This window comes from Arachis ipaensis, chromosome B4 (assembly GCF_059453495.1).
Source record: "Arachis ipaensis isolate K30076 ecotype BB chromosome B4, ASM5945349v1, whole genome shotgun sequence".
NCBI lineage: Eukaryota > Viridiplantae > Streptophyta > Magnoliopsida > Fabales > Fabaceae > Arachis > Arachis ipaensis.
Window position 1 is genome coordinate 142,780,465 of NC_142439.1, and position 60,948 is coordinate 142,841,412.

At 34.1% G+C, this 60,948-nt stretch overlaps 3 protein-coding genes and 2 pseudogenes across 4 annotated transcripts; 2 read left to right on the top strand and 3 right to left on the bottom strand.

Moving 5' to 3' along the window:
• The first annotated feature begins 15,424 nt into the window (after window positions 1-15,424).
• On the top strand, window positions 15,425-16,101 carry LOC148569494 (uncharacterized). Its single transcript, XM_088483404.1, has 2 exons — window positions 15,425-15,448; window positions 15,531-16,101. The coding sequence occupies exons 1-2, from the start codon at window positions 15,425-15,427 to the stop codon at window positions 15,990-15,992; spliced, it is 486 nt and encodes a 161-aa protein (XP_088339530.1). The 3' UTR covers window positions 15,993-16,101.
• Window positions 16,102-20,466: 4,365 nt separating this feature from the next.
• Window positions 20,467-21,174, bottom strand: LOC107637301 (uncharacterized). Its single transcript, XM_016340731.1, has one exon. The coding sequence runs from the start codon at window positions 21,172-21,174 to the stop codon at window positions 20,467-20,469; it is 708 nt and encodes a 235-aa protein (XP_016196217.1).
• A 1,207-nt stretch (window positions 21,175-22,381) lies between these two features.
• On the bottom strand, window positions 22,382-23,285 carry LOC107638143 (cysteine proteinase inhibitor). Its single transcript, XM_016341312.3, has 2 exons — window positions 23,100-23,285; window positions 22,382-22,818 (listed from the first exon to the last, which is right to left on the bottom strand). Exons 1-2 carry the CDS (start codon window positions 23,199-23,201, stop codon window positions 22,579-22,581), a joined length of 342 nt encoding a protein of 113 aa, XP_016196798.1. The 5' UTR covers window positions 23,202-23,285; the 3' UTR covers window positions 22,382-22,578.
• Window positions 23,286-40,096: 16,811 nt separating this feature from the next.
• On the top strand, window positions 40,097-43,578 carry LOC107635349 (short-chain dehydrogenase/reductase 2b-like; annotated as a pseudogene). Its single transcript, XR_015881329.1, has 6 exons — window positions 40,097-40,176; window positions 40,357-40,581; window positions 41,077-41,151; window positions 41,285-41,464; window positions 41,989-42,367; window positions 42,664-43,578. The product of XR_015881329.1 is annotated as a short-chain dehydrogenase/reductase 2b-like (transcript).
• An 8,489-nt stretch (window positions 43,579-52,067) lies between these two features.
• Window positions 52,068-53,775, bottom strand: LOC107637302 (zinc finger CCCH domain-containing protein 48-like; annotated as a pseudogene).
• Window positions 53,776-60,948: the final 7,173 nt, after the last annotated feature.

A 60,948-nucleotide genomic window follows, 5' to 3' on the forward strand; every position in this document is an offset into this window, starting at 1 on the left:
TTCACAAATTCCCAATATCAATTTATGCACTTTTAGATTAGGTCTCCAATGATATACTGACAATGGAGCCTCGTAGGAGTGCAATGTAACATAATGCTATGCATAGTTTACAACTTTACATACAAAAAAAATATCATGAAATCAAATCAAATTGCTAAAAAATTGGAGCTTCTTATGTATGGGTGATACTGGCAGGATCAAACATATTGGAGTCAGATCTGCAAAGCGGTGCCCAAACATTTTTTATTGCACCTTGGAAATTAGGCAACTGATAATTTTCAAGCCATCACAGAGCCTCGGTAAAAGTGCACTCCAGAATCTATATTATCAAGGATTGAAAGCTCAAATTAAACTATTGGAAACAATCAAAACCCACCATTCAAAAACTCGTATGAAATAGAAATCCCAATTGTGAAGAGAACAGAATCAAATGAAGTAGAATCCTAAAGCTGCATAATTTCAGCAACACACGAAGTGGAATGTTCAAAAGCGAGACTCTTTTTAAGTTAGATCTGAGCGGCGATGTACTTGTGAGCTTGTGATGAAGTGTGAAACGGTTAGGGTTTGGAACAGGGTCCTTTTATAGGAGTCAGAGTTCAGAAATTAGGGCGTCACACTGAGAAACTCAAAACGCAGCGTAGTTGTGAGATAAAGATTAACGGCAAAGATATTTTTGTCGGAATCAAATGTTTATTTTGCGGAAGAAGGGACAAAAATATACCCAAAAATTTACCCGCTCCGCACAATTATATTTGAAATTTTGAATCATTTAACGAAACACGTGTATTGATGAATTTATATTTTACGATAATTTTTTGTTAGAATTGAGAGGATTTCATCATATAAATCTACATTTATTTTCTTAAATAGCATGCTTTTGAGCTTTTCTCCTAAATTATGTTTGGTTGTGAAAACATGTTCTTTTATGCTTAATTTAACATATTTTATTCTATTTGCCTTCTATTCGATACCTTGATATTGTTTGTGAGTGATTTCAGATGTATAAGGTAAGAATGGCTTAATGAGATTGGAAAAGGAGCATGCAAGGATGAGGAAGTATGAAGAAACAAACGAGAAGAGTAAAGCGATGTGTGCGTGCGCACAGCTCCTTGTGCGTACGCACAGGTAGCAAAGCAAAGCGAAGTGTGCGAGCGCACAGCATCTTGCGCGTCGCACGATCATCCAAAGTATCGCGAAATGTGCGTGCGCATAGCCTCTTGTGCGTACATACAGCTTGAGATTTTCGGTCAAGTGTGCATGCGCACACTTCTGTGCGTACGCACAAGTACCTGCGCATGCCTTCATTAAAAACGCATGTGACTCGCATTTTGAGGGGCTTAGAGGCCCAATTCTAATGGCTAGAGCTCATATTGTAAGGGGCAAACATTGAAGAAGCATAGCATATCATTAGAGTAGTTGGTAGATAGTAGTAGGAGGTTTTAGGTTTAGTTTTTCTTTAAGTTTTCTCTCAATACCATTAGGGTTTCTATTAGGGTTTACATTTCAAGTGCCATTTTTTATTTTTTATCTTGGATTTTTACTTGCCTCCATTGTAAGTATTTTTTAATTACTACTTTTTATAGTTACAACTAGTATATGTTTCTGTACACTGTACGGGATAATTAATAAAAATATATAAAATTTTTTATTAAAAGAGATTAAACAAAAAATATATATAATAATTATTACTATAAATATTTTATAAAGTTATAATTAAAATCAAAGTTTAATTATTTTTAATGTTAAAAATATTAAAAATAATTAGTATTTGTCTTAACTGATTTGGATTGATTGAGTGGTCATCTCACTCGTCTACCTAAGTAAGTATTAGAGTTTCAAATTCCGCCTTATGTATGTAACAACTCATTGGCTACGGCAGACCCTCAATAAATGGAGTTTCAATCCATGGAGGATTAGTTCTCAACCTGTCGAGTTGGAAAATACAGTGAAAGAAAATAGTATTTGTCTTGAAAGTAAAACAATTCTCATTGATGATAGCAATACTTATGGTGATTTGCTTTTGTTAAAATTTAACTGTGACAGTTTTATTTATTGGTATCATATTCATTCAGGAAGTCAAACAATATGATCAACGTTATTACCGGTTAAAATTTTATATTTTATGACATGATTTTCAAGCTTTTAAACTTATAAACTTATGTCATTACAAAAGCTATTAGATTGATTAATATTTTTTGGTAATATTACCAAAACACCGTAGTTGAGTATATTAATTTGTGTAAAAAAAAAAACTATAATAATTTTTGTTATTTAATATATAATTTATTTTTTTGAAAAATGAATTATTAGGAAGTTGTCCACAGGTCGGAGGACCAAGGCACACTGGGGGAGATGAATAGGTATATTGTTAGCGTAATTATTATCTTGTTAACACTTTTGTATTTAGAGTCCACTGTTTTAGGGTTTGTTACTTGAAGTTGTTAAGTATGAAATTTTGTTTAATTTAATGTGATGTATTTGACGTGCGTACTTAATTACTCGATGTGTTCCGTTTCTTAAGTATACGCGTATGTTACGCTTAGACATCACTTGATGTAATCTACTTAGGCAAAATATGACATAACGTACGCCGATAAAATAACACACACCAATTTTCAACATAACTGATACACAATAAGGTAATAAGGTACGTAACCTAAGTAACAAAATACAAAGCAGGTCCTACACATACATAACATAAATAAATAATGCAAGCCAACGTACAACACTGATGATAAATAAAAGTGATATACATAAAACAGGTCATCTAAATAGATGTGATCCAGTGAAGCAACAACAGAAAATCCGTGTCCTCTGGCTTCTCCGGACGAGCGGCTCCTTGTCCTCAATGTCATCCTCGTCATCATCCAGGTCTGCCTGTGGAGGTGGCCTAGGCTGGACTGGCAAAGGACGTGCGGAAGACCCTAAAGGAAGTGACTCCCCGTGGACGGGTGCCCTAGACGGTCCGGCAACTGAATGTGCGCCACCAGTATCGGCGGAATGAGAGGTACCACCCAACGCAAAATACTCATGAGCAGACCTTGAAGGAAGCTCGTTCAGGTCGACATCTAAGTGTGCCTACGTCCCCGTAATCTGCACCCGCCGACGTGCCGCATCATCATATGCATAATGGCACTGATCTCATCTAGGAAGTGTGAACCGCCGAACTCCGCATCAAGATCATCACTGGGCAGCAAGTCTGAAAATAGCGTCCCCGGACTAACCCATGTCTGACTCTCATGAACTGCGTGGTCGTCACCGGGGACACCAACGAAGTAATCGCCGAGCGACCCTGATCCAAGTCCACCGTCACCCTGGCCCAAATCATCTCCCATACCAGACCCGTACCACTCTCCACCATGACCTCCAGGACGAGGACTAACGCCCCCTATCCCAGCAGGGATCCCGCCACCCCCTCCACCATCATGGCTTCCAGCCTCTCACGCACCAGGCCCATGCTGATTACCATCGTCGTCATCGTCACCATGACCACCATGATCGTCAACTCCAGCACGGGCCCTGCGTCGGCCTCCACACCCTCGTCGTCTACCTCCACCCCTCTGCATAGCGTCACCCTCCTCCATGGCCTGGTCGAGCCACCTCCACTCACGCTGGCTTCGTCGTGTCCCGACATGAGCTCTCCGCTCAACCCGACGCCTATCCAGAACGTCGTCAACACGATCCATCTCAGGCACTCGTCTGGCACCCCTCTGTGTCGCCTCAACCGGAATAGGCACGGATCTCGAATCCCCAAGATACATCTCAGGTGACAGGAATCTCTTACCATGCTGACCCAACCAATCCAAGAAGTCATGTGAAGGACCTGGGTCTGCCACAACATCAAACCAAAGAACATGATCCGCACGGCTCTCCTAATGAAGATGCCAGAACTGCAAACTATATGAGAATCAACGATCACCACCTCTGCCATCCTTCGACATCAAGAAGTCGATGTTTAGGGCGGGCTGGGGGCAGGGCGGGACTGTACTCCACCGAACTGCGGTAGCACCCGATCAATCTGGTGCCACTCTATGACGGTGAAATATATCAATGCCGTCACACACCGTCATAACACCGTATGACGAGGCTCCAACACCTCCAGATGCACAACCTAAAGGACGTCGGGAGAGCTATACGGCATCCAAATAAACTATAAATACATAGTAACAACGTTAGGCCATACCGTGATACGAAGTATGAAATGTTAATTAAAAATAAGCGGTTCGTATACTTACATCCCCAGCTTGTAACAGGTTCATCCTCAGCCTCCACATCTGCACTCGAGGTCCCTTCTCGCTAGCGGAAGGATTGTGACCAGACCACCTACAACTCACATCGGTGGTATAACGAAAGCAAAATATGACCACATCGTATAACGTTATAAGCGGACATGGAATAAAATAATTTAAGACGAAATAGAAAAAAACAATAACAGTACCTCGAGGCCAAGGGCCAGTTGAACGTATCATATCCAGCAGGTCTAAATGCAGGAAAGCGTCAGAAGATCCAAGACTGAAATAGCTGTAATGGACCGGCTAACTTCACAACATGTCTGTTGGCTACTCGGCACATGCACTGGTACAACCACGCGAGTGCTGCCGATCCCCAGCTGTAGTCACTCATATCCTCAAGCCTAGCCACGTAAGGTAGCCACCTAATGTGAATATGGTTGCCGGACTTGTCGCCAAATAGTTGAGTGCCTAACAACATCATGATATAGGCCTGAGCATAGCGCCTGACTGTCTCCTCGTCGGCTCCCTCAGGGCACTCTCCAAACATCTCTTGGAACCAGCTGTAGTTCACTGCAAACTTCTGGATTTGGTTTGCAGGAGGTAACACACCAAGCAACTCCTGGAACCACACCCAAGCTGGACGACCACCCTGGATGTATGTCTGGAAATCTGTCAAGCAACCACTGACATAACGTCCATCGATCGGCAACCCTAACTGGTACGCCATGTCCTGCAGTGTGATCGTGCACTCCCCGAATAGCATGTGAAATGTGTGCATCTCCGAACGCCACCGCTCGACGAAAGCACTGACAAGGGGCTCATCCAATCTGAACCATCTATCGTTCAGTCTCGCAAGATGGTATAATCCCGCCATCTGCATGTATGGAACGTACCTCTCGTCGAGTCGCATGCCCTGCTGCCGTCACATGCTCGAGATGCATCGCTGGAGCTGCACATATGATGGACCAGATAATTAAAACCACTTACAAAACCACTAACAACAAACCACTAACAAAAACCACTAACAGAAACAACTAACATAAACCACTAACATATACCACTTGCAAAACTACTAACTAACATAAACCACTAACAAAACCACTAACAAAACCATTAACAAAACCACTAAAATAAACCACTTGCAAAACCACTAACATAACCCACTTGCAAAACTACTAACAAAACCACTAACATAAACCACCAACAAAACCACTAACAAAACCACATACATTGTCACTAACAAAACATAAAAAATCAGTCACATAAAATGTTACCAACGTCACTTACCACCAAAACTACTAACATAACGTATATAAACAAACGAATAAGTTACTTAATCCTACTTTTAAAAAAAAATTTACGTACTAACCTCATCGTTGATGACCCCGGCTATATGAGCAACACCATCCAAACGATATAGTCTGTCCGGATCGTCCCCCATGGGCTGAATATCCTACTCGAGCCTTTGTTGGAGCGAATTTGGGTCGTTTTCTCTGGGATTTGGTGGGGTATGAAAATGAAAAAGTGGTTCAAATGAGGTTGGTTCGAACTCCTTTTATAGCCGAATCAAGTGTAATTCGAAACACCCCAATTCAAATTACTACTAGAGCCAAAAAATGAGTAATTCGAATCAGCCAAATTCGAATTACTTAGGGTTTCGTGCTTGGGTGTAATTCGAATCACCCTGATTCGAATTACTGTGTGTGTAATTCAAATCAGGTTTATTCGAATTAGTGGGTGTGTGCGTGTGTGTAGTTTGAATCAGAGTGATTCGAATTACATGTAGATGGAGTTCGAAACAACCTAATTCGAACTATATAAAAATGCCCATTGGTTAATTCATAAACCAGTTTTTGATTTGGCTGATTTGCGTAAATTTCTCCTCCCATTGGCTTAATTAAGTGATTTGCCCTTATTTTTTATCTACATATTTAACTTTTAAGAATAATTTTTTAACTTTTTATTTATAAATAGATTATTTTTTACTTTAATATATAAATTTTTTATGGCATAATTCACTTTAACAAAAATAAATTAATTTATGAAAATTTAAATTTATATATATTATTTATAAAATTATGATTCAATTATATAAAATTCAATAGTTTCTTTCAAAAACATACTTAAATATATTATCTATTATATATAATCATTAGGATAAACAAGTAAATATAAATTAAATATATAATTTAACTTTAATTTAAAATAAAAACTAAATAAATTATCAAAAAAATTTCAACCAATTTTATTTTTAATTTTTTTTATAAGTTTATTCAAAAGTAAAATTTTTTCTATAACCACTAACATCACCGATAAAAAAATTATAAGTCTTATAAAATAAAAAATATATAAGATAAATAACACATATATATATTTTGTATTTTTAATCGTAAAATATGGACAAATTTAAAAAAAAAAATCTTATGGATCAACATGCAATTTTCTGATATTTTTATTTTTTTTTAAAAATTTTTCAGATTTATCAATATTTAAGTTATCTATACATCACTTCTCAAAATATTATGATTTCACAAGTTATAATATATGATATTAGTTATTGTTATATATATAAAAAATGTGACTTATTTACATATTGTTTGAATTAGAAGAATTTGTAAAAAAATAAAATGCTGGAGAAGAAAATGGATGAAAAAAATTAAATTTTCATTATTTGGATCAACAAAGAAATTAAATGGAAAATAAAAAAGGTGTATGTGGAACTCATGTAAATTTTTTCTCTTCAAAGTTACGAAAAACTGACGGAAAAATGCAAACATGGATAAAAGTACAGAGTTACCCTTTAAATTATAATTTATATATAATATATAAAAATATTAATGTAATTTTACTCCATTATAATTTTCTCGCTTCTTACTTTTTTCTTTCATCCAAGTAAAAGAAAAATTTTCTTCTATTTTCTTTCCATTCATTTTTTCTTCATCTAAATAACATAAAAAATATTTTTTTCTTTCCTCTCATTTCTTTCTTTACATTTTCTTTCCTCTTATTTTTCATCTTGTATCCTAACAATAGCTTTGTGTTTATCCATTTATCTCCTATTAATATTGTTATAACAAGAATACATGTGACTTTATAAAAATGGATATATATATCCTAAATTTTGATTATATTAGAATTTACTAAGTGGCTGAAATAGCTCCACGTTACGAGCCAACGAATGCTATCAATAGGGATGATCACAAAAACAGCGAAAACATGTATTTGCAGGAATTACTCGTGATTTAGGGCTAGATGGGGACATGTGAAATCCTCACGACCTGCCACGCGAAAATGGATGGGGACTAGAGGATGGCAAACGGGATGAAACCCGCGCCTGTCGGGCCTGCCCGCGTAATCTGCCAAAAAGGGAGCGGTGGACTAAAAATTTGAGACCGCCAAATTTAAAAATAGATTTTGGCGGGTTTCGGTGGGGCAAGGCGGGGCAGGCTTCCCTGTTGGGCCAAGCGTTTTTTTGTCAGAGCCTTTTTTTTTACAAATTTCAATAATATTATTGATCTATAAGAGGATAAAAATGATAATTGAAGATATTCTAAATTATATTTTAGATTATGTTTTATGTTTGATTGATTATAAATTTAAAGATGTTTAATTATATGTTTTGGAAAATATTTGTTTTGCTTTGGACAATGTTATTTTTATTTTTTGTTTTAAAAAATTTGATTTATAACTATGTTTATTATATATTTATAATTATAAAGACTTTAATATTTGTAAATTTAGAAATTATAATTTTTTTATATCTTTAGAAATTATAAATTTCTTGAAATTGTTGTGAAATTATATATATTGTTTAATATTTAATAGTTTATAAAAAAAAGAGATTTGGCGGGCTTGGTCTGTCAACCCGCCAGACTACTGTTAGGCGGGGGAGGAATTCAGTACCGTCTCACTAGGCAGGGCGGAGCGGTCCAATCCGCCAGATGGCACGCTTTTGGCGGGCAGGGCGGGTTTCTCCGTTTGCCATCCCTAATGGGAAGACGGACATAAGTACCTGCCCCATAAAACCTATTAAATACACGCGAAGATAAAATTAGTAATTTATCCAAATTTAAATATGTAAATAGTATAAATTGATACTTTTTAGTATAAAAGTAATAATAAAGGTTATTAATTAAGTTAATTACATAATTAAAAAATTATGAATAATTTTTTAAATAATTAAAAAATGAGATCATTATTTTCACAAATTACAAAGTTTATGAAAAAATTTTGGATAATAAATCAATTCTCAATAGATTATACATTAGTCTTGTAAAAAAAATAATTAATACATTAGATATTATTATTTATATACTAATATAATATATATTATCGATTATTAAGTTTATAATTAATTTTTAACCCAAATTTTGGTAACTAAAATTTAAATGATTGAAATTATTAAATGCTGAATATTTTATATCTAATTAATTTTATTTTTGTTATTGAAATTAAAAAAGGATGAGTTGTTAATCAATTCTAAATTTAAATTTAGATTTGAGTAAGAAAAAAAATATTTTAAATTTTATCTCACTAACTATAATTAATTTTAAGATAAAAAATTATTTTGTACATCATATATATTATAGGATAGTATGGTCATTTGCTATTTTTTAACGGTAAATATTGTCAAATAAAATGATATAGAAAATTAGAAGGAAATGTATTTACCAGTTCAAGAAATATTAATTTATTTTTCAATAGAATAAATTATATATTGAATAACAAAAGTTGTTAATTGGTTTCTCTTCACACTTATTAATACTTAACGATGGTGTTTCGGTACATCATCTTACAAAAAAATATTAATCGATCTAATAACTTTTATAATGATATAAGTTTATATATTTAAAAATTTAGAAATCATTTCATAAAATGTGAAGTTTCAACAACTAATAATGTTGATCATATTGTCTTGACTTCAAAAATGAATACGATACCAACAAATAAAATTGTCCCAGGTAAATTTCAACAAAGACAAAAGTCTATAAGTATTTTTATTAATGAGAAATTAATCTATTTTAAAGACAAATACAATTTTTTTTCTATGGATTTCCTAACTTTGCATGTCGAGAACTAATCCACCACATATTGATACTCTATTTATTAAGGGTCTGCTGTTAACTAATGGATTGTTATAGACACAAAGCGAGATTCGAACTTCAAATATTTGTTTAAACAGACAAATAAGATGACTATTCAACCAATCCAAATTAATTGAAACAAATACTAATTATTTTTAATATTTTTAAATTATAAAATATTTATAATAATAATTACTATATTTAATTTTCATTTAATTTTTTAATAAAATATTTTTATATAATTTTATGTATCATCCATGTAGGACACGAAAACATACACTAGTTTTTTAGTAATAACCAATAAGTTAAATTTGCCAAAGAGTTATAACTCATATGGCATAGTCTTTTCATATTCTTTTAAAAAGTCGTGAATTCGAATCTCCTTATTTTTAGTAAAAAATAAAAAATAAAAAAACCAATACGTTAAATTTAAAATAGGCACCTGAGATTTACACTAAAAAAATTTTAAGATTTTTTGGTGACTAAAATAAACTAAACAAAGAAAAATAAAACAAAGGATTTGCTTAAATAGAGGGACAATCCTTTTTAAGATTATTCTTAAACTCCTCCCAAGGTGAAGGAAGCTCCATATGAGAAAGTTGAAACTTCATCGCCATCTTTGCCATAGTATCTGCCACCGTGTTTGCATCTCTCATAATCAAACAAAAGTGAACACGTCAATTCAAATGCATGATATCTCTTATTTTGAGCACCAATGGATCAATAAACCCAAAACCATCATGGTGATTAGTTACAAGATTAAATGCTTCCACACAATCCGTCTCACAAATAATATCTCGTTGACCCACATCTCAAGCTAAGAGATATCCTCTCCAAATAGCAAACAATTCTCATTGAAAAATACTATTACTCTCAATCATTCCCAAATACCCCCTTTGCCAACTCCCATTACAATCTCTAATAACACAAGCAAAATCAACACTATCACCCGAATCAAGATAACTAGCATCACAATTAATCTTGAAAGTACCAATAGATAGGGGATTCCAAAAACCATTTAGAGTAGAGAGAATGGACATACGTTGTAATTCAAAAATATTTCTAAGCTCCTTTTCTGAAGTTAATGCCAAACAAATCACTTTTTCCGGAGGTTAAGTTTAATGAGGATTAAAGATGTCATTATTCCTTGCTCGCCATATCCACCAAAGTTCCGAAAAGAACTTGAATGGATGCTCTCTGCTATGATACAAGAACCAGTTCTTTAAATCCAAAGGATGACAAGAAATATCTAACCTATGCCATACAAGCTGAGCTTTTGGGCAATCTCGAATACAATGTAAAACCGATTCCTAGTTAGAAAGACATCTTGGGCACCTTTCCGATGACGACATCCCTCTTCTAAAGCAAAAACTTGCAGTAGGAAGAGCCTCCTGAAGACACAACCAAGCCAAAAATTTGTGCTTTTCCGGAACAAGATGACGCCAAAGCCAAAGCCAATTCTCCCGCTCCTCCCAATCAAAAAGCTTCTTACATAACCACAAGTAACCATTGCGTGAGTCATAGACTTTTGCAGCAGACCTAAACTAATACCAACCCACTTCTGGACCTGCTTGCACATCTGGATTGTAAGAGAGAATATTACCTTTCAGATTTTGAGATAAAGGAGAATAAAGAGTATCCAAATGCCATCTACCAACCGACCAAATATCCTGTATTCAGAGATTCGAATCAGAAATGTGAACATAATCCATCTCGTTAGATAACCATCATTCTCTCCTCCAGCTAGAAAATCAAAAATTCTGATTCAAATTCCCAATACACCAAGCAAACTCATCCTTCAACACTTCCCAAGCCTTGCAAAGACTCCTCCAAATAGGAGAGCCTTTGTTCTTAGAACAATTAAAACAGTTATATAGAGATGATCGGTATTTGGCATCCAACAATTGGACCCATAACTTATTTAGCTGCTGAAAAAAAGTCCAAATTAGCTTCCCAAGAAGAGCAATATTCACACCATAAGAATTTCTAATCCCCAAACCTCCATATTTTTTTGGAGTAACCAGTACCTTCCAACTAACAAGATTCAATCCTCTTCTATCAACTTGTCCTTTATAAAGAAAATTTCTCATCATAGACTCCAATTTACTAATGATTCCTTTAGGAAAAATAGAGACATGCATCTGGTACGTGGGAATAGCAGCTACAACAGAATTAACCAAGTAGAGTCTACCAGCCTGATTGAGTAAATTCCCATTTTTAGCTTGCTAGTCTACTTCGAATCTTATCCAGGACACCATTGACAGCTGAACGGGTCACCCTAGAATGGCTAAGGGTAACCCCAAGATATTTGCCCAAGTCTTGGACAAATCTGATAGAGGATACCCCAGTAAAAATATCTTTCCTTGTTGCAGAGACATTCTTGGAGCAAAGGGTTTTAGACTTCTCCACATTAATCTTCATCCCAGATGCTTTGCAAAAAGTCTCTAAAACTAATATCACATTTTGCACTTGTCTCTTTGTAGCTTTACATAATATAAGCAAGTCATCTGCAAACATTAAGTAGGATATCCTTGGTCCCCCTCTAGAAACAGCAACTAGCTCCCACAAGCCCAAATCAACCTGATGACTAATAAAGCATGTCAATCGCTTCATACACAACACAAAAAGATAGGGTGACATAGGGTCTCCTTGTCTAAGACCCCGGCTAGGAGTAAAGCCATTCAGACGATTTTCATTCCAAAGAATAGATAAGGAGGAAGCAGTGACACAATTATAATCAAATTAATTGTAGGAATAGGAAAACCAAAGCTCTTAAGGATATGAGCTAAAAACCTCCAGTCAACTCTGTCATAAGCTTTCTCTAGATCAATTTTAAACGCCAGTATACCTTTCTTTGATTTAGTCTTCTTCATAAAGTGGAGGACTTCTTGAGCAATAATGATGTTGTCAGGAGTTCCTCGTCCCAGAATAAATTCTCCTTGAAGCAGGCCAACAATCTCCGCAAGATGAGGACGGAGCCTATTAACAAGAACTTTCGTGATGATCTTGTAAACTAAATTATAGAGACTAATTGGCCTAAAAAATTTTAAGATTTTAATTATATTAATTTAATTTATGGGATTTGAAAAATTGCCCTAAGTTAATCTTGTACATGTTACTAACTTTACAGAAAACGAATGTGAGACTAATATAATGTATTTTTCTAATATCAAGAATTAAATTAGTATAATGGAGATTTTGAAAATCTTTTTAGAGCACAGCCAATTTCAAAAATTACTTTTGGTTTTACTCCAAAATTTATTTGATACTTTGTTTCTAGACCTATAATACTTTAAGAGATTTTTGCATAGGATTCCAATACAAATTGGTTGTGACTCTAGCATACGAGTATTTTTTAAAAGGTCAAGGGGCTAATCTGGCTCTGTTTTTATGGTATTATTTCTACTGCTAGCAATTATTTTCGCAGATGTTTGATAATCACATATCTTTATCCCTAAGTGCAACGAAACGTATGAAACCACAGAACATTGTCTTAAATCTTATAATAAAGTTAAGTATATTTAGAACAGCTTGAAGGCGGAAATGAAAAGTGGGGATGTATCTTTGGATTTTTGGAGTTATTTTTGTATTAATCTTCAGAAAAATGATCTTTACTGCAGGGCTTTAGTGGATTTAAAGAGATAGAAACAATGATATTTTTAATCAAAATGTCAGTTGGAACAAGGGTAAGGTTCTCATATTTATTATATATTATGGGCTGAATATGGTATTGTTAAGCGTACTAACCAGGTGACTAATCATACCTCTTTGATTGATTCTTGGTGCCCTCCTCCTATCAATGTAGTTAAGCTAAATTACGTTACTAGTCTTTTTGAGCAATACCATTTGGCTAGTGATTGACGGGTTATGTTGCAAGTATTCTGATAGGACTCATAAAATGGTGTGAACTTTATGCAATTTGAATGGCCTAAAAAGAGTAGGAATAAGGAGGCTTATTTGAAACAAATTATTTGGAGGCTTATCTTATTATAAACAAAGAATCTACTGTAATGCGAATGGATAATGTTCTTGTCTGCGAAATAGGTCGGCTCCTAGTGGCAGATGACTGTCAAACTATCACCTTGGAGGCTGAACGTCCGATCCTTGAATCCGAGCTTTTCTTTCCGATGTGGCGTGAGAGTATAAGCGGTGGAGAGGGGGAGTGTACCTACAAAGGCACTCCAATGCTTAAGTCAGTGTATTGTATTATTCGAACTCCTCAAAGAAAATACTTTACCTTGCTTTTATATGATGGGTTTCTCGTTAGTTATGTTCTGAGCATTAACGTCGGTTTTGAAATGATTGATAACGTAACTGACTGCTATCCGTTTGGACGTCGGTTATGATGGGAACGTTAACTGGCCGAGTTATAGCTCATAAAATCCGAGCTATAACGTGTGATACCGAGTTATAACTCGTATTGATAACTGCCATATCACAGCCCCCAAGCTTAGCCTGAGGAGAGTTTTTAATGAAGCAGGTTGAGCTTCTTGATGAGTTATAACTCGATTAGATGGGTTACTGACGGAACCCCCTGTTCAACGTACTTCATTAAAAAATTATTGTTTTAGGTGTGGGGAGGCGTGTCCACTTTTTACTGAGGAGAGAGAAACATTGATGATAGTATTAAAGACTTGTTGTGTTTCCAAAGTAGGTTGTGTCGTTTGATGTGACTAAGGTAGCAGTTTCTGCATTTGAAATGTTTGTTTATGGTGGGATTAATTGGATTTATTGGTTTCCAACTTGAAGTTATAGCCTGGTAACATTTGACGTTTTGGTTTTGCCTCTTTGGGAACAGAATGAGTAAGAGAGGTATGTAAGCTCTGTCTTCTTGCTTCTGATTTATTATTTCATTCTTCCCCCCTTCTTGTTTGCTTGCTGTTTTTCTTAATGGGATTTGAGAAGGAGAAAAAGGGGTGAGATTGACTGGTCTTACGACTGGGTTAGTGAGGATGTGAAGTCCCGAGTGTCCCTATTCTGTGATGAGGCTGCTGTTAAGGAGGTGAATGCAGCGAAGGTTGTAAGGGCTGGTTCTGGGTTGCAAGTTGAGTTACTGCCATGTAACAATGATGATAGGGTTTATCACCGGGGGCAGGGATTCGAATATTTCTACATGCATAGTTGTGTTCTAGAAGAACTGAGAGTGAATTTGCCATTTATGAAGTTTGAGTGTCAGGTGTTGAAACAGTTAAACTGTGCTGCATCTCAGTTTCATCCTAATGGCTGGGCGTTCTTACGTTCCTTCGAGATTCTGATGGAGTTTCTTGAGGAGATGCCATCAGTAGATTTGTTCTTTTCCCTATTTCAGGCAAAGGGGGTATGAAAAGGGGGTTGGATTAATTTCAACAGTACCCCTGGATTTGGTATATTCAAGTTACATAAATCCTCCTTTAAGGATTTTAAGAAAATGTATCTTAAGGTTAGGAATCTGGAAAAATACTTTCCCTTTTATGTTGATGAGGATTTGGCAGAGAGGTTTCCGTTGTGGTGGTGTTTGGAACCTCAAAATATACTCGGTCCCGAAGTTATATCTCCGAGAAATGTGTGCCTGATTGAGTTCTTGGTTGAGAATATTGATCGTAAAGATCTGATTTCAATGTATGAGTTACTCAAGTGGGAAGAAGATAAAGATGCTGTCTTAGAGTACTTGGGTGAGTTTGGAATTTTCTTTGTTTGTATATTATTTTCCTAGGAATTTCTGACAGATGTTGTGTTTGTTTTGTAGGAGGTAAATACCCTGGGGTTTCAGCTGCATCTCTGAGGTCTCGATTTAAAAGTAAGAATTTGGAAAAGGAAGTGTCTTCGTTAAATCGTGAAAAAGGGGCGGTGGTTGGAGAAGTTAGTCAGCCTCCTCAGGGGCGTAGAAAAGTGATTTTGAAGAAGAGGAAATCGGACGTGGTGGAGTTGTCGGAGGACTCTAGTGGAAAGGAGCAGGGGGTTTCCTTAGAAGAAATTCAAGCTTTTATGGTAAACCATAAAAAGCTTCATGAAGTGTTTGAGCAGAGCGAGGGTTTGTCAGTGTGAGGGAAAGAGTATCCCTATATGGCTGTGGTGGATGAGTATTGTCAGTCTTCAGCCGATGTATCTTTGGCCAACGAGGTTGGTGAAATGGCAATCAGGCAATATATGCAGGTAAGGTCCGATTTTATTTTTACTGTTATTTTATTTTTGTAGTAGGATGTTTTATGTAATGTGTAGGTATTATGGTTTGTAGGTTGTTGGCTTGCGGCTAGCCAGTTTGGGACGTAGCCAGGAGTTGAAACATAAGAAAGTAATAGTTCAAAAAGAGGATTATTTACTGTTAAAAGAAGAATTGAGTAAAAGAAAAGGTGTTGTGGCCGAATTGCAGACTAAGTTGGCTGATACTGAGAAGCAGTTGAAAGAGACAAAGGATAATTATGCTAAGGATGTTGAGGATTTGAAGAAAAAGGAAGCCGATTTGGTGAGCATGAAATCTCGGTTGATTGAGGTTACTGCTCAGCTTAAAGAAATGGAGAAGAAGAAAGGAGATAAAATTTTGGACTCATTTGTTGAGGGGTTTGAAAGAGCATCTTTACAGGCGAAGTTCCTTGCACCAGAAGTTGATCTGTCTGAGATGGATCCTGGAAAGATCGTCCGGGATGGAAAGATGGTCGAGGATGATGGTGTTGCCAAAGATGAGGCTGAGAATGTTTAGTATGCTTTTATGCCGTTTTGTAGTGGTCTGTTTGGTAGAACTTTTTATGTTTTGAATATTTTGTTGCTGCCGATGTAATGGATGATACATTGTGATAGTTGCTTTTGTAAGTTTGTAGTTTGCTGATATAGTTGTTTGACTTTTGTTTATATAGTGTGTTTGAAATTGCTTTTGAGGTGTTTGAAAAAGCTTTTGCTTAAGTGATTAGAATTTCTGTTCAAAATATTCCTTTTTTGTTTGAATGATATGATTGCCGACCATGGGCAGATTGTAATTAGATGGAAATGTTCGTCGTTTGAATGTATTTGAGATTGACAATAGATAAACTTGTATCTATGCTTTAATGGTAAAATCAATTATCAGAATGATTGAGGAATAGAGTTGGTATACACCTTATTGCTCATATACAGTAAATTGGTGAACCTTTGGATACAAAGGCACAGGTAGGCTAGCCTCGTTAACAACTCTCCAAGCAAAACCCTTTGGAAAAAATCTTGGTAGTAAAAAAAAGAGTACAAGCCTGCCCCTGACTTTTAACTATAAAACTTCTTTAGGGAGGAAATATTCCAGGTATTAGGTAGGGTCGTCCCACTTTGCTGCGAGTTTTCCATGGGAAGATGGTCTCCGTGCAGTTTCTGTCTTTCGAAGAACTAAATCGCCTTCTTGAAATGATCGGCCTCTTACTGATTTGTTATGTCACCGAGCTATTGTTTGGTGTGCCGCGTGTCCCTTATTTCTTCGATGATATCTAACTCGGCTCGCTGAGTTTCATCTTGGTGACCGAGTTGAGTTCTGATGAAAGTTTGGGAGATCTCTAAAGGTATCATAGCCTCAGAAACATATACAAGTCGGAATGGCGTCTCCTTTGTTGAGGATTGTGGGGTGGTATTATATCCCCAAAGGATTTTAGGTATTAGCTCGGCCCAGAATCTTTTAGCATCATCTAACTTCTTCTTGAGTGCATACAATATGACCTTATTTGCAGCCTCTGCCAATCCGTTTGTTTGAGGGTGTTCAATGGAGGCGAAATGTTGTCTGACTTTAAGGTTCTGCAAAAAAGATTTGAAACTTCTGATCGGCAAACTAGCAACCATTGCCAGTTATGATATGCCGAGAAATTCTAAAACGGCAAATAATATTTTTCCAAATGAAAGAGATAATTTGCTGGGATGTAATCCTAGCTAAAGGTTGGGCCTCGACCCACTTTGAAAAATAGTCAATTGCAACTATGAGAAATTTTACCTGGCTCGGTGCCATTGGGAACGGACAGAGTATATCCAACCCCCATTGGTTAAAGGGCCAACTAACGTCGAAATGGTGTAGTTGCTCGGCAGGAATGTGTATGAGTGGTGCGTGTTTCTGGCAATTGTCACATGTCCGAACTTTGTATTGGCTATCTTGTTTTAAGGTAGGCCAATAGAAACCGGCGCGGAGGATTTTTGAGGCTAGACTCCGAGCTCTAGTGTGTGTTCCGCAAATTACCTCATGTGCTTCTGACAATGCTATATCAGCTTCATCTTTGGTAAGGCATTTTAGTAATGGGCGAGTAAATCCTCGCCTATACAAAGTTCCGTTGAGTAATGTGAAAAAGATGCTTGTCTTTGGAACCTTTTTGTATCCTCGACCATATCTGGTACATGACCTGTTTATAAATATTGTATAAAGTCGTTCTGCCAATCCTTTTTCTGTGTGACACTTAACACATCCGTTATTTCTAACACTTGGAGAAGTTATGGTGGATTGATGTAAAACAGATAAATCGGATTGTGTGCTGCCGAGTTTAGATAAGAGGTCGGCCCGATGGTTCTGTTCTCGTGGTATATGGTGTATTTCGAATTTTGTAAATTTTGAAATTAAATCTTTGACTAACAATAAGTATTTAGAAAGCAGAGGATCTCTTACCTAGAAAAGGTCATTTACCTGCTGTACTACCAATAGAGAGTCGCAATAAACCTTTATGGCCGATATATGGAGGTCTAAACAAAGTCGGAGTTCAGCGATGAGGGCTTCATATTCGGATTGATTGTTGCTGGCTTTAAAAGATAGGTGTAATGAGTGTTCCAGAATGAAACCATCGTCGCCCTCCAAACGGATTCCAGCGCCACAGCCCTCATTGTTATATAAAACGTCTACATATAAGGTCCATTGTATTGTATGGTCTTTTTCTGAAGGGATTGTCAGTTCTTCTATAAAGTTGGCCAGGAATTATGACTTGATCGGTCCTCTTGCTTGGTATCTGATGTCAAACTCAGACAATTTGATTGACCACTTAACAAGTCTGCCTGCAATTTCTGGTTTGTGTAGCTCCTGGCGCAATGGGTGGTTTGTCCTGACGTAGATGACATGGCTCTGGAAATAAGGTCGGAGCCTCCTTGCTGAAAATATTGATGCTAATGCAAGCTTCTCAATCCTCGGTTAATTGAGCTCGGCGTGTTGGAGGATTTTACTGACGAAGTATATTGGATGTTGGACTTTGTTCCTTTTTGTAACAAGAGCAGAGCTTATTGCCCAGTCAGTAACTGATAAGTATAAGAATAAATCTTCCCCTTGTAAGGGTTTTTGTAAGATCAGCGGTTGTGAGAGAGTTGTTTTCAGTCCATCGAAAGCTCTCTCACAATCGTTATTCCACTGAAAATTGTTTTTCTTTTTAATTGTTTGGAAGAAGGGAATAGATTTTGAAGCTAAACAGGGGACAAATCTGGATAGTGCAGCAAGTCTTCCTGTGAGGCGTTGGACTTCTTTTATTGTCTTTGGGCTTGCCATATCCAGCACTGCTCGGCATTTGTTAGGATTTGCCTCAATACCCCTGCTGGTTAGTAAGAAACCTAAAAACTTACCACCTTGAACAGCAAAGGCGCATTTCTCCGGGTTTAGGCGTATGTTGTAGTGGCGTATTTGGCCGAAGATCTTTGTTAAGTCGTCGATATGGTTTTTGCCGACCTTTGTCTTTGCAACCATATCGTCAACATAAATTTCTATATTTTTGCCGATCTGCTTGGTGAAGACTTTGTCCATGAAACGCTGGTAAGTTGCCCCTGTATCCATTAGTCCAAATGGCATAACTTTATAACAATAGTTACCGAACTCAGTGATAAATGCCGTTTTACTTTGATCAAAAGGGTGCATAAATATTTGATTATAACCCGAATAGGCATCCATAAAACTTAAGGTAGCATAACCAGAAGCGTTATCTACCAATGAGTCTATGGATGGTAAAGGATAAGACTCTTTCGGGCATGCTCTGTTTAAGTCAGTAAAGTCGATGCACATGCGCCACTTACCGTTTTGTTTTCTTACCATTACAACATTGGCCGGCCAGGTGGTGAATCTGATTTCTTTAATGAATGCTACATTAATCAGCTTTTGAGTCTCTTCCAATGATGCCTTTTTCTTTTCATCTCTGAGGTTTCTTTTTTTCTGCTGCACTGGTCGTGCGGAAAGGTTTATGGCCAGTTTATGGCTGATGATTTGTGAGACGATGCCGGGCATGTTAGAAGGCGTCCATGCAAATAGGTCGGCTTGGTCTTACAGGAAAGCTTGTATGGCATTTAGCTCTACTGTGCTTATTGATGTACCTACATAGGTAAATTTGTTAGGATCATTATTGAAATATACTTTCTGTAAGTCACCTGATGGCGTAGGCCGTTCAAGAAAGTCGGCTCTCGGATCTAGGTCGGCTAATGCAGAGCTATGAACGGTGAGGTGGACATTGTTGACTTGTTGTTGTTTTGAACGACTTGGGAGCTTCATGCTGATGTTGTACCATTGTCGTGCCTCTTTATGGTCTCCGTGGATTGTTACAACATGTTCGTTCTGCAGAGAAAACTTAACGCACAGGTGAACGGTAGATACAATTGCACTGAACTTGTTTAAGAAAGGTCAGCCAAGTATGAGATTATAGGGGCTGAAGTAGTCTACTACTAAATATTGAATATCACATGTTTTTGAAAGAGGATGCTCACCCAGTGTGGTTTGTAACCACACTGATCCCAATATTGGAACTCGTTCACCCGAGAAGCCAACTAAGTCTCCCCCTGTTGACTAGAGGATGTTGTCGCTGAGCTTCATTTTTTGGAATGTTGAATAAAACAGAACGTCGGCGCTGCTCCCTGGATTTAGAAGTACCTTCCTCTCCAACAGATCTCCCAATTGAAGTGTGATAACCACAGGGTCATCTAGATTCTGTATGTTGGAATCGAAATCTGCGTGCGTAAACGTCATTTGTGGAAACTTGGCCGTGATTTTGGATTCGTGCTGTGGTTCATCTACCGAGCATATTGCTCGGAATGATCTCTTTCTGGCTGAGTTTGATGATCCTCCACTGGCGTATCCTCCTGAAATACAATTAATACTACCTCGGGGCTTTTCATATTCGCTTGAGGATCCCTTCTCATTTCCTCGGCTTTGGTGTTCGGACGAAGCATTGGGAATTGAAGCTGTGGTACGTCTTTGGATGTGACCTCCGATGTATTTGTCAAGGTGGCCTTGCCGAGCTAACCGTTCCAACTTCCAAGAGGTCTTTTGCCACCACACAGTCATCAGTAGTGTGGCCGTGCTTCTGGTGAAAAGCACAGTATTTAGACTTGTCCACGTTCTTAGTATCTTGGTAAGTACTGGCCTTCCTTGGTGGCTTGATCAGCTTTGAGTTCAGGATCTCTTTGATAATGTCCTCTCGCTTGGTATTGAACTGCGTGTAAGAATCAAATCGAGGGGTTAGTTTAAAATTTTTCTTACTGTTCTGCGCCTTATCTTTGTCTCTATAATATGTTTTGTCGGACTTCCGAGCTTGTCTGAGCTCCTCAATATCAATTTGGCCTTTGGCTTTCTCGCGGAACCCGGCAAGGATTTTTGGCTTGGCAACCGCGATGGTCTCTTGGAACTTCCCAGGTCGGAGTCCGCTTTTGATGGCGTGTAGATGGACCTCAGGATGGAGGTCGGGTATGCTGATAGCGACTTTCGTGAAGTGAGTCATATAGTCTTTCAAGCTCTCGTTTTGGCCCTGCTTGATTGTATGCAGATAAATTGCAGATCCGGCGAAGTGGTCCTCAAATAGCTTGGCCAGCTGTTGGAATCGTGAGATTGAACCTGCAGGTAAACCACAAAGCCAATTAAGTGCAGAACCGTCTAAATAATTCGGAAAACAACGGCATAAAACAGTATCAGATGCACCGTTAACGATCATTATTGATCGGAATTTTTTGAGAAACTTTTTTGGATCTCCGAGCCCATCATAAGGTTTGAGGGTCAGTGGTAGGGTGAACTTCATGGTAGTTTGAAGTTCATCACTTCTGGTCTGAACGTCCCACGGGCTCGTCGGGCTCTTCATTCTTGTCTTCAGGCTGGGCTCCCTCAACTTGGATGGTCTCCGAGACGTGAGAGGGGTCGGAATGATGTTCATTATCTTCTGGTTGTTGTTGCTGAGTGTTGTTATTTTCGATCCGGGCATTGTTCAGCTCGACGATTTTGGCAGCCATTCTTTGATTCTCTTCTGCCATACGCTGATTGGCCTGTTGTAACTCGGTTACCATCCGAAGAAGTTCGGATGCGGAAGGAGATGGTACATCAGCCATGGATGCGAGTGAAGGTAATGGGACCAAAAAAGAAAAGATCTATTTTCTCGGGCCCACGGTGGGCGCCAATTGTTCTTGTTTGCGAAATAGGTCGACTCCTAGTGGCAGATGACTGTCGAACTATCACCTTGGAGGCTGAACATCCGATCCTTGAATCCGAGCTTTTCTTTCCGATGTGGCGTGAGAGTATAAGCGGTGGAGAGGGGGAGTGTACCTGCAAAGGCACTCCAATGCTTAAATCAGTGTATTGTATTGTTCGAACTCCTCAAAGAAAATACTTTACCTTGCTTTTATATGATGGGTTTCTCGTCAGTTATGTTCCGAGCATTAACGTCGGTTTTGAAATGATTGATAACGTAACTGACTGCTATCCGTTTTGACATCGATTATGACGGGAACGTTAATTGGCCGAGTTATAGCTCATAAAAGCCGAGCTATAACATGTGATACCGAGTTATAACTCGTATTGATAACCGCCATATTGGTAGTTATAACTTGAATTACAAAACTAAAAAATTAGACTAATAATTAAAATATTAGCAAAAAATAACAAATTTTATTGGTAGTTTAGTTTTATTTTCTTTACATTATAGTACTTTAGTTAGCTGTTTTAAGGTCATAAAGAAACTCAAATAGAAAAGTTTACGTTGTAAAGTATGCAATAATGCGAGTTAGCAAGTAAATGTCACCCTACTCTCAATTATAACTTCCATCATTCAATAAGTAATTTTTTAGTTTTTATACATTCTATTCATAATGAGAAATGCTATTTATACACTCAAATTAGTCACTAAAATTAACCACCAATGTATTTGTGTATAAATACATGTGTGATTTAATTTATTTTTAATGTATATTTATATTCCAACATGTTATACTGGTGGCTGACTTTGGTGGCTGATTTTGGTGTACACTACGTAGCATAACCCATTGATAATATATTACACCCATTTATAGTATTTTAGAGCATAGCTACATTTATTCCATACATATATTAGTGAAAATTAAATACATAGCTAGATAAGTGCTCTAGACACTGAAGCAGCATTATCATTATCATTTTCATTATCATCATCAATAACAAGCTTGAACTCTTGGAGCTCCTTGAAGTTCAACCATGGCTTCACCAACACTTTGGCTTCATAAACTTGTTTCTTCTCATCACCATCTTTTGCCTCCATAGTTATTTCATATATGCTTCCAGCAACTACTTGCTCCTTTGCACTTATCACCCTCACAAGCTCCAAGCTTGAATTCTGCAGCAGAAATTAGAAATTATAAACATATTATTCAAATACAAAAATATTAATCACTTATATTTTCTCAAATTCATTCGAACTAAAAGTATTACTTCAAATCATACAAACATAAAAATAGAATAATAAACCCCATTTTGAATAATAACCCCACTAACATACTAACATAAAGCACAAGACATTAATTAAGTGACAAAAATAACCCAAATTAAAATGAATTATTTATTTTATCTGGGAAAAAAATTAGAAACAGAAGTAGAAGACTATTGAAGAAGAAGAACCGAATTTTTGTTATGTTCTTCAAGAGCAAAGCGAGCAAGGTTCTGGATCTCAATGCTGTTCTGGCTTCCTTCAACCACACGATTGCCACCTAGTGTAGCCATTTTCTCTTATCTCTGATTTCTTTTCTTTTTTCTTCACCACTTTATAATTTGTTACATGAATTGTGATCTTGGTTTGTTAAATATCTATGTCCCTTTATATATAGTTTGACACTTTGACTTGCAGGTTCAACGTTTTGAGTGGTTAATAATGGCACCCTCCAAGCATATCTAAATACTAATATGAATATCTAAATCTCATGTAATTACCCGCACGTGTTTTTATTGGTGCATAGTCTTACAATGATTTGATAGAAAGGATTAATACTTGTAATTTACAATTCCATTAATAAAAGTACTTGAAGTTAAGAGTTAACGATAATTAGAAAATCTCACGTTCATCCTTAGATAGCACCAAATTTGTCCCACATCAGGTAAGGAAAAAGTTTTATAAATATTTTTAATGTCTAAGAGAGTTGGTTTAGTCCGCCGAGTTGAGTAACGCCAACTTGTGACTCAAGTGAGGGCACCAAGGTGATGGAACATGGTTTAGGCTACGCTTGGTGGGATTAGAAGCTTGCACCATGCTGGCTTGCCCGCTCCAAGTTGAGAGTTGGGCCCGCTCCAATTTCTGAACTCTGTATGAGAAGAATTGAATCTAACATTAAGACTCGAACTATTACTGGAGCAATAGGGACAAAATTAAGGCGAAAAGAATTTGCAGAGAGGAAAGTCGAGATGAAGTTGATAACAGAGATGAAAATATAGAATCAAGTTAATTATTGACTTTTTTTTTTCCTTTTCAATTACCAGAGAGACCTATAAACCAATATAACAGAGAATCAACAAAATGAAATAGAGTGAAAGTGCTGTGAGTGATAGGAACGCCAATGTGAGTGGATGACGATGCAGTGCGATAGAAAATAATTTCAACAAAGAAGGATCAGATTCAGAATGGTGAAATAAAAAATTGAAAGCAATTCTGAATTAAGGAGATTTACCTGTCAAGACAAGGAACAGTGGTGGCACCTGACGGAGTAAAAGAAAACCAGTGGTGGCAGCGGAAGAGGTCACAGGTTTGCAGCGACGGAGGGAGCAAAGTCTCACATCGGGCATGTAAATGAAAGAAGAAAAGTTTATATAGTTTATAAGAAGAACTATGTTTGCCAAGCTTGGTAACGCTAGTTTGTTTACTTATCAGAGGCATTCTGGTGACGGATTTGGGCTCGAGTTTGCGGCGTAAGGCTGACCTGTTCGCTCTATGTTTAGAGCACCGATCTCTCTGGACTCATGATAAGAAAAACAACAGGTCATTGCTTCCTCAGCCCCCTTGGCCCGGTGTAATGGGCCTTCCATATTTTTTATTTTTTGTTTTTATTACAATCAAAAAACAAATCTCCTTTCATATATTTTTTTTTTTTGCACAACCATTAAATAATATTTTCTATTCATATCTTTTGGAAAAACAAATTTAAAATAAAAAAAAATTTAAATTTTACACTAATAAAAGTTATACCTAATCAATTTAATTCTTATAACTTTTAAAATTCATTAATTAACTCAAATTTTATAACTATCTAGAATAAACTAAATATTATGTATTAAATAATTAAAATTGTTAATATTTATTGATTAATTATAATGAAATTTGTCAATAATTATAATATTCTATATCATATCTTTTTAATAATTATCTTTTTTTTTCTATATCTCTATAAATATTATATATATCTTTTAAATAATTTTTAATTTTTTTTTACAATGTTTTGAATATATAGTATATTTTTTATTTCTGTCTATTAAATTTATCTAAATATTTAGAGAACTAATTGTTAATTTTTTTAATAATATATTATTATTTTGTGAATTTTTTTTTAACAATATAAACTTTCGAATACCATTTTAATAGTTTATTCTAGATAGTTATAAAACTCAACTTAATTAATGAAATTTAAAAGTTATAAGGAGACTTATTTATTGTTAACATTTTTTGTGGATTTTTTTTGTCAACGATATAAATTTTGGGGTATCATTGTAATTAATCAATAAATATTAACAAATTTAATTATTTAATACATAATATTTTTTAAAAATAGAATCAATACGTAGACCAGCACTAGAATACACTATGTTCAGCATACTTGGCTCTAAAACTTAAATTCATGAATGATAAAATAAAATACTATAATAACATTCACAAAATATAAAAAATAATTATGATAATTTTTAGAAGAATATAAGATAAAAAAATTAAAATTATTAATCCACGAAAATATAAGAAAGAATAATGATAATTATTAAAAAGATATGAAGTAGAATATTAGAATTATTAACGAATCTCAACATGATTAATTATTAAATATTAATTTGTGTACGATTAATTACATAATGCTTTCTTAAAATATGATTGAAAAAAGTCACAAAAAAAAAATATGATTGAAAAAAAATGTATGCAAACTGTCACCATAACGCATTATGTCAACATATTTGGCGCTATAATGCAATCCATTATAGAATAATATAATGATAATTAACAAATTTCACCATAACCTGTTGTAGAATAATATAATAATAATTGACAAATCTCACCATAATTAATCATTTTTTGTGTCTCTCTCATCATAATTAATCATTAACAAATCCAATTATTTATCAGAGTGCACCACATAAGCATACTTGACTCTAAAACTTACGTTCATGAATCATAAAACGAAATACTATATAACACGTACAGAAATATAAGAAATAATCGTGATGATTTTTAATAGAATATAGAATAAAATTTTAGAATTATTAATTCACAAAAATATAAAAAAAATCATAATAATTATTAAAAAAATGAAATAAAATACTATAAATACTAACAAATATCAACATAATTAATTATTAAATATTAATATTCTATGATTGATTACATAATAATATTAAATATTAAGTCCCACATCGGGCATGTATATCAGAGAAAACAAATTTATATAGTTTGAGAAGAGAATCGTTTGCCGAGCTTGGTAACGCGAACTTGTGACCTAAGTAGGGGCATTATTGGTTGGATTTGGGCTTGAATGGGTGGTAGTGTTAGACTTGTCGCTTTAAGTATAGAGTTGGGCCTCGTTGCTGGGGGCGAAGGCCCATATGGCAACGCATGAGACTATACTCACAGAGCAGCGAGCGAGCATGCTCGATTCATGACAGTAGAGGGATAACAAGATACTGCAACCTCAGCCCACATGGCCTCGTAGGCCTTGGATTCATGACAGTAGACAGCCCACATGGCCTCGTAGGCCTTTCTAACCATCGTTCTATTACATAATCTTTTCTATTCATAATTTTTTTTAATTCTCCGTTCATATTTTTTTTTGCACAACTATTACATAATCTTTTCTATTCATAATTTTTTTGGAAAAAAAAATTTAGCATAAAATAAAAACTAAATTTCACACTAAAAATTTATAGCTGATAAATTTAATCCTTACAACTTTTAATATTATAATCGAATTTTTTTAACAACAATTAAAAAAAAATATCCATTCATATATTTTTCTTTGTACAACTATTACATAATCTTTTCTATTCATAATTTTTTTGGAAAAAAAAAATTAGCATCAAATAAAATCTAAATTTCACACTAATAAAATTTATAGCTAAACAATTTAATCCTTATAACTTTTAAAATTTATTATTTAAGTCGAATTTTATAACTATCTAAAATAAACTGGTAAAATAGTCCCCTAAAGTTTATATTGTTGACAATAAAATCCACAAAAAATATTAACAACAAATAAGCCTCTTTATAACTTTTAAAATTCATTAATTAGGTTGAGTTTTATAATTATCTAGAATAAACTACTAAAATGGCACTCAAAAGTTTATATTGTTGACAAAAAAATTTACAAAAAATGTTAACAATAAATAAGCTTTGAAAGATTTAAAAATGAGATGAAAAGAATTAGATATATATTCTAAAAATAAATTTTAGAGATAAAATTTTTTATCAAATATTTATAACATTGTTCTAAGTTCTTATGCTTGATATGTCTCACATCGGTCATATATATTAGAGCACACGTTTATGAAAAGGTGTAATGTTTTTCGAACTTGGTAACGCGAGCTTGTGACCTGAGTGAGGACATTATTGTGATGGAACATGAGTTTGAATATTTTTGGTTGGGTTAATTGGGTTTGCAATATGCTGTCCTGTCCTCTCCAAGTTGAGAGTTGGGCCTCGGAACTTGGGCGTAGGTTGGAGGGCAAAGGGATAACAGGCTGTTGCACTCTCGGCCCACATGGTCTGGTATGTCTAGCTCATAAAGCATCACTTTTTTTTTAACTAATTTTTTTAACAAAAACTTTAGAGGCAGATTACAGTTGAATTTTTTTAGGGCAAAATGCATATATAAATCAATTGGAGGCCAATATTATACATATCTACTAAAACGAAAAATGTTATAAGGATCTACCAAGTGGATTTTTTTTTATATAATTCGAATGAGACCCATTTGAATTATAAAATTCAATACTAATTTGAAGCAATGCAATTCGAATTACTAGAGAAACTGTAAATCGAAGGGGGTAATTCGAATTATACATGGATGAAATGTACTACTAATTCGAATGAGGCTAAATCGAACTATGCATGCACGTGAATACCTCACTAATTCGAATTGGTGCAATTCGAATTACACCCAGTTTTACCCATAGTCTACTAATCTTTATTGAATACCCTTAATAAATATAATAAAGAGTACAATAAAGATTACTGTTCATACCCTGGCCCAAAACACGAACCTAGCCTAATAAGGTTGAAAGTCCCAACTACAAAGATAGCCTCTACCCCAGCTCCTATAGAGGTCGGACCCGACATAAAAGGACAACTTATGCTTACCCACATAAGTAACTACCTCCCTAAATCTCTCACCCACTTCTAGAAAGAAAATCTTAACAATCCTAAGATAAAGGGACAATTATCCACCATCAGAAGTATAACTACTCCAATAGGGGTTATTGTCATATCACTTATAAATACGCTGACATCCCCTCAGGTATACTCAAGTTCCAATACACTAAAACCTACTAAGACCCTTGTTAACTTAGGTATCAGAGTATTTTGCAGGTACCACCCCCTACCTTTTCACAAACAACTCGGACGAGATGTGGAACAAGTTGAAACCCGCTTCATTGAGGATTTGGGCCTCACTCACAAGCCCAAAGGCAACCTAGTTTCAGGTAACCCTCGAAACATTGGCGCCGTTGTCGGGGACCTGGGATCTAACACTCCATGGCGGACGATCAGTATGAAGACGGACGCACAATGTCTGAATCAGAACAAAAATACCAAGACATGGTCAACAACGACTAAGCCCTAGTGATACCTCCCCCAAGAATGGAGGAACCACATGGTGAAGGCCCTTTTGATGACCACCACCAAAGGAGGGTCCCATCCGAGGTTCGTCTCCCTGAAGGAGAAGAACAACCTCATAGCACCGACTTCATGGGATTGTTGCATGGACGCCATGGTCGACTTGAACAACTAGAGCAGGAATTAGAGCGACAGTGAGAAGTGTAACACCCTAACTTTTAGCACTTCATGATCGCACTAAAAGTTCGGGCGTCACCTACCTTTACTCCTTTTATTTCATACTATATTTATTTAATAATGAGCCTTTGTAAATACGACCAGAAATCCTCAATTAAGAAAACGAAATATTTTGACTTTTAATCACTTAATCACATATATATATATATATATATATATATATATATATATATATATATATATATATATATATATATATATATATATATATATATAGCAATAAATGTTGGTTAATTGACAATATTTTTTCAAAGAAAATACTAAATTTTATAAGAGTCATTCTAAGATTCACATCTTGAATGAAAACTCTTGATCTCTACTTGCATGATATACATAACTGATGTATAGTTTTTGAGCCAAAGAACACACAACCCGTGAGTTTTTGAGCTTAATTACATGGTTACATTTAACCATAGTTTTCATTCTTGTGTGTTACACCATTCTTTTCTATGCTTGCAATCTTTACTTTGTTTCAGTCTATATGTCCAATATAGAATGTATTTACATACTTGCATATGTGATTGAGGCCATTACTTATTTTTGCTCACTTATTCCAAATAAGCCTACCATTTTATGTCACCCTTGTTAGCCCATTGAGCATTTTTAATCTCCTTCTGTTCTATAACCACATCACTAGCCTTAAGCAGAAAAACAAATTAAAAAAAAATCTCAATTTGAATCTTTGGTTAACTTAAGATAGAGATTATGTATTAACTAAGTGTGGGGAAACTATGGGAACTTGGGTTGATAGGAAGGTATTAACTCTATAAATCATTTGGAATTTGGGAGCATGCTCATGAGAAACCAAGATAATTAAAATACCATGTGCATTGAAATATTGTGTTTAAGATTAAAAAAAACCTTTTAATTAAATAAATAAATAAGGGGACAAAATTAACCCATTATTAAGCTTAATAGAAAAATTAATGCACATGGGATAAAATAAAAAATAATTTAGTGCATGAGTATGTGATACAAAAGTAGAAAAATTTGGGAAGACTATGCATAATTTTAAATTATATAGAGTATGTACATGTTAGGTGAGATCTTAGACTAATCAAGGATTCAATTTATAGCTCACTTAGCCTTATATATATACCCTCACCTTTACCTTAACCCCATTACAACCTTGAAAAAGACCTCATGATATTTGTATGTATACATTAAATATTTGTTGATTGGTTAGATGAAGAACAAAGTTTTAGAAAGTATGACTAGGGAAGAATAGAGTGATTAACCCCAAACAATGAGTGACTAGAGAGTAAACATAAATTCAGTGAGGGTTCAATAGCTCATTTCCATATATCCATGTTTAATTATTAAATTGTCTTGCAAGTTTGTGAATTCTTTTAACTCAACTCAATTGTGAAAGTGCTTTAACATGATTTAGGCTTGGCTATGCATATATGATTCTTTGAAGAAATTGACTCAATTTAACCACATGAAAGCTTTATATATATAAGTGGATAGTAATTAGAATTGCATGATTCATTTAGGTAGCTTGCATTGCATAAGATTCCACCATTCTACCTTCACTCTTTTCTCTTAGATTAAGCATGAGGACATGCTAATGTTTAAGTGTGGGGAGGTTGATAAACCCTTATTTTATGATATATCTTGTGCTCAATTAAGTATTTTTATCAATTCTTCACCTACTTATTCATAAGATTTGCATGGTTTTACAATTCCTTCCTTATTCTATGATATATGTAAAAACATGTTTCCTATGCTTTGAAAATATTTATTTTAATTATCATTTATTACCATTCGATGTCGTGGTCTGTGTGTTAAGTAATTTTAGGCTTCATAGGGTAGGAATGGCTTAGAGGACGGAAAAGAAATACGCAAAAATGGAAGGAACGCACAAAATGGAGTTTTGAAGAAAATGACAGCGACGCGCACGCATGGACGACGCGGACGCGTACGCGTGACTGACGCGTACGCCTGATAAGGAAAAACTCCAAATGACGCGCACGCGTGACCCACGCGCACGCGTGACGGACGCCACGTGCAGAAAATTACAGAAGTCGCTCCCAGCGATTTCTGGGCTCTTTTTCAGCCAAAATCCAAGCCCAGAAATACATAATAGAAGCAGGAGAATGTGGGAATCAACAGACACGATTCATACAACATTCAAAATTCATAATTTTAGCTTTAGATGTAGTTTTAGAGAGAGATGGGCTCTCTCCTCTCTCTTAGGATTTAGGATTAGGATTTCTCTTAGATTTTAGGATTAGGATTCCTTCGTTTTCTCCAATTTCAGGTTCAATGTTCCTTTAATTTATGTTTCTCTTCTACTTTTATTTACTCTAATGCTTTTACTTGTTAATTACTTATGTTGCCAAATTGGCTTTTGAACTCTTCATGTTAGATTTGAATATTCCATTTAATATAATTTGAGGTATTTCAGATTTATGATTATTTTATTCTATTTATGATGCTTTCAATTTAATTTAGATTTTTCTCCTTTTGGTTTTGGTTAAGTAATTGGTAACACTTGAGTTATCAAATTCAGTGATTGATTGAGAGTTGGAAATTGCTGATTGACTTGGATCCCTCTAAAGCTAGTCTTTCCACAGGAGTTGACTAGGACTTGAGAAATCAAGTTAATTGGTCCACTTGACTTTCCTTTATTTAGTAAGGGTTAACTAAGTGGGAGCAATAATAATTCTCATCACACCTGATAAGGATAACTAGGATGGAATTTCCAGTTCTCATACCTTGCCAAGAGTTTTCTTAATTATTAATTTATTTTTCTCGGCATTTAATTTACTTGTTCTTTAATTCAAAGACCCAAAAATATACATTTTTCCATAACCAATAATAAACACACCTCCCTGCAATTCCTTGAGATACGACCCGAGGTTTAAATACTTCGATTATAAATTTTATTGGGTTTTGTTAATTGTGACAACCAAATTTTTGTACGAAAGGATTCTCTGTTGGTTTAGAAACTATACTTACAACGTGATTATTTTTACAAAATTCTAAATTAGCAGAAATCTAATCGTCAGTGCTTATGCAGGTTGGGGTGGGTTCTGACCTCCAATTGCAATAACAACTTCTTCTGCTTCCATAACTGCTACCTCATTAGCCATATCATCAAGCTTCCATTGACAACTTCTACTGTTGTGTGGTCACTCTACAACATTTTAATATATCCTGATGTAAATATCAAGATTCAAAAAAATCGAACCGATTAATGAACCAATAAGATAATTGGTTTAACAGTTTAATGGTTCAATCAGAGTTTAACTAATTTAATTAAATATAAAATAAAATTATTAAAAATTCTATTTTCAAAAATAATTAATTAAAAAATTTAAATATGTAATTAATAAATAACAATTGTATTTTTATACGGATATAAAAAATGTTTAGTATACGAATAATATTTTTTCATGTATTTTGTAATTTAATTAATATAATTAATCACTATTTTTCTACTAAAAGATTAATATTTTTTTAAATGATACACGATATATTACAATACATAATAGTATTTGTATTTTATAAATTTGCTTAATAATGTATGTTTAAAAATTTAAAAACTAACCTCAATTATTTAAATGATACTTTTAAATTATAATATAATTTTTATATTAATAAATAAGTACTAACAAACTTTTATACTGAAATAATATTTGGCCCGGGTGAAACTCGGATTTTACACTAGTTGGCAAGAAGAGTTATGAAGAGAAGGATTTTTCCAAAAAAAAAAAATAGAGTGAGTAAAAGAAGTGTTAACGGAAAATAAATTAAAGTGTATATGTAGTTAGATCTTTATAGAATAAATTCTCACTTCATGACGAAATGAATTCTCTCTTAATCGAGAGAATAAAGTGTGATCTCTCACTAATAATTTTATAAGTAAAACAAAAAAATATATGAGAGCAATAAAAAGTTAAAAATCACACTTTACTTCCTTAATTTTTTTAATAATTGAGATTATCTATTTTTCTTGACTAATAACACACAATTTTCGGTGAGGTCTCAATTTAGTAGTAAATTTGATTAATAGATAATTAACTTTGTCACTATTATTTAATATATAGTAGGCAGATATTTATGGCAAGTGTGTGTCAAAAGACATATGCTTAGCAGTATCTATTTAGTATGATTTTCTAATTGTGGGCACTTTTAATGAATTACAATTTTTGAATCGATGGAATTAGTACTTCTAAGAGATTTTAAAAATCACATCAGTATAAATTCAAGAGATATAAAAATTATAATTAGATAACATATTTTAAGATCGTGTGTTTATAGATATGAAATATTAAGGCAAAAATAATAAAATATAGAAATATAAAATTATATTTGATAGATGAAATATAAATAGATATATTATATTTAAAAATATATAAACACTAATAATAAGAGATACAATTTATTTTTTATTATTTTTATTAATATTTTATAATTATATTTTTTTATTATTATATTTTTTAATTTTTAAATTTAAAAAATTAAAATAAATTAAATTTTATAATATATCCTAATTTATTATTAAATAAAATATAAAAAAATTAATTTTTATATTTTTATTTTTTGTATCATTTATATGTACTATTATGAGACCAAGTTAGCATGCCAAGTAGCATTAACTGTTGACAATAATTTCTAATAAGTATCCTATTAGTAGTAATTCATGCTCAGAAATAACTTATAATAAAAATTTAAATACAATTAACTTTACATAAAATTAATAATTAAAAATTATTAAATAATTTAATTAATTTGACTAAATTTTAAGTTTTTATCATAATTTATGTAAAGAGAGCTACTCAGATAAAGACGTTTAAAACGTTTTTTTTTAAGATATTTTTTAGTAATTAAAATTTAACACATATAATCAATTAACTCGTGTTATTTTTATCAAAATTAGGTTAGATAAATTAATTTGACCAAAAAAATGGTGAATGAAATCTTGAACTGCTCTAAATTAATATTATTTTTTTATAAAAAATAACTACAATATTCTTATTATAAAAAATAACTAAAATACTCTTATTATGTATATTAATTTTAAAAATCCTAAATTCTAGCCATTTACTTCTTGCTGTCATAGGATTAGGATTTAGAGTTTTCAAAATATCTATAACAATATATAATGGGAAAACCTATTTTTGGTGTCCAATTTTTCTTTCCATTTTGATCCTTTTTAATAACTTACTTCCAGTTACAGCATTCTACTACTTCATTTCCATCCACGTTCACCTCAATATAACTTCTCCACGTTAATTTCTCTCGCATCACGTTACTGCATCAGTTACAGAATTCTACTACTTAATTCCCACTACTGCATCAGTTAATTTCTCTCACATCAAGTTACTGCGTCAATTGTATTATTCCCAATTTTTTCTCTTAATCTCTCTCACTTCACTGGTTACTCCATATCTCTCCATAATAGAAAAAAATTTCTTCATTTCTCCTCTATCTTCTCCTGCATTCTTCTCACTTCGCCTAAATATAATGTAAAATCTACTGTAATTTATTTTTTGTCATTAAATAAAAGTGTAGAACTATTTTTATATGTTTCTTTGAGTAATTATAGTTGACAACATACCAATGGAAGATTCACGTTGAAGTGGTCGACGAACTTGACAAGACTATGCCAGACAACGAAGACAAAATATGAGTGAAGAACATAGGCAGCAACACCTTGACAGAAGGCGTACCAGTTACCGAGGGAGTATTAGACGAGGAAAACAAATCGATACATCAAGTGGACCAACTAACATGGCAACACCATTACAAGATATCACAAATATACCTCCTTAATAATACTCTATATCAGGTACTCTAAATTATACTTCTCATTAATAAATTTATATTGTTAGTTTATCATTTAATATGAATTATTTTTTACGATATATTTATGTTATTGGACTCTTAGTACGTACCAATTATATATAATTTATTTCTTTGAGCGTACCCTTAAATTATCAAATTACATTATTTTCATCTTAATAATGAATTTTTTACATATACAGATACTCACAATAACACCGGAGCTGGTTCAAGTAATATACCAAACGATCCAAATATGGGTAGGAATCCTATATTTATATTTATTTAATTAATAATAATTTATTTTTTCTTAAATTTTAATTCAATTAATCTTTTATTATTGGCCTAAATAATATTATTATATTATCTTAAATGTACTTTACATCATTATAATCTCAATTATTAAATAGTTTAATAATTTTTTAATATAATATCATACAAATATAAAATTTTTATAACTGTATTATTATAAAAAAAATATATATATATTCACTGTTTAATAATATATTTGTTATTAAATTTTTTTAACTCTGTAACAAAAAAAACTTAATAGATAATTCTGGTATATTTTTTTAACCTTTTTTCTACAATTTAGTTCGCCATTTAATTTGAATTATTTCTACAATATCTTTATGTTACTGTACTCTATCGAATGTACTCTTAAATTCTCAGCCTACATTATTTTCATGTTAAGAATAAATTTTTTAAATATTTAGATACTCATAATAAAAGCAAAACTGATTCAAGTAATAGACCGAATGGTAATAAATATGGGTAGGACTCCTGTATATTTATCTATAACATCTATAACAATATATAATGCCAAAATATGGAGATTTGGTGTCCAATTTTCTATTTCCTATTTTAACCCTACTAACATAATTCAAAAATATTATACAGTTACTTATTTTACTAACAGTTACAAAAACTCACGCGTAACTTCTATTCAATTCTTTACTCCCACGATCTCTTTTTTTTTTTATTTTGGTCTGATTTTTCTTTATCTTATGAACTCTTCTCTGTACTGCACAATTATTTAAATGAGTTTTTTTGACATCTTAAACTAGGTAAAGACGATGTCAAAAGATTTATTTTCGTGGCCATATATGAAATAAAAAAAATAATTAGAAGCCAACAGTGTCAGTGGTGATAAATAGTTTTTTTTGTATAGATCTTATTATATTTTGTTTAATTCTATATTGGTCTTTGTTTGTATAGTGTTGTTTTAAGTATATCTGTGAGTACTATACTCTGATGGTCTGTCCAGTAGCCTCATTCTAATTATTCTATTAGAATTTTTTTTAATCATAAAAAATATATCTTTTTTATTTTTTTTATAATTTCATCTATTTTACTGATTTTTTTTACCTCCTAATACACTTTGTTATATTTCTCTTGCTGCCATTATTTTTTTTACCTTTAACGCTATCGATTTCATCACATCCATCGTTACAAATTTTATTTAGTTTTATTGCAGTTATTATGTTCACGTATAACTTCTACCTATATTTTTTTTCTCTTTAATTTACTTATCTAATTAATATTTTTATGGTTCTTTTACTTTTTTTTTAATTTGTTCTCAATATTTCACATACAAAAGATAGTGTTCTATTTTTTTCTCTTACCAAGGAAGAACTAATTTTTTTTCATATTATATGTATTTTTTTTAAAATATGTCTGTATCTATCAATGATGAATTGAAAAAGTCTAATATTTTGTTAAATTTAAGGATTTTTAAATTACTTCATATGTGATAATATTATTTTTTTAATTTTTAAATTATTAATTATACAGAGTATTATATTTAAAATTTGAGTACATGAATATTTATTTTTAAGTTAAACTAAAATAAATGAATTATATTACAAAAATATAATTTATTTTGACTTTTATAATATCATTTGTTTGACATATGGCACTGGTTATTTGATTAACATATAAAAGATGTAACATATAAATAGTGATAATTAATTACGGTGGGGTGAAGAGACGGTAGAAGGAGAAGAAAAAAACGAGAAAGAACAAAGTAATATAATAACAGCGATTAGACAATGATAAATATGTATATAGAGAATAATAATAAGAGAAAGAATAGTGTTTGATATAGTAAGGGGATATAATAAAAATTATAAGTTAATAATTTAGAAAAATAATGAAATTAAAAATATTTAAAAAATTAAATATAAAATTAAAAAAAAATAAAATATTTAAAAAATTAAAAAAATTTTAAAAATTAAATATAAAATTAAATGCTTTATGTCTTACTTTTTTTAGCGAAACTTCAACAACTCATAAAAGTTAATGGAATAGATGGTTATAAATCAAAGTGATAGACAAAATTAAAATTTGCAATAATAATACTTGGTGATAATTAATTACGGACGGTCGGGTGAAGAGAATATGGAAGGAAAAAGAAAAAACGAGAAAGGAGAACAAGGTAATATAATAATAATAACCACGATGAGACAATGACATACAGGTATGTGTATAGAAAATAATAGCAAGAGAAAGAATAGTGTTTGATATAGTAAGGGATATAATAAAAATATAAATTAATAATTTTAAAAAAATAATAAAATTAAAGATAATTAAAAATTAAATATAAAATTAAAAAAAATATTTTTAACAATTGAAATTATGCATGAAGATAGAGAGTGCTTTGAATATAAATTTTTATCTCGGCTTCAAATTAAATACGAATTAAAAATAAATAATTAAACTTAATAACGTTTATAAATAGTTAATTTGTAAATAATGTTTCTAAATTTTTATTTTGATTTTATTACACATCATTTTTAATTGAATAATCTTGAAGGATTTATATATTTATTTTTATGGTCAATAAATCTGACAGTTTTCTAAGGCTAAAGAAGTTATTGATAAGAAGATGTATGATGAATTACGAAATATTTTTGTCAGATACACAATTTTTATAATTTCCTATTTTATTTATTAATTATTCTTATATTTTGATATTTAAAACGAAAAAAATAAGCATTCTCATTTATTCTATTTTTCACTATTTATAAAAAAATAAAGAACTCTTCGTATTTAAATTTATATTTTGGCCTACCATTTAAAAAAGATGAAGACAAATATGAATATCCATGATATTTAAGTAAAAAATATCTTTTGTAAATAACTAACATGTATTTTGATTTATATATACTTTTTTGAATCAGAATAATGTTATTGTCATTATTTTTTGAATAATATTTTAGTTTATAATAATTTTAATTTTAATAAAATATAATATAAATAAAGTCACATCAACATTAAAATAAAAAATAATTATCTAATAAATTTAAAAAATGAATAATATATTAACAAAAAGATAATATTAATTTCTTAAAAATAATAGAAAAGCGGTTGAACAGGCACGTTAATGCCTGTTGAGCCGCTAGTATATATAGAATAAGGAGTATTTTAGTTATTTTGTATAAAAAGAATATTATAGTTTTTTTTATAAAAAGAATAAATTTAGACAGATTCAAGATTTGATTCACTATCTTTTCGATCAAATTAATTTGTTTATAACCTAATTTGATAAAAATAACACAGTTTAATGGCGAAAGCTAGTGCACTCTAGGCAAAGTAGGGAGTGCAGCACTCTTTAAAAGTTAACCTGCTATCAAAAGTAATTAGGTAAATTAAATTTATTTATTATTGTTATTTTTTTTTGTCATGGGCTGAACAAACAAATCGGCACTAACAAAAAAAACTAATTCGCTCGTTTAACACAGGACTATCTTTACAACTTAGAAAAATTTGATCGACTCCCTCCGTTATTCTGTTATTGTTGATGTGATGCTTCCACTATTGTTCTGTCTAGCAACAGATTTTGACGGCTTGAACCCACCCCATTCCACATCTACCATAAATGGACCTTCAAAGCCCGAAAAATTGCTGCCATAGAAAAGGAAGACGCTGTCTGTCGCCGTTGTTGGTTGGCTAACTCCAAACGTAAAACTGATTCTGTAGAAGAACCCGGTCTCCATGAAGGCGCCATGATTCTCAGATAACAACGCAATCAAAGCACAAAATACATGACAGTTACAACAAGTCCATTATCTTTTATTTCAAATTATCCTCAACGTGTATGTAATAGAATGAAAAATTAAAATACAATTATATTTAAACAATTATTTGTATTATTTTTTATTAATTTATTCAAAAAATAATTAAATTTTGAAGCTAATTGGTATAAAATATTACAGATATAAAACTAAGAAAAATTTTTATTTGTATAAGAATGAGCCTACTAAATAATTATTTTATTTAATATATAATTAAGAGTATTTCTTTCTTTGCCAACGAGTTATAGTTCAAATGACATAGTCTCTATATTCACCTAAGAGTTGGTAAAAAAAATACTTTTTTTTATTAACTTTTTTAAATATTAATTATTTATTTTACATACAATATAGAAATAAATTAATATAATATTTATTGAGTAGACGCAGTTACGTAAAAAAAATTTATTGTCATAGTATTTGAACCAAAGAAAAAAAAAATTATTTTAAGAAAAACTAATAATATATATTAACTAAAATAATATAATTATCCCAAATAATATATTATAAATATAGTAAAATGACATATTTCAATAAAAAAATTGTTAATAAAAACTTATATGAATTTTTGTTTCGCATAAAATAAAATTATTATATGTTTGTTTGCTTTTTACGTTGTATATATGTTTTTTTTTAAATAAATTAGTATAATACAAAATCTTTTATCATTCTGTTCATATTTAATGTTTTAATTTTGTTTCTCACAAAATAAAATTATATATATATTATGTATATAATATTAAAATTTAAATAAATTTTGTTTTATGTGAAATAAAATTATAATATTAAATATGAATACAATGATAAAAAATTTTGTGTTATATATATATATATAACACAAAATTTTTTAGCTTTAATATTATAATTTTATTTCACACAAAACAAAATTTATTTAAATTTTAATATTATATACATAATATATATTTAATATTATTTTTTTTAAGATTCTAATATATCTTTTTTTCTAGATTTAGTACATGAATTTTCAACTTATTTTTTATGTATTATTTATTTTAATTCTAAAGTCTAATAATTTTTTTTACAGACATGTTTTTAATATTTATATACTATTTTTTTATTTTGAACTTCAACCCAATACCTGAGATTTACAAAAAAAATCTAAAACTTATCAAAAAATGATTAACCTGATTAACAGGTTATCTTTTTAAATCCAGACCATTCAAATAAAATATAATAAATAAAGAGTTCAGATTTACGAATTCACAAGGTGTGCAGCACTCTATACTTAGCAAGGAGCGTTTAAGAATGAGCCCAATTTAATCAATTATATATACTAAATTTTAATTATTAAAATACATCTTTAAAAAAATATTTTAAACATCTTTATTTGAGTGCTTTTTTTTTTACATAAGGCTAACTTCTTGTTTAACGGTTATAAAACTGAAACAAATTAATCAACTTAAAAACTCAAATTGATTGTTATCTCAGCAAACTTGTAAGACGGAAATAATGGCAAGTGGCATACATGCATGAAAATAGTGCTGATGAACTGAAGCCTTAACTTATCTTCGTTAGAAACGAACAAAGCCTCAAATTAAAGATGGAACAAGCGCCAGAGGTAAAGTACACCACTATTTTCTTGTAGTATTTTTGCTTGAGACACTAGCATTTTCAATGCTCTTTTTTAATATACTTCAAACCCTATTTGATGTTAAACAGGATCTGTTTCGTTTTAGTTTCTATTTTCAGTATTTTTTTCTAAGAAAAATGAAGTTACATTATTTTCCAAATTAATCAGATATGCAGTTGTGTTGACTTCAAATAGTAAGGCAATTAGCTTCAAATGGAGTGAAGGTTGTGTTGACTTCAAGAGATGAGAAGAGAGGCCTTCATGCTTTGGAAACTCTCAAAGATCTCTCTCATCTTGTGCTCTTTCACCACCTTGATGTTGCTGTTCCTGCTAGTGTGGATTCTCTTGCAAATTTCATCAAATCCGAATTTGGAAAACTCCACATACATTTTGGTAACTTGACAAATTAAATTCTATATATATATATATATATATCACTTTCTTTTTCTTTCTTTTTTTTGTTTGCATGAAAGGGGATACAAAATGAATTATGTGAAAATAAAATTTCCATGTTTGCATTTTTCTACTCAGAAACAAGTTTCATTGACTTAGTCAACTATATATATATTTGGGATTTTCTCATTTATTTTCATGTTTGTTGATTTTTTTCCCTTACAATTCCACTAAAAAAATGTAATTGACTAATTTGTTCTGAATTAATAAATTAAACTTCTCGTATGAAGCTCTGCATGCTAAGAGGTTTAATTACTATCAAGTCATGTTTAGGGTTTATGTTATTAATTTTGGATACTAACCAGGAATGAGTTCATTGCCTTAATTAATAACCTTGACTTGGTAGCTTTCAATTGAAATGGATTCTATCTTTTTCCTTGACATATATATTGATGTTTGAATATTATTCTTGAAGAAAAGAATTGCATTTTGTAGATCAACAATGCAGGGATTGGTGGACTTGTGATTAAGGACAATGATTTGGTCCCTCAAGTGTTATTCAAAAGCAGGGTAAGAATTTTACAGCCAGTTTGGCTCATATTTTTTTATTTTTCAACATTTTCTATTTTAGAATTAAAAAAATATATACCAAACACAATCTTAGCTTTTAATCTAAGAATATTGAATTGGGTGAAATTTTTAGGAATTATCAGATGATGGAATAGAGAAAGCCAAAATCGTTCAAACATTTGAGTTAGCCGAAGAATGCTTGCAAATAAATTATTATGGTGCTAAAAGAACATCTGAAGCCCTTCTTCCTTTTCTCCAATTATCTGAATCACCAAGAATTGTGAATGTATCATCCTTCCTATGAAAGTTAAAGGTAGGATATTTGTGTTTTTTTAAGGTTTAATTATTCTAATAATCTCTATAATTTTGCTAATTATGTGATTAGATCTTTATAGTAGATAAAAATTTATAATTAGATCTTTACTAATTATTATTTTTCAGAAAAAATGAACTAATGCTAAAATATTTGCTTTTAGAATATTCCATATTCATTCTACATCAAACACAAAATCAAATATTTAAAATAAAATTATTTTTTTAACAAAATTATAGTTAAAAAAAGACTGAAGGAAAAGTTTTTATCTAATATAGAGACTCAATAGTCAATACAAACTTTTAAACTATAAAGATCTAATTAAAATTTTGATGAAATTATGGAAACCAACAGAATAATTAAACTTTTATTTAAAAAAAATTAGTAGATCTTAGATTGCTTCACTAAATTTGGTTGTTGCTCTACTAATAGGCTTATTTTATTACTTTTTATTCTCCATTACTATTTTATGATTCTGTTTTGGTAACTCTCATTATTATTGCTTTCAATGTCTAATAATTCAGCGTGTATCAAATGAATGGGCTAAAGGAATCTTGGGTGATGCTGAAAACCTTACAGAAGAGAGAGTTGATGAAGTGTTGAATGAATTTCTGAAAGATATCAAAGAAGGGTGTTTAGAAAGAAAAGAATGGCCTAAGGTTCTTGGTGCCTATGTTATCTCAAAAGCTGCTATGAATGCATATACAAAATTGTTGCTAAAAAGTACCCTACTATATGCATCAATAGTGTGTGTCCCGGTTGTGTTAAAACCGATATAACTGCCAATACTGGACTTTTAACGGCAGAAGAAGGTGCTGCTACTGCTGTCAAATTAGCATTGCTTTCAAATGCCTCTTCTGGCCTTTTCTATTTTCAGAGTGATGTTTCTTCATTCTAATTCAAGTGAGTTGGGTTATGTATACTCATTTTCTTCTACAATCATAAGTCTCATAATTCAATTGTAAAGAAAAGTGAACCCATCTCTATATGAATTGATAATCAATCTTGGTGTGAAATTACTTATTATTAGCATAATAAATTAATAATAAGACTATTATGAATAAAAAGAAAAATATTGGTACATTTGTTGTAGCTAATGTGGAACTTCAGACCTCTAAGTATCATTTATTATGTTAATTCGAGCCTCCAACCATTACTGTCTCTAACTCCTCACAGTTTGATATGGACATCTTTTTCAGTTCAGAAAAACTGTTAGCAGTTGAGGATGTAAACAAATCACTAAGACAGTAGATGGTGCCAAGTTCATCAAACAATTACATGCCAAAATTTTCAGGAAGTGGGGCCATCCAGGTTTGCTCAAAGCCTATGGATTCAAGCTAGTATAAATCCCTAAGAACCAATCCTTTAAGCTGTGAAAGAATTTTGGTATAATTTTGAGTGTCAAGCTCAGGCCTTTGTGAGTTGAATATCTGTTTGAAGCCACTATCGACCACTGCGATCTGTTCTATAGCAGTTAGTTGAATCGCTGAGACGAAATCATCTGGAAATGAATGTAAGTCATCATGGAAACTCAACAATTTGAGGAATAAGATGTTTTGGAGGTCCACTTGAAGTAGTCCAAAGTGAAGAATATGTAGAATTTTGAAGATCCTGTGTTTGAATATGTAGAATTTTCAAGATCATCTGCAAACATCTTCAGCTCGGGACAATGATAAACATTTTCAAGATCATCTAGACATCTACAAACATCTTCAGCTGGCGATTCCCAAAGAGTCAAGGTGGTTAAGCAAGGGAACATCAAAAGCTCTTTATTATTTTCTTTCCCTGCAGTTATGACTTCATATTTTCCAAAAATTTCCTCTAACTTGACACAGTTTCTCACATCTAATTTTCGTATCTTGTCTTTGAAAACCGATGCGGGAAACAAACTTGTCATGCATTTACATTCATTAACAATGACTTCTTTTAGAAATGGAAGCCTGAAACCACCTCTAGAAACTGACTTAGAAACTGTCATTATTCTAAAACTAATCAATATTCCATCCTGTTGCTTAAAGTTGAAATCACTGAATATAAATTGTTCATCACTTCAGTTTATATAGCCAAGTGTAGAAATTATTTCTCTTGAACATAATAAAATTTTATTTGGAGAAGGATCTTTATTTATTTATTACCTGACTTATAAACTGTCATACTGCAGCAGCATTAAGATCATGGTGGAAGACCGAATCATCACTCGAGTTGTAAGAAACTTGAATCCTTCTAGAAACTTGATTCGCAATACTCAACTTGCAACTCCTCAGGGCGTATTAATATTTTCGCTGTTGAAGGTGTAAATAGACGTAACTTACTTCCATTGTTTCCAAGTTGGGTGTCTTCTCAAATAATTCAATTGGCACATTAGACTTATTATGCTCATCATCATTAAAACGGTAAAGTTTATTCAAACTCTCAAGATTTTCATCCTTACATTTATTCAATCATGAACTTAAAAGCTTGAGTGCATTTCCAATTCAGAGTCAAATTTTCCATCTTGGAAGTATCCTATGACCAAAAGGGTTTATACTTATAAATAACTTTTTGAAGCTTGTAACTAAAAAAAGTAAGGGGTGTACACTAGTTGGATTGAGGTTAGTACGAAGACACAGAAGTTTTCATCTACAAAGACTTGTTTCTCCATTCTGTTTTGAGGTTCTACGAAGGGACCTAAATGCTGCAGAAAAGTTCTAACAGTCCAAAATTATGTTGCGTATTATTATGTAGTTTTTCAATTGGTCACTTTTTTTTTCTTTCTCCTTAAAAAAAAAATCAAAACCGATATTATAATTTCAGAAGTTAAATGAAGAATTTAAAACAACATGCATACTTTTCAAAACTGATGGTCTTATTGAGAATTGTATAATACATAGAATGTTACATTATACATTGGAAGTTAGAGTTGTCACATGAAGCTAGGTCTAAGGAGTGCAGCCAGCGCGTTACTTCGAAATGGGCTGATAATACCGTGTTAAGTCGGTATCCTGTGGTAAGGTTAGGTTTCAAGACAGAGTGAGCTGGAAAACAGCGAATCTTCGCCTAAGCAGTAGTTCTCAATCCCTTTATTCCAAGATCGTATATAATCGAGCGGCTCGCGCATCTGTTCTTACTTAATAGGTTAGGGGCTAGGCTAAACCTTCCTCACATCTGATTCAATAGCAATGGTAATTCCTCCAACACCATCAACCGCAGATACGATAGATGATTCTATGCCATCTTTATTCCCTTCCTTGCTTTACCTTACCCTATTGCTACTGCTAGCATTAGCACTACCTCGACGTCCCATAGCTGATTCTCAAGAAGCAGATTCTCGAACAAGAGCAGGGGATTCTTTCGTCCGAACACCGGATAAGCATTCAGTTACCTTGCATTCGATTTTCCCTATGTCAGTTGCTTCTGTCTGTAACAAGGCATTCTTGCAGCAAGAGGGCATTCGAGAACAGTAAGAGCATATTCTTCTTCAATTGCAATCAAAGATCGGTGGTAATGCTTTTGCTTCTTCTCTCTCTGCTCTTGCTAGCAATGACATTTGAGGAAAAAGGCTAGGCTCCTCTAGAGACTAGACCGGGTACATTAGCAGGGAAAGCTACTCTTCACCGGAAATAGTAACTGCCGCACAAAGGCATTCTGTTGAAAGTGTTCAGTAATCGTCTGCTCATAGAAGTAGGATGAAATCGGGCTTGATGCCATCTTCTTCAGTCAGTCTTAGGGCAAGGAGTTCTTCCGCCCCTCCCACAGCGGTAATGCCGATAGCTCTGATTACCGGAATTGCTTTAGGGATTGGATTTGGATTCCTTTCTCTTCGAGGCGAGGCATATGACTCTTATCGATATGCCACTAGCTCAGGAAAGATAGACACGCACACCCCCTTTCATTGCCGTTACCAGCCTTTCTATCTTAGCCCGGCGTCGGGGAGAGACTGGGAGTGCTTTCGAGAACAAGAACACATGCACCGGGAATTCATCTGCAGAGCAGCTCCATTTCCTATCCTCTTTGTCCCAAATTCCTCTCCTTGCTCCGAAAATCCACTCGGAGAATTAATATAATCTAAGAATAGCTCCTCTGGTAGCCGGCCTTTCTTCTTTCTAGCATTCCAACTTTTTTCTGACCTTCCGGTTCTGAATCCGTAGGACACTTCTCTGTTCTCATGTATACCTACACGAGATCTCGAACTTGAAACGAAACATCACTCTCCTCTTTCTTTTACCTTTCTCTCTATCCTGGGGCCAAACTCACACTTTCTGGAGCTATAGCATACATTGAGCCAGCAGGGAGAGCCCTCTGGAATAGCAAAAGCCTTTGCTGCTTACCATCGGACTCATTCCCGTCCTCACGAGCCTTGACGCGTTCTTGTCGCGTCTCCTTGTCACTGCCTTGGTCTCCCCCACCTTTGGCGTGACTGCCCCTCTCCTGTAAGTCAAGTGGCTTTCGCCCCTTTCCTCTTTATGCTTGCCCTTAGCATGGGCAAAGTCTATCAAAGACTCGGCCTCGTTGATGGCTTCGTCCACATTAGAGACTTGCCAGCGTTGCAACTCCTCCCTTACATACCAGAGTTTGAGACTCAGGCTAGAGGATCTTTACTCTTCTCTCCTGGAATTATTAGAGTGTCAGATTAGCCTTTGGATTTGTTCTGCCTTCCATTTCTATGCTAATCCCTGAGTGCTCGTTCCCTGGCTCTAGCGAACCAGTAAACTTCCTGCCCAGCCGGGCTCTTCTTCTTCCTCCCTGACTTCATACTCGCTCTAAGCCAACAAAAAGGGCAGGGCTGACCTTAGATGGATGGCTGGCAGATGGAAAGCGCTTAGCTTAAGACTAAAAATGCATGACTGGGCACTAGGTGGGCTGGAATGGAACTACCACGGACTAAGAGAATGAATTTACCAGTTATTCGAAATAAATCCTTATCACGATTCTAAGTCATTTCCCTGGTTAGGGACATGACAGTACATGCCAGGCAAGAGGTTCTTAAACATAAGGGAATGTAGTTTTCTGCACTATAGTCTCCATGTTGCATAATAGAAAAACTTTCCATTTACTAAACTACTTCATTATATTATTTGAATAGGATCATTGAATCCTCAACTATTCTGTTAGTCATTTATAAGGAAAGAGCTTGGAGGTTAGTAATCCTTCCCTCCTTCCTCCTGCACCTTGCTGCACTCTCCAATTTAAGGCAAAGAGAGAATGCTAAAGTGATTGGTAATGTCTTCTTGAGAACTCAAAATTCCATCTGCTACAACCTTCTTTTAAGCTTAAATCGAATAACCCGGGGTCGAAAGACATCTCTCCCCTATCTCTTATAAAGGAGTTATGAACTCGCACCACCCGTACGGTCTTTATGCCGCCTACTATTCAAAGCCAGGTATTGACTCAGGAATTATCTGATAGGGAAGCTAAAAATGGCTTGCTTTCCCGGATCGACTTTGCTCACACCTAGGTGCCCACTCATGTTGGGCACGTAATGATGACTTCAATTGTTGGGAGTCCGGGTTGCGACACCTGATAGCTTGCTATAGCACTCTTGCTATTGGATATGTGTATGATACACAGCACTCTTGGTATTGGATTTCTTCTCCTTCTCCTCTCCCTTACGGTCGAGTTACTTTGTTCCTTCCTCTCGCTTCGCTCGAGCATCTTCAAAGCTCACTCCGGCGAATGGGTACCTAGGCTTCTCTTGCCAATGTATACAAATAGACAGACCTGGCGAACTATCTTTCCAAAGCCACTCGACCATGTGGGAGAGGGGTGAAGCTACTCGCCCCTATTCGATAAGTTAAGGAGAGGGGCCCTCAACTAAAAATAAGTTTCATTCTCGACATTGCAAACTCTTTTGTTACCTCTTTCACGGCGGCGGTTCATTCTGGTTCTGTCGGCAAATCACCTTCCTTATAGGAGGAAGAGGAACTTTGGATTCTTAGCTTATTTGAGAACTTCCTTATGATCTCATCCACATTGTCCATGGAAGACGTTTCTTCTTCCAATTCGTCTATTACACCCTGGATTTGGATAGTTTTTTGTTGTGCGTCCTCAACTAATTGAGCATAAGGATCCCTTCTCTTTTTTTTTTTCAGAAATAGATCAAAAATCCACACTGATAGTAGGGTGCCACCGACTTGCTCAAGAAAGGTCTAAAGCCAGACATTGAGTGGCGGTTGACCAATCGATAGCCTAAAACTACAAGCCAGCTTGAACTACTTCCTACGTCACCCTTCGTCCACCTCTCCCTCAGCGAGGAAATAGTAGTAGCAGCAGTCTCCCCACTAATTCAAGGTTACAGTTCCAACCAAGTCAAAGAGTCCGGTACGAACAAAGACATTATATGAAAGCTTTCCTTAACCATTCAAGGAAGGGATTCGACTTAGACCACTTAGTAGGACCTTCTGGCTTACAGGAGACCTTCCATCCATGGTTGATATCTTCCTAGACTTTCTGCTTATTCGGGAATGTGAGTTTTTGTTTCCCAGTCCTTTGTTGGAGGAGAGCCTACAATGTCCGAATGTTCGAAAGAAAGATGCTAATGTCACTAAGGGAATAGCTCCAACATTCCTTCTTGTCTCGCTTAGGCTTTTTATTCACTTTTTTCAATAGCCTTGGAGATCAGGCAGAATGGAGACAAATCAACGATTGGTGCAGGATTGACCACTCAGCTATCCAAGTTACGTAAAAGACACATTTGGAAGTTTTTCCCTGCCTCATGAGGGCACACTTTGAGTCCCAAACTTTCTGTCTGAAGCAAATGCTGGAAGTCCAAGATGGTGGTTTGGAACATCCAAGAGGACACCTGATCCACGCTCTCTTCCCTTGGTAAAGAGGAATTTGAAATCTAAATCAATCATTTGATCAAACAAAAAAAGTACTTGGGCCTTAGAGGCAGCGGCTGGGGAAGCGAAGGGAATAGGAAGACCAGGAACGAAGTCACTCGACCAAAAGAAGGTCTTATTTGAGTTCAAAGCGAGGAGCCAGACAGAGACAGATTGCAATTGCAAAAGCCAACTCTAAGAAGCTGCTTTACAGGAAAGATGGGCAAAAGCAAAGGAGAGAAAAAAGGGGGAGCTTAACATATAGAAATCGGTTACACACTAAAGAAAAGATAGATTGACGTTTTCCTACCCGACTACAAAAGATATTCTACATGTGGTTAACAAAAGAGTCACTGGTTATTGGCCTCAAGACAGAGACGAGCTGACTAGGATCATAAGGTTAAGATAGGGCTAGGCTTTCTCTCATGGACCTTTTTCTATTATATTACGATATACGACCGTTTGCCCTTTCATCACTTTGGCCTGGAGCCAGTCTAGGGTGTAGGCTTGCTTCGCATAGGCTCGGGTCGGTGGTAACTAAATATAGAGAGAAGAAAATCCTTAGGTTGACCAAGGATAGGAAATCTACTCTATCTACTGATGCGGGAAAGGTTGTTGAGAAGGGGACATGTGATCAATTTGTTCTCCTTTCTAACCGATCCATTGCGTGTCACGTCGCCCTATCCATAGAGGAAGAAGGTGTATGCTCAAGTCTAAAATATTTTCTACCAATCGTATAGTCAAGCTTGAGTGCCTCCCTTTTTGATGATCTTGTCACTTCTCTTAAACTATAGCTTCAAGCTATTATTGATGCAGGAACAAACCACTAGAAATAGGTATCTCTACGCGTAAGAATGAATATATGATTAATTCAAATACATTAACCCGGCAAGAGTTGACCATGCAGGGGAAGTGACTAATGAGCGGGGTACCTTTGCTTATGCCAGGTTGAAACCTTCCTTTAATAAGAAAACCAAAAAAGCAAAAGAAGAAAGAAAAGAATTTACTAGTTCTTTGACCCTGAATGGGAATTGTTTGACGACTTGATGAAGATGTGCTTGTGGTCGAAATTCTTCCACCATGGAAGATGTACTTTGATGGTGCCGCTCATCAAGATGGAGCTGGAGTCCTCTTTCTTACTTCTGAAGGAGAAGTGCTGCCGCACTCCTTCACCTTGTCGAAACCTTGTTCCAATAATCTCGCAGAGTACCAAGCCCTCATACTTGACTTGAGATGGCTGTGGATTTGAAAGAGTTGCAACTCTTATGGAGATTTGAAATTGGTGATCAATCAACTCCTTGGTAATTATTCAGTTAAAAAGCCTGTCCTGAATTGATTCCATACTATAATTACGCAAACAAAATGGCTTATTGGGTGGCTTGGTGATGTGACCATAGAGCATGTCCCAAGAAAAAAATAGACAAGCAGATGCCCTTGCAAGACGCTCAAGATCTATAGCTGCTTGGCTTGGTTGGATTGCTTTGAATAGAGATGCTTTCTCTGGTTCACTGAGGTAGTTAGACTAGCTGGAACGTAGCGAAGGTTCAGTTGCTCTTCCAGGGAAGAAGGATGCAAAAAGCCAAATGTTACAGGGGCTTGGGATGCCTCACCGTTCAGGAACAGGATGAGGTGGTAGCACTTGGCGTGAGTGCGCAATAAACCTACCCATTGGATAATCAAAGTTGAGTGTACGCTTTCGGTTAAGTGAAGGGATAGACCGAAGCAGCTCACTAACGAAATTTCAGATCAGGGAATGTTACCCGAAGCATATCTCGTTGGATGGATGTCATTTCCGCGAAGTGAGCTTTTATGAGACTTTCACAAAGCGGACTATTATCATATATGCCTTCCCAGGGAAAAGCGGTATAACATCCTGATCTCAAAGGAGAGCCTTGCTTTTTCTGTGCTGAGTCTATAAGCAAAGAGGGGGTGCCCAGTACACTTGAAATGTGTCCCAAGGTCGCCAATGACCAGTACTGCAACTGAAAGCCAGGGTATCTTACCCTAAAAGGAAATGAATATTGTGTACGCTGGAGCTGAAACAAGAGCTTTCACGGGTGACCTATGACTTGTTCCCAAAAACCTGCCCTAGAAAATCGTTATTCGACCGATGCAACGAAGCAAGTCAAGGACCGAGGTAGTCTTTTCCAAGAGGGTTGGAATCGGTTCTCTAAGAGTGGGAGACCCCTTCTTGACTTACGGCTCTAAGGTAATCTCTCTTCACTCTTTCTTTCCCCGGAACCCATGCTCTAGGGGGTTTCCCTATTTCCCTTCTCTGGATAGGGGTCACATCTATCGGAAATTCCAGTTCATTTCAATAGTAAGGCCTCGGTTCAACTGAGTCTGAAAACTGAGATTTCATGCATCTTTCTTTAGACACTTGGGGATTCTTGACTGGTCTTGAAGAACCTTATTTGATTATTCCCCGGGGCTGTGCCCAAACTCCTCTTTCTCTTCTCTAACTAGTCAAGACCCGTCCATAGTCCATACTCTTCAGTGTCAAAAAGACAATTTTCATACGGAAAGAAGCCATCCTATACCCCTATCTCACGATTTATTTAAAGCCTTTCATTCACCTAGTAGGGATAAGGCCTTCTCTTACGAAATCTCAATTCAGCTATCCTGATTGAAAGCTATCGCTAACCGAATAGAGCAACTCGAGGTCAAGCTTTCTCCTTTCTTCTTTCTTCTATAGTTTCCCACAACGCACTTGCCCCCTTACAAAGATGAATTGATCGATCAGATGAAGCAAAGCATCCTGTTTAAGCATTTCATTCTTACCCCCCAGATCTCAGGTAATAGAATCTCACGATTAGAATGAGTTCTTGGTGATTGGTAAAGGCATGAAGAGTTCCAACAACAAGAGAAAAGGAAGCTACCTACATATCCTCTCTTCTCGAAGGGACCAGGCTAATATAATAGAAGAAGGGCAAGTCTTTGTGGGCTTGAAGGCCCTTATGTTTTTGGCGAGGGGCAAAGTGGTAGAAGAGCCAAAGGTTAGGCCAAGTCATGTCTAGTGGGAAGAAGGCCTAGGCTAGTGTCGTCGAAGAGGCTCGACGGGAGCGGGCTCGTGATCGTGTGGATCGCCTTCTTACACAACTGAAGGGACAGATTTCGAGCCCTTCTCTGGGTTGCTTAGGTTTTTTCACCTTTGATCCTCTCTGTAGCTACGCAGAGAGGTATGCCTTGTCATAAATGTCACTCATAGTAGTGCGCGAAAGAAAAGACTAAGTAAAGGCAAAGAAGCTAGCTGGACTATTTGCCCCAATCTTCTCCCCCTTCTCACTTAAAGGGTGAGCTACTATGCTTTTCAATTGAGTGGCATTTCGCTCTGTGCCGATTAGTCACTCTGATCACTTTAATTACTGAATGGGGCTATTAACTCTCTATTTTTGAATAGCTTTGACATCTCTCTTTTCTTTGAAGTTCAGCAATATTGATATCCCTTAAAACTAGAATCCGGATCATATTATTGACTCTCTTCTTTTAAGTTTTTCTTGATTCTTGAACACATCTTTTATTTCTTTTGGTGCATTGTACCTTTGAGTCTAGCCGTGACTCTAAGTGTTTTGTTTTCAAGTATTACTACCTGATACATAAACACCACAAGCACTTAACTGGAGAACCCTTTGGATTCGAATTTAGCTTTGCTTAAATTCCCAGACATTGGTGCTCAGAGCCTTAAACGTACTATTTAATACCTTTGGATCACGACTTTAAATGTTCAGTCTCAAGGATTACTTGACACTTTCACACCACAAGCATATAGTTAGGGAGAACAACTCTTTTGAGCTTTTTAGGCCAATTTTCGACCCTCCTAACCATTGATACTCAAAACCTTGGACTTTTTTTTATTTTCTTTTTTTTTTTTTGCTATTTCTTTTGCTTCAAGAATCAATCTTTTTGATATTTCAGAGAATCAATAATACTTCTCTAAATTCTTGTACCTCAAGAACCAATATGCCCAACTCCAACATCAAGTATGCTCAGTTAATTCATACATTCAGAGAATAAAGATAAGGTCACCACATAAAAGTAATTAGAATAACTCATCATGTAACTCAAGATCTTATGTATTTTACTACTTTTCAGACAATTGACAAACATTTTCTACCTGATGCAATGCCAATGAACTTGTAGTCCTCTCCTCCTCCAGAATCTTTTTTGTTGTAGCTGAGGAGGTTGGCACCTTGGGCTCTTCTAACAATTTTCACACATTCAGCAAACCAGTCCCATCTCCAATGAAAAAGAGTCCTCCAGGGCCTATCTCAAAGGATCGAACTTCTTGTCTTGTAAATAGGCGACCTCTCTCTAGAAACCTGTAGAAGCAGGCACAGTAAATAGCTACAACAGTAAAAAAAAAAAAGCCCTTATCATCACTCACGTCGGCAATTCATACATACGAACTGAATTATCTTTGCACGAGCAGAATAATATTGGCTTGATCTCTGCATCAGTCATTCCATACAGTCCAAGAACAACCTATAATAACAAATAAAATAAAAAAATGAATTGGAAAAATCAATCACCTCCTTCTTAAACAAAATTAAAATATCAGCTTAAACGACATATTTGTGAACAAAATGTTTGGTTGAACAACTTACAATTTCATGAGTGTGAGTGTATGTCACTTCTAGAGTTTCCTCCTCCGTGCACACCCAAACATTGACTGTGCACAGATGAACCCGATAACAAGTAATTGTCCCAGCAAATAAGTGATGTGACAACATCTGTATGCCCGTTAAGTGTTATTGTGCACTGTAATGTATCAAGGTCCCAAACCTGTAGATAGCAGGGTAACAAATATCAGAAGAAATTGGTTAGCTAAAGGGGAATAGTGTGCAAATTACATGAAGCACATCTCACATTGAAATAAATACATAAACAAAAACACTACCTTAATGCTATGGTCCATGGATCCAGAATAAAGCATCTTGTGACATCCAATAGCAAGACAAACCACTGGTTTACTATAACCACTTAGTGTTGTAACCATTTTGAAAGGAGACTCAAAGCTGCATCTCCAAGCATAAATAACACCATCCTGCAATTTAAATAGATTATTTAAAAACTAATGGACAACATAAGTAGCTGAAATTGTCAGTAGTAAATGGCTAACTATAAACAAATCTTAAATAACTGCAAGGTAATTTACCTCTGCTCCAGCAAGGAGGATATCATTGCCAACATTCAAGGAAAGGACTTGCCCTTTAGGTCCATCAAGAGTAACATCTGCACCCATCTGAATATTCCAAGCCTTAACAAAACAACCACAATCAAATTATAAGTTTACAGTTAAAGCTCCTATACATAAGATACCATTATTACAATAAAACAAATGAGGAATGAAGTATAAGCTTACCTTCACAGCATTTTTCACACGGGCAAAAATCCATGGGCCTTCAGATATGAGTGAAGTAACTTCAGAATTAAGATGGATCATGTTAACACAACGGCCAGTGTTGCAGTCCCATGTACGAACTGTGCCGTCAGTGCTACCAGAAATAAGTTTGTCTGAACCAGCCGCCAGTGCAATACCAGTAATTGCCTGTCAACAAAATTTGAATATTAGTTTAACTAGAGTAAACATCTTAGAAATAAATTTTCTCGCCCTCAAACTTATTTCAATTGTAATATTCACTTACCAAGACAATTAACTACAGAATTAGTTTACCAAATACACTAAATTGAATATACTTTTGTATGTTCATATCAAATAATAAAAGGTGGAATCAGACATGTATATACCTTGTTGTGTTCATGAAGCTTTGCAAGCGCAGAAAACCCATCACCATAAAACCATGAATGCAAATTCCGACACAAGTCACCATGCACATGTGAAAAAATAGTAAAGCTAATTTTAAAAAATATATAAATAAATAATAACTAAATAAAATGAAAGGTAATAAACAATCTTAGTTTATAACCTTAGAATTTTAATGGTTGAAAAAGAGAAGAATTATATACCTCTAATTAATGAATGGTTCATATTGAAGAGACTCACCTATAAATTGAGTTTTTCTTTAATTCATTTCAATCAAGTCATCCAGATAGAATAATATAATATTTCTTTGAGTAGTTTTCTTCTATATATAGAGAGAGAAGTGTGTTCTCCTTTTGTCGAGAGAGAGTGTTATTGTAATCTCCTTGTAATCGAGAGAAGTTGTAATTCTCAAAGAAAGTTATTCAATTGCTTCCATATTTTATACAAATTTCTAATTTTTCATCTCTATATTTTGCTGTGTCATTTGTCTGGTACCTAACAGTGATATCAGAGCCTAAGGTTGCTGATTAATTTTCCTTTTTTTTTTCGCTGCGAGTTACCGTCTTAAAAAAATGGCAGCAAAGTATGAAATTCCAAAATTCAGTGGGAGTAATTTTTCCATATGAAAATTGAAAATAAAAGCCATTATGAGAAAAGACAATTGCGTGACAGCAATTGAAAGTAGACCCACTGGAATTACAGATGAAAAATGGAAGGAGATGGACAACAATGCTATTGCAAACTTACACTTGACACTAGCTGATTCAGTTTTATCAAGTGTAGCAGAGAAAATGACAGCAAAGAAAATTTGGGATGCTCTCACCAAATTATATGAAGTCAAGTCACTTCACAACAAGATATTCTTGAAGAGAAGACTTTATACTCTTCGAATGAGTGAATCCACATCGGCAACGGATCACATCAACAACCTAAATACGCTATTTTCCCAACTCTCATCGTTGGAATATACCATAGCGGAAAACGAACGTGCAGAGCTCTTACTTCAAAGTCTACCAGATTTATATGATCAGCTTATCATTAACTTAACTAATAATATTTTGACTGATTATCTTTCTTTTGATGACATGGCTGCTGCGGTTCTTGAAGAAGAATCTAGGCGCAAGAATAAGGAAGATAGATTAGAAAGCTCAAAACAAGAAGAGGCTTTGTTGATGACAAGAGGGAGATCAATGGAGCGTGGTTTCAGTGGGAGTCAAAGTAGACCAAAGTTACAAAGTAAGAAGCAGGTCAAATGCTACAATTGTGGAAAGAGAGGGCACTTCAAGAAAGATTATTGGAATAAGAAGAGTATAGAGAAGGTTCCAGAAGGATCAAGTTCTCAAGGATGTGTTGCGAGCACCTCTGATGATGGAGAAATCCTGTATGGCGAAGCAACAATTGGTTCTAAAGGTAGCAAACAGCTCACTGATGTTTGGATTGTTGATTCAAGAGCAACATGGCACATGACTCCTCATCGTGATTGATTTTGTACATATGAACCTGTCTCGGAAGGATCGGTGTTTATGGAAAATGATCATGCCTTAGAAATTGTTGGAATGGGTACTGTCAAAATAAAAATATTTGATGGTTCTATTTGTTCACTTCAAGGGGTAAGACACGTGAAAGGCTTGAAGAAGAATTTGTTGTCGATTGGGCAATTGGATGAACTTGGCTGCAAGACTCATATTGAAAGTGGGATCTTGAAAGTTGTTAAAGGAGCTCTTGTGGTAATAAAAGCAGAAAAGATTGCAGCAAATCTATACATGCTTGTTGGAGATACTTTGCAAGAGGCAGAGGCATCAGTTGCTTCAACAAGCCAAGAAGAAATGACGATGATATGGCATTGCAAACTAGGCCACATGTCAGAACGAGGCTTGAAGATTCTTGTAGAACGTAATCTCATTCCCGGGCTCAAATCGGTAAACTTACCGTTTTGTAAGCACTGCGTTACAAGCAAACAACATAGATTGACGTTTGGTAGATCAACTGCTTGGAGCAAGCACATATTGAAGTTGATTCATTCTGATGTGTGGGAATCGTCGGAGATGTCCCTAGGAGGAGCAAAATATCTTGTATCATTTATTGATGATTACTCTAGGAGGCTATGGGTGTACCCGATCAAAAAGAAGTCAGACATGTTTGCGATGTTCAAAGAGTTCAAAGCAAAGTTAGAACTTGAATCTGGAAAGAAGATCAAGTGTTTAAGGATAGATAATGGAGGAGAATATGTCGATGGTGATTTTCTAACATTTTGCAAGCAAGCATGTATTCAATGGCAATTCACAGTTGTATACACGCCTCAGCAAAATGGTGTAGCAGAGCAAATGAATAGGACTCTCCTAAAAAGAGCACGAGCTATGTTACAAGCTGTAGGTTTAGCTAAGTCTTTTTGGGCAGAAGCTGTTAAAACCACCTGTTATGTGATAAATCGGTCACCATCAACTGCAATTGGGTTGAAGACACCAATGGAGATGTGGCAAGGTAAGCCACCTAATTATTCTTCTTTACATATATTTGGTTGTCCTGTGTACGTAATGTACAATTCCCAGGAAAGAACAAAGCTGGACCCAAAGTCTAGAAAATGTATATTATTGGGTTATGCTGACGGAGTTAAGGGGTATCGCCTGTGGGATCCCAGTGCCCGCAAGGTAGTTGTCAGTAGAGATGTGATATTTGCAGAAGATGAATTGCAAAAGGAACAAGAAAATGACAGCACTGTTAAAGAGATAACCACTGTTCAAATAGATGAAAAATGCAGAGAAGGTGATCTTTCTGAAGCAGAACCACAGCACGAAGAACAAGAAGCAGAGGCCAATGACATAGAAGTTTGTCGATCCACTCGACAAAGAAGAATACCATCATGGCACTCAAATTATGTTTTGACAAACCATGATGCATATTGTCTTTTGACAGAAGATGGAGAACCAACAACTTTTATGGAGGCTATGCGCAATCCAGACGCTTCTATGTGGATGACAACAATGCAAGAAGAAATTGAGGCATTACATAGAAACCATACCTGGAAACTTGTTGAACTTCCAGCAGGTCGGAAAGTCATTGGTAACAAATGGGTTTACAAGATCAAACGAGATAGTAATGATCAGGTGGAACGATATTGTGCAAGATTGGTTGTCAAGGGATATGCTCAGAAAGAAGGTGTTGACTTCAATGAAATATTTTCTCCAGTGGTGAGACTAACTACTATTAGAGTAGTTTTGGCTATGTGTGCTGCATTTGATTTACATCTAGAGCAATTAGATGTAAAGACTGCTTTTCTTCATGGAGAACTTGAAGAAGAGATATATATACTCCAACCAGAAGGTTTTGAAGAACAAGGAAAAGAAAACTTGGTTTGCAGGTTAACTAAATCTCTGTACGGTCTAAAGCAGGTGCTAAGGTGTTGGTACAAGAGATTTGATTCTTTCATTATTAGCCTTGGATACAACAGACTTAGTTCAGATCATTGTACTTATTACAAGAGGTCTGGTGATAATGATTTCATCATTGTGCTGTTGTATGTGGATGACATGTTGGTGATAGGTCCCAACAAAGATCAAATCCAAGAATTGAAGGTACAGTTGGCTAGGGAGTTTGATATGAAAGACTTGGGACCAGCAAACAAGATTTTAGGATGCAAATTCACCGAGACAAAAAAGATAGGAAGATCTGGCTATCGCAAAAGAATTATTTGAAAAAAATCTTACAACGCTTCAATATGCAAGAATGTAAGCCAATTTCAATCCCACTTCCTATGAATTTCAAATTATCCTCAAGTATGTGCCCTAGTAGTGAAGCAGAGAGGATGGAAATGTCTCGAGTACCGTATGCATCAGCAGTGGGAAGCCTTATGTATGCCATGATCTGTACAAGGCCAGATATTGCTCAAGCAGTTGTGGTGGTAAGTCGATTTATGGCAGATCCGGGTAAAGAGCATTGGAATGTTGTTAAGAGGATCTTGAGATACATCAAAGGGACCTCGAATGTTGCATTATGTTTTGGAGGATCGGAATTCATTGTCAATGGATATGTCGACTCAGATTTTGCAGGTGATCTTGATAAACGAAAATCTACTACAGGATATGTGTTCATGCTTGCAGGAGGAGCTGTGAGCTGGCTATCTAAATTACAAACTGTTGTAGCTTTATCTACTACAGAAGCTGAATATATGGCAACTACACAAGCATGCAAGGAAGCTATTTGGATCCAAAGGTTGATAGAAGAACTCGGGCACAAACAACAGAAGATTTCTGTGTATTGTGACAGTCAGAGTGCCTTGCACATTGCAAGGAATCCTGCCTTTCATTCAAGAACAAAACACATTGGAGTACAATATCACTTTATTCGGAAAGTAGTAGAAGAAGGAAGTGTTGATATGCAGAAGATTCACACGAAAGATAACCTATCAGATGTCATGACAAAACCAATCAACATAGAAAAGTTTGAATGATGTAGATCCTCATACGGCCTATGGAATACATGAGCAACATGAATTTTAAAAATTTATCAAAATTAGCTTTAAGTGGGAGATTGTGAAAAAATAGTAAAGCTAATTTTAGAAAATATATAAATAAATAATAACTAAATAAAATGAAAGGTAATAAACAATCTTAGTTTATAACCTTAGAATTTTAATGGTTGAAAAAGAGAAGAATTATATACCTCTAATTAACGGATGGTTCATATTGAAGAGACTCACCTATAAATTGAGTTTTTCTTTAATTCATTTCAATCAAGTCATCCAGATAGAATAACATAATATTTCTTTGAGTAGTTTTCTTCTATATATAGAGAGAGAAGTGTGTTCTCCTTTTGTAAAGAGAGAGTGTTATTGTAATCTCCTTGTAATAGAGAGAAGTTGTAATTCTCAAAGAAAGTTATTCAATTGCTTCCATATTTTATACAAATTTCTAATTTTTCATCTCTATATTTTGCTGTGTCATTTGTCTGGTACCTAACAGCACACAATTGTCAGTCATCCAATATTTGCAAATATTGCGTGATTTATCCACAGAAGCCTTAGCAACAGTGGCCACATCTTCCACGTCTGCAGTCTTTTCAATCAATACAGCCTTTTGTTCACACTTGCTTGGCTTCTCAATAGATATAGCTTCTGGTCTGCACTCAACAGCCTTTAGTGCACAAATTTCTGGCTTCTTAAAGGCCTTGGGTGCGCAATTTATTGCCTTCTTAGCAGAGGAACTGGCCATCTTCTCAAGGGGCAAATCAGACTTCTTCGAATGCTTATATGTTGTATTGGCCTTATAGTATACATTGGATGGTGAGGTTGGTAAGCTATATGAAAATCGACAAGGATTTCTGTTGCATCTCCCAGCTAGCCAATACTTACATGTTGGTGGTGTTGTACGACGGAACCGTTCAGTCCTCCTTGTTGTTGTTATAACAGCCATGATGCTACGAAATAAAACACAGTATTCCCATCAATAACACCCTTCATTGCTCATTAATCTCTTCCAAAACTTAAACAACCCAATTAGAAGAAGCTGCAGAATCCATTCCCTCATCAAAACCCAAATTCTGTTACTCCAGTTCTCCATCAACCCAACTTAACACCACTTAAATAAAACACAATATGAACACTAAGGAAGAAAAAAAAAAGAAATTCCAAAGAAGGTAACGTGCTAAGAAGCAAACCTGAATTAAGAGTAGAATTGAGTTCGAAAAGTGAAATAAAATTAATAAGAATTAGAATCACTGAATCAGAGTCAGAGAGATTCAGCGAAGAAGAGAGTGTAAGAGAGTGTTTGTATAATAGTGTAAAGCAAAATTGGATCACGTCCTTTATTTATAGGTTTCGTTGACGGTCAGAAATTAAATTAAACCGAGAAAAATCAATCATCAATAAATATTAAATAGTATCATTATGAAATTCATTTATAGCTCGAAATTGATTCTCTTACATTTTTTTTTCTAACTGGTTTTTCAATACATAGTTAATGCGATATATACATTTAATTATCTAAATATAATAAAAATATCTTGCTTCAATCATTCACTGTATAATTTTCTTATAGTACTTTAATTTTAGCATTTTTTTAATGTTTGTGTCATTTTTACCCCAATATAAATTAGTTTATATTGAAAAAGATTTTAAATCTAAACTAAACATTTTCTTTTTTAAATCTACACTATTCAATCCTAACAAAATTCAAGTGTACTTAATTTATTCGTGATCAAAATCCTATTCTAAAAACAATAACTGACAATTTGATAATGAAACAACTAAGTTTTTTTTCTTTTTTCAATCTAATAAAAAAATTTATTTTATATATTTTATCTATTATAGTCCTATTTAATTATTTAAATTTTATACAAGTTAACAATTTTTTAATATTCTATGATACAAATATAAAAGATAAAGTATTGTATGCTTTTTATTTTAGAGAAAAAGTTTTTAATAACATATTACTCTTGAATTAACCACTTTTATTATTTTTATTATTATTGATATTTTTTTAAATGTGTTACTCTTTTTTATTCATACTAACAATTTACTCTTACGTTTACATGGATAAAATAAATAGAAATTATTATAAGGTGAATGTAAACTATATTTAAATTATTAATTGGTGTAAAAAATAAAAGAATATTATTAGTGTTTAAAAAAGTAATATAATGTAATTTAATATAAAATAAAATATTATTTTAATTCTTAACGTTTAGATTAAATAACAAGAATTTAATACATTATTTATATTTTTACAACCTCACTTATGAATAATAATATAATATTCTATAACATATTTTTTTTAATAGCAGTTTTTTTTACTTGCTTACAAATTTTCATATATTTTTAAACAATATTAATATATATTCTTTTAAAATTAGGAGTGAGATTCAAACTTGTAATCTTTAGATAAGTATAAAAAAATTATATCATTATTTAAATTATAGTTTGTTAACAA

Coding starts and splice junctions, on each gene's coding strand:
- LOC107638143 (XM_016341312.3), bottom strand. CDS start 23,201: ATGGCTACACTAGGTGGCAATCGTGTGGTTGAAGGAAGCCAGAACAGC. Junction 22,819..23,099: donor AAGAACATAACAAAAATTCG/GTTCTTCTTCTT, acceptor TTTCTGCTGCAG/AATTCAAGCTTGGAGCTTGT.
- LOC107637301 (XM_016340731.1), bottom strand. CDS start 21,174: ATGATCGTTAACGGTGCATCTGATACTGTTTTATGCCGTTGTTTTCCG.
- LOC148569494 (XM_088483404.1), top strand. CDS start 15,425: ATGGCAATCAGGCAATATATGCAG. Junction 15,449..15,530: donor CAATCAGGCAATATATGCAG/GTAAGGTCCGAT, acceptor TATGGTTTGTAG/GTTGTTGGCTTGCGGCTAGC.